The sequence below is a fragment of the Frieseomelitta varia genome, unplaced genomic scaffold (assembly GCF_011392965.1).
Source record: "Frieseomelitta varia isolate USP_RPSP 00005682 unplaced genomic scaffold, Fvar_1.2 scaffold_631, whole genome shotgun sequence".
In the NCBI taxonomy this organism is placed as follows: domain Eukaryota; kingdom Metazoa; phylum Arthropoda; class Insecta; order Hymenoptera; family Apidae; genus Frieseomelitta; species Frieseomelitta varia.
Window position 1 is genome coordinate 245,228 of NW_025110403.1, and position 72,089 is coordinate 317,316.

Below are 72,089 nucleotides of genomic sequence, written 5' to 3' on the forward strand. Positions count from 1 at the left end.
ATAATAAAAGTATGAAACTTTGTTATTATAACATTAATTTATAATCAAAATATTCATATGATTTTCTTACATAAACTTAATAAAACTTAAATTTAATAAAAAGTGCCTAAGAAGCCTTTCTACAAACATAAATTTAGTACTTGGAAAAGGTTAAAGAGATATTTTTATTTCATCTAAGCAATTTTTTCATTAAGCAAATTCATTCTTTATTTTGAAGAAATTTATAATGTTAATTTGAATTTTAAAATCAAAATATCAATTTCATATTCGTTGATAATCTTCAAAAATGTGGGATCTATAATAAAATAATCGTCGAAAAAATATATTAAATGATAAGAAATTACATTGATTAAATATGATATTTTGAAGAAACTATTTACAATGATAGTACAATATGCATTAATTTAATAGCTTAATATTTTACTACGTATTAATCGCGTGTTATATCTACGTATTAATAACATTTTAAGCAAGGAAATTATTAATTTGTATTGTTTAATTTTTATCTATTTGCAAAATTTCTATCTATTTTACACGCTAGATGTATCAAAAAAGTTAATGCTATAAAAAATTTTTAACTGGTAATGTATATAACTCTATGATCTTAATCAATAAAAAGGATTGCAGGATTAAGTGAAAAAATTTTATTAAAATTTTGAAATATTTAAGATATTCGGTTTCATAATTTGAGATATTCAGTTTTAAAGTTATAAAGTTTTATTTTAATAAAGTTGTAATATTACTATTGTACTTTTCAAATCAGCGTTAAATAAAGTTTAGTGTAGAAAACGAAATATGAAGTTTGATTTCAATAAAAATGACGTAACGATAAAAATTAGTTCTGGATATTCTTTTTCCGTTTTTTTCTCTGAATAGAAAATATTTTGTATATGTTTAATGTTATAGGTAATCGCATACAAAGATTTAGATATTACTATGAAGAATTATAAGAAATTTTTAAAACTATAACGAAGTATACTAACGAAATATTATAATTTCAAACGAGAATAAACGTTTCGATCAATTAATCATATTTTAATGATAACAAAATCTAATACAACAATTTTTAAATTACATATATTCTAAAAAACTTTCAGCGTCTTTCACTTTGATAGCTTTAAATAGAAGTTATAATAGGTTCTACTTCTGTACATATAAAAATCATATATGTACAGAAGTAGATACATATGAAAATCCATTAAACATTTATGTTAGCATTTTAAATAATTGAATTTAAAATTTTTCTTTTTTTTTATTTTGAGATCGATAATCCAATGATAATCAATGCATCTTTTCAATAATAAACCAAAGTTGCTATATATTTTACTTAAAAGGGAATAGATTTTTGCGATTGCATTCATCAGTTAAATAAAAAAGGATATTTTTATAGAAATTCTTACTATTTATTTTTTTTATCTAATTATAATATAAAGTTGTATGCATAATTAAGCCTAAAAATTCTAGAAATTCTAAATGTAACAAAAAAAAAAAAAAAAATAGCATGTTTTGAGAAATGCCTACATATTTTCCTTTTGTAAATCATTCAGTGTCAGTGATCAGTTATGTCCGTTGTTCTCGATAGAGCTTGAAGTTTGGTGCAATTAGGAAACGAGTACAGGAACGTTAAGAACCGCTCGGTTCCTCCAATTTCGAAATAGTTCGACGTCGTTGTCCCATAGCATTGCACGCAGTCACGTACATCATTATCGAATTACCAGGTGTTTTGTGGCGCAGTTTCGTAATCGGCCCATTTTGTCGCGTTGAATATTAAGCCGGTATTATGCGAGAGTGTCGCACGCGCTCTGTCCGTGTCTTATTGATGACACTTCATGACTGAACACGTGCCCCAAATCCTCTAATTTTTATTGCTAAAATACCATTCGTTTATCAATGTTACTACCATTGATACGTTACGCGGAAATCTTCACGAGGAAATGAAGAATAGATAAGAATTACTACGTTCGTGCACCGAAAACTGTTCTTCAAAATAAGTCAACACTATTCGATTAATTTTCTCCTATTGTTAGTTATTAACAGCATTGAAAAAGAAGAAATATATTACAAATTACAGACAAGGTTTGTATGATTGTGGTACAATCGACTAGAGTGTAGTTCTGCATATGAAAATACGTCAGAAAGAAAAAACATTTTTTCATAAGGTTTTTTCTTTAAAAGAATCGAATTTAAAAATTTATTAAGTATACTTAAATTGAATTAATTCCTTACCAGATAAGAATAAATAATCGAGTGAAGTTTATTTGCCGCGCTAAAATAAATAATGGGCTCGTTATGAAAATAAAGTTTAGTTAAGAATTAACTTAGTACACATGTACTTGATAAATGTTCAAATAGAATTTCCTCAAAAATGAAATCTCTTATTCAAAGATATTATTCTACATTTTTTATTTACTTTCACAGTAATCTTTTGATAATTTACTCTTCTACAATTCAAGCAAATTCTAGTATACTTAAAAAATTTTCAAACTCAATTTTTTCAAAAACGAAGCTACAAATTTTTTTTTAAATTCATTTTTGCATGTAGAATTATCTGATAGTCGATAATCATGATAATCATGAATATCTTGTAATATCTTGTATCAATTAGTTTTCCAAACTACACTTAAGAGATTCGTACTTTCATTTATTCCGTATCACTTTTATCGAATGTTACCCTATTCGATATGTAATATATAAATATACGAATATAAATATATATAAATATATACTATATAAATGATATTTTTTAACTAGCTTAATAAAGAAAGAAAAGAACTTTCTACTATGTCTAGGTGACGAACTTTCACAAATATCTCTTTACGGAATTGTCCCGGAAGTGAATTGTGGTACACAAAGTTGAAGGCTCCGTTCTATTTAATCGAGAATGGTTCCTGAATATGAAATATGAAATCGTCCATTTGATATCTTTACATTGGTTCATAATTTAATACATTAAAATATTTTATGTTTGTTAATATTTTGTACTTTTATTTTTTTTAAATATTTCGGACGCAGTTGAATGAAAAATTATATTAATTAAAGTACACGGATACAAAAATGGACAATAATATTATACATATTAAACATTTCAAATATTAAGCATTTTAAATATTTATTTCTTTAATTTTTTCGGATCACAGTATAAAAAATTACCTACATTTAGTATTTCGAGTTATTATTTGCTTAATTTTCTTTTTCTTTTTCAGATCATAAATACGTTTTCAAATCATAAAACTTTTTAAGTTGAGTATTTTTTGATATTCATAAAAACCATTTTCGAAAATGTTGAAGATGTTTCGTTCATAAATGTTGAAGATGTTACTTAATTTTCTCTAGCTTCATTGTAAAGTGAGTTTAATATTCAGTACACTGAGCGGTAAATTACAAAACACGTTACGATATCTCTGCCAAGACGATAACATAATCTTTACACAACGTTCAAGAAACACTCTTTACGCATATAAAAATCGTTGAATTACCATTCGCTGATTTCGTTCGATAAAATAAAAATTCTAGTAAATATTGGCATTCACTAGTAGTTGAAATTGACTATAATCGACGGAGATTTATTCGGTTTGTTGTTAAATTTATATCCTGAAATGTCTAATTTCATTTAATTCGTAGCTTATTAATAAGCTTATCACCATACTTTCTTCATTATAAATAAGATTTTACAAATGAGTATTTCTTATAAAAAATTTTAATTTTTAAAAAGGTACAAAAAAGAAAAAAATTATTAAAATAAAGAATGTATTTTTATAACAAAAGATTTTCTTTTATAAAAAAAAAAAAAATGAAATATAAATTACTTGTTTTAAATTTGAATTAACATGATGCTTTCCAAAACATAAATATAAAATGATATATAAATAAAAAAAAATATAAGCTTGTATAAAATTGTCACTTAAAATCATCTCTTAATACTGAATCATCCGGGATCTTTAATATTCTACATATCAATTACTATAATTTAAATAAATAAATACTTATATACAATTATCTATCTAAAATCTAAAAAAAATCAATATCTAACATAAAACATTCTAAATATCTTTTAAGCAATTAAAAAAAAAAGTTCGATTGTTCCAGAATTAAATGTTTTAAAGAGAGGAAATAAATTATTTTTTCTTTATTTTCTTTATGAATTCTATTGTTTTATGTCTTCTGTCGAGAGCAAAAATTAACATCGATCCGATACAACTTAGTACCGATTTGCTTCATTTTTGCAAATTGTATCAATTTTCTTCAAAAGGGAAAAGTAATAACAGATACGTTAACACTTTTACGTCTTTAACACTTTAACAATTTTAAGTTCTTGTGGTTTGTGATTAGCATCAAACATGTCGCAGTTATATCACACACGGCATAATATGACGAGTCCTATTTACAAGAAGCGTATTCCATTTCCTTTTCACTTTTATTCAGACGCTTGCGACGGGACGAGGTTGATTACTTTCGACATTTCACTTTTTCAAACATTAGCCAACGTTTACTTCATCGTGGCGAGAGAATTGTGGTTGTTGAGACTCTGGAATGAGAAAATAGTAGGTAGTTTTTTTTCATTACAGGATAGTCAATTTTTTTCATTTGTTTTCATACTTCAATATTACTACATTTCTCAGCGAGTATAGCTATATTAGATTATTGCAGATGAAATGACGAAATTTTTTTAAATAAAAATTTCTTGATTGATTTTCTTGAAAATAATATTAATTTAATTTAATTAATCAAAATTGATTGAGTTTTAGCTCTCTAGATTACATTTGTTTATTCTAAAGAATTTCATAGATTTTAGATAAAATTTTTGGTCGGTTGTTGATAATTGTCTATATTTATATTATTTAATCTATATATGAATGAATCTGTCCCATTAATGTTGAGTAATTTTTACTTTGCAAGATGAAATTCTAAGTTTCATAAAAAATACTCGTATTCGATGTTCATTTATGATTGGTTTGGGTTAGGTTCGATATATAATTTACTTTTCTATGATGAGAAAATTGACAAAATGTTGAATTCGGTTTTAATATTTTAATTAATATCGAATAATTATTATTTAATAACACTTTTAATCACAAACTTTTAAGCAACTTTACACGCTTGTGAAATCTGACCTTTCATATATAATAATCTAATAAATTCAATTATAAGTTATTGCATCAAATTTTAAAAAAAAAGCACATTACTTGTAATTTAGCAATCTAAAATAATACATAAAAAAATTTTACATAATGAATTTTTATTCTAATAATTCTGTTTGATAAAATAAATATATTATACTACGTTTGCAAGAAATCTGGCGATATTGTGAAACTGAATGAAATTTTCACTAACAACGCTATATGTTGCTTTCACCAACTCAAACTCGTTTTCTAATACCGTTTTCTCACGGCATATTCATTTCTATTGCAAACGTGATTGTTCTGATTATCGATTTTTAACCATACAATGTTTATCAAAGATCATGAATTATCTGTCATTTATGTTATTCGTGTAATCGTTTTCATTACCTATTTTGATTTAAAAAAAATTATGATGGTCATTAAGAAAGGTTAATTGTAAGTTTTTCAATCGACAAAAGATTTTATGGGTTATACAATGAATTATGATTTAGTGAGGTTTCTTAATAGAGGATTAAAATACAATTATTAACTATTTGTCAAAAATATACCAAGTAAACCAGTTAAAATGAATTGAGTAGGTAATTCGTGGTCAACAAAACTTTACAAGATATAGTATTTACGATACATATATGATTATTATAAATTTTCTTTTTGTTTAGTAATAATTAGACTTTAGATTTTTATGTATTTATAGGAAATTTGAAAATGCATTTTTGTACAAAATATACATAATATGCAAAGATATATGTATAACACAGCGAAAGCAGAGTATTTATTATAATATTCAACGAATACAAATTATTAATTAAATTTTATTTCTTTAGTTCAGAGTTGGACATTATAGGTTGTAATTAATATGAAATATTAATTATGATTACTAATTATTAATATTATTAAATAATCAGTAATCATTGATTAATAAACACAACAAATAATCAAGATGATGGTTAATATTCTAAAAATCATTAATCGCGAAATGATTACACTCTTAATTATACTTCATTCGATAATAAATATTTTATTGTATTATTTTTTATATTATAAAATATTTTCGTTTATAATAAAAATGTTTTTGTAAGCTAATAATCATCTATCTTATATTAGAAATATTATTTAAATTATTGGATAATTTGCAAATTTTCATCAAATTCTTTATTGATGGAACCGATTAAATCATGTAATTTAATTGCACATCTTGTGTTTATAACGCAGTTATTAATTTTCAAATAATTTGTAATCAGGTAATTTGTAAAATCATGTCGATAACTTAAAATATATTTTATTACATTTTTAATCATGTATAAAAATATTTTAGAACGTAAAAGAATAACGAATTTTTTTACTAAAACTCATAATTTTAATAAATAAGAATTAAAGTAATTAAAAAGAATTAAAGGAATTAAAAAATTTGAAGAATTTCATAATTCATAATTCACATTATATAATTTTCAATATAAAAATATACATTACTGATCCTAGTAAAAAGTAAAAGCAAAAAATGTAAAAATTAAAAAATTATTTGCAAATTCTCCAATTGTTTAATGATTACAAATTACAACAGTTATTCATGATAATTAATTTATCTTAATAATGAGTAATTTATTAATAATTATTAATTTATCTTAATAATTATTAATTTATGATTATATTCAGTAATTGATTACAGAAATGATAAAGAAGTCAATTCAACTCAGCTTTAGTTATATTCAAGAAAATAGAAGAATGCATAAAAATCTCAATATAGTAATGATACTTGATATCAAGAAATTCAAATTTAATTAATTTAATAATAAACTTCTTTTAACTTGCGAATATTAAATATAGTAGTATGTTAAAAGAATATTTTTTAGTACTTGTTTCGTCTAATAAACCATTACATATTTTTGACATAATCAATAGTATTGTTTTTTAATAGCTTGTCGATAATTATCGCTGATATGGCACACATTAGGTATGTTCACCTTATTAGACTGAACTTCCATCGCGTTTCACTTTCTTCGTCATGCATAATCACTAATCACGATGGTGTATCAATAGGCGGCTTTCGAAGGCGGTTAAAGTCTGTACATACATATAAAACGAATCGACGGGATACAACGCACGAGACTTCAATACCGAACCAGTACCTGACGATCAGTTCTAACGATTGTTTGCCAATCAACTTCCGTGTAATAGCTCGGTTAGCTGTTACGCATGCCTTGGGCCACCTAACCATTACCAACATTCTTGCTTTCATCTATTCCTTTTTCTCCAAACCAGATGCCATTATTCTTACGACAATCGATAATGAATTAATAAGAACGGCTGACACATCGTGTCTGATATTTTTAATGACAAGTTAATTTTCCGATAAGTCATTATTATGAAACATCAATTTTTTTCTACACATGACATTGAGAAGGATTGCGTTACAGACTATAATTTTATAGATCGAATATAATTATAATTCTATTGCAAATTATAAACAGTAAAAATAATGTCGAGAATTGTAGACGTTTATAATATGCAACTTACCAATCAATGTAATTCAAGATTCAATTTCTTTTATTCCATTTCATATATAAAATTCAATTTGTTAATTGTCGAAATGTTAATCTTTAAAATTCTTTTTAAATGAGACAAAGTAATATTTTATATATAGCATAATATTTGAGATTCATAAACATTTATAATATTCTTAAATCGTTTAATGTAACCAAAGATTCAAGATTCAATTTTTCATGTAAAAGTCAATCTGATGACTACTAAAATAATTTTCAATATAATATTCGAAATTCATAAAGATTTATAATAAACTTTAGAGGTATTTTACAAACTATATATAGTGGTGACATCTAAAATATTCAAACAATACATTCTTCAGCATTTTCACAAACCAGGTATATGAATAGATATTGCATCTTACTTCTGAGGTCTGTGACCTGAAATACCGACATAGTACAAAATCACTAATTTTTTTAGCGCACTCTACGTTTAAACAACGGTGAGTTAAGAAACTAGTGAATGTGCCAGCAATATGATTTTTGAGACTCATTACAGTGTTGTCAATTTTCAATACCGAAATGTGAAGCTAGTATCTAACTAAAATCATTCTATTGTTTGTAGAGGAAAGAGTCGTTTAGGGTATGGATTTCTAAATGATACTTAGGGATTGTCGAAATCAATGAAGAAATGGCTAACTTACAAGTTCACCGGCAATCAGAATGGAAGAAAATACGAATGTTTTAAATTCATAAAATCTTAATACTAACATATATATATCATTACTCATACTTTATATAATTTTTATCAACAATATATAACAATAAATGATTTCGTCGTTGAAAATGCAACTCAGTGAATTCATCTTAACAAGTAACATCGTACTATAAAAAAGAAATATGCGTAAGAGAGAGAGAGAGAGAGAGAGAGAAAATAAATTTGACTTCTTTATTTCAAACAATATATGTAGAAATATTTTTTTAACAAGTCCAATCTTTCATAAAATCGTGTTTGCGGGATAAAAGTAATCCATTCAGGCTGTAAATTTACATATTTGTAAATATTATATCTAATTATATTATTCATAAAAATCAATTTCTTCTAATACTTTTAATAATCAAATATATACTAAATTTTTCATCCCAGTTTTCATCAATCTCCGTTTGTTCAATTCAATAAATGATCGAAACAGACTGGCAACACTGTCCATTCTTTTTTTTTTTTTTTTTTTTTTTTTTTTTTTTATTTTTATTTTAATTCTCATCACTAGTAGAGTTACGGTATAAAATCTGCTTGAATCGGTACGACAGAATGTGGCACAAAAATGGGGGGTTTTGAGGACCTCGTAATCTTAGCCAAAAAAATGCATTGCTACTCATACAATATAATACATATATAATACAATTTATTCATATACTTCGTCTGTGATCTCGCTGTGGTAATATCTATTCATATACCTCGTTTGTTTTGTGGTATTTCCAACCGTTGATACATTCATTTGAAATTTCCTTCCTTATCGACTTATTAGACATTTGAATCTATAAAAAATCTAAAAGAATCGATTAGGGATTGCCATTCCAACACTAATTTGTTAATAAAATCTTTACAATGTTCTGTATGTTCCTATAATGTTCTAAATGATCAAAAGATTGAGTGCAATATTCATTATTTTATTAATTACTTGATGTAGTGAACTTGAAATCGATAACGGCGCTTACGTTGTTCGTTCGGCTATTTTCGTAAATTCTTCGGAGATAACCGAACGAATATAAACGAGAACAGTACTAAAAACATCAAGTCTGAAGAACATTGTAAACAGAAGCAATTAACCTCGATGAAAACGTACGGTCGTTCATATATCATGAACAAGGCCATTTTTTTCATTAGTCAAGTAGTTCTAGTACAGACAGCTACGAACGTGGTTTACCACAATGGCGCTCCTCGTAAGAATCGCTAAGTGCGAGGTACGTTCAATGTATTTATTTTCTTTTGATTATTACACCTCGTTTTTGAGATGTTTCAGTGAAAATAATTTAATTAAGTTATACTTCATCTATTCCATGCTATAAAAACAACTAAATGTTTATTTCAAATTTTGAGTCGATGGTAATACAAATATCGTTTCTTTAAATTTTATTCGGTTCATTTTATGATTTGTATTGTTTGTAATATCAACTAAAAAATAAATAGAAGTATTATAATATACATGTATATATTTTTTTGCGAAATTTACCGGCTTCGAAAATATCTTGAAATTAAGGTTAGGAATAAAGTATTCGAAATACATAGTTGAATAAATTGAATGACTGGTTATAGGATTTCAATCAAATTTTGAAGTGAATACATATAATCATGTGTGATTAAATTGTTTCTGTATAAATTTGTAAATTTCACAATCCAAAAGAATCGAAAAGAAATCAAAATTTCTAGTCACTGTAAAATAAAGTGAAAATTTTATTGTCGTTTAAAAGATTATATTTCATATTCTATCTTTTATATTTTACTTTTCTTTTTTTAGAAAGATATTCTTTTCTTTTCTTATCCTTGATTAATAAATAAAATTGAAAGTTAAAATATAGTTAAATACTCCTTTTCATATTATAATTATATTTATATTTATAAAAAATATATATATTACATAATTTAGCTTTGTTTAAATAGATTTAATTATATACAGGATAATTTATCTATTTTTTAAACATTAAAGATATTTTAATAGATTATTTATATATAAATATTACATTTATTTACATTAATGTTTATTTATATTACGTTCAATAAATATATATAATCAATGTAAAATGATATATATATTTAACAAAATATCATTAATATGATTCAAATATTAATGAAATACCTGTCACAGAATAATCATTCTGAAATGTTATTTTAATTTATTGTGAAATTTTCTCCTCATAGTTTCACCACAAATTATCGACATATCGCTAATTTTCAGCTGAATATGTATATACATCATTTATATCATATCATAATTTATTGCAACATATTATTCTTATTATGAATTATACATTTTTACAACATATTTATTCTTATCGTGAATTACACACATTTTACATCATCTTGTACTATTTCTGTAATGCTCCTATTCTTAATATCCATTTATCACAGATGTTTATTACATTATTTTGCTCTTAAATAATATGAAGTTTTTATTTAAGTGTTAATCCCTTGACAAAATAGGACAAAAATAGCCTCATAAAATTATGAATTTCCCACAAAAAATGTATAATGTTTTTATAATATAAGATACTTTCATATGTGATAAAAAAATGTAGAAAAACATGTTCGCAAATTCTACTATCAATCTTTCTCCTTATCAATTCATAATGAACAACATACATTATCTGGTTGAGTTTTCTTTACTGTTGTACACAACAATTTGTATAAATTTTATAGACAATAACTCAAAAAATTATTATTAAAAATACTTTAGCCAAGTTTACTTGGATAAAGTAAATTGTTCGATATTTGATGCTCTGCTTGAGTGTTACTTGGAATGAACTGTTAATGGGTTAATTAAAGTTTTATTTAAATTTAAAATGTGTAATAATTTTGAAATGTTTAATTAAATGCGGAATACAAATGTATAGAATCCATATAACAACGAAATCGAATTCGAAAATAATGATAAAGGAAAGAAATAGTTCAAAGAGTATTGTATTTAGAACTATATAGAAGACTATATAGTATTTGTAAATACAAGTAGCTAAATTAAAAGTTATTGTTTTACAATCATCAGCATGTATAATAAATACATCAATTTGGACCGAATAAAGTGATGTTTGATGTTTGCATGTAGTGTTTTCTTTTCAATTTTTTCTACAGAGACGAGTTTGAATTGCCAGTATAAAGAAAAATTTTATTTATTTTGTATATTACAGCATTCCTATTGACACGTAGAGCACTTTTTAATCATGCAAATTTTGGCATATGCAACTTCTTTTACAAGGCTTTTTCATTTAAAGAAAATTTCTTGAACCACGCTGTTCTCGAAATAGTTGTTGACTATGTGTCTTCGTTCCAATTGAGTTGAATTACGACCTCAGAATCACCGAGACCAATAACGCTAAAGAGGAATGTCATTATCAATCTTGTGTAATAGTCAAGCCTGCATACTTTACGTAACTAGGGCTGAATCGATTTGCCTGTTAGAAGAGTATCGTGTCAAAGCGATACTTATCATATGTGGAGCAAACAATGGCTTCCGATAGATTTCTTATCGTAGTCTTGCTCACTTGGAGAATCAGGCCAATTGAATGAATTTATTCTGTTACTGCATTTAAGCTGTCTCGAAAAAGAAACATGCGGGTTTTCGTGCAAGTGATACGTTTACATGCTATCTGGGATATAAAATTAGGCTCATAATGAATCGTAAATCACAATGAATTAACGTTGCTTTTCGTTTGTTGAGGATCTACTGGTTCAAATAGTAAGGTTATTATAAAACATACAGTCTGTATAAAAAAAAAGTTTGTTTTATAATTTTTGTAATTTTTTATTATTGAAGAAATTTATTGACATTAAATTACAACAACTCGGAATTGATTAAATTGAAACATAATGCAAAAAATTATAATATAAAGATGATTTTAAATTTATATTTTTGAAAATTTGTAATTGTGCTTACAATTAAATGATATTGATATAGAATTATATTAAAAATAAGATATAGATATAGATATGTTACTATTTTTATCTTCTTTCATGAGAATATTAAATGTTAAGTCATTGTATTTCAATTCTGAATATTTTAGTTCAATGTTTATCACTTTCTTTAATATTGCTACATTATAATTTTAAGTAATTATGATTGCAAATGATATGATAAATAAAGGTCATAGATTGGAATATTTTACAATGTAAAATCTGCTCCGACAATTTAAATTTTTTATTACAATATGTTTTTCGTAAAATGTTTCTATAATCATATGGACATAGGATTTCATTCTTTTTAAATACTGATAAATACTATATAAATTTCGTTACTTCTCTTTCATATCTAATCAAGAATTGTTTAACATTAACTCAATAATATTTTAGGCGCAATTTATCGCAAGGACTTACAGCACTAGCGTACCAACGGTTAAGATGTACATTGATGGCCAATTCGTAGGTAATTATTTTATTGTATTAAAAATGTAATTTATCGAATTGCAATAGTATATGAAAATGAAAGTTCTTGGTAGAAGTCGATATGGATTATAAAAAAAAAAAAAAAAAAAAAAAAAAAAAAAAAAAAAAAAACGCAGAGATAAGAAAAATTAAATTGTAATTGAATCGATACTCTGAAATAACAAACCAAATATGAAGCAACGTTTTTAACGCATCTATTGAAGTACTAAAACGTGTGTTTATTTCGTTGAATTGATTCATTCACAATTCAATTGCCAGAAACTAAGACTGTTAAGACCGATATTATCTAGAACACGCAATCTTGATGGATACTCTCTTTTTAAAACACTCTTGAGCCTATTTTTTCGTACGATACAGCCTGTTATGAATATTTAAAGTATGCTTTTAAAGGCATTTAATTGAAGTCCGTGATTCATGGAGAAGTACTACTGGAGCACTCATTGAAACTGTACAGAAAAGGTGGTATTTCGAGTCGAATTCAATTCTGAGAATTGTTTTAATAAGGAACGTTTATGAATGAAATAAATGGCACGAATTATGTAGATGCCGTCGAAATTAAATGGAATAATTGTGTTGTGTTTTGAGTAAAAACGGTATGGGAAAAATACATGTCAGATTTACAGTAAAAATGGAATATACTCTTTTTGTAATATCTCTCAACGTATTACTTTTCGAAAAATCCAAAATTAAATGTTGTAAATTTTGTTTTATTTTTCGCAAATGATTCATAAAAAGATTTCGCTTTGTTTCAGAATCGAAGGCCACGGAATTCACTGACGTTCATGATCCAGCAACGAATGAATTGTTATGTCGCACACCAAAATCCACAAAAGAAGAAATGGAGATGGCTGTGAAAAGTGCAAAGGAAGCATATAAAAAATGGAAAAATACTAGTGTTTTAACTAGACAAACGCTAATGCTTAGATATCAAGCTCTTATACGCGAACATTCTGTAAGTTTATAAACATTTGAATTTTATTTTATATATGGGCATATTTATATTTATGTGATAGAGATAGAGATCTATTCGTATTAGCTTATTTGAGATTCTCTAGAATTAATAGTAGACTGTGAAAAGTATAAAATTGCACAAAATCTATGCAAAAATGTATGAATGATACTTATATATACTTGTTATAATATTTAGTGGGTAAAACAAGTCTGTATAAATTCAATATTTTTAATTATATTCTGAAAAATATGGATTTGCATAAAAATCCGCATTTTATTTATTACAAATCGAAAACTCTTCAATTCACATTAAAAAATCTTTGAATTAATTATGTGTTCTTTTTGCATTCACTAATATTTTACATTTCTGTAAAAATTTATATGAAAAATTCTTCTTTAGAAAGAAATCGCAGAGAACATGGTAAAGGAAAATGGGAAAACAATGGCTGATGCCGAAGGCGACGTTCTTCGAGGACTTCGTAAGTTTTTTAAAAAAATATAATACGCGATATGATTTAGTTATATGATTAAATTATTGTTGGTATTGCTATCAATATATAATATTGCCATAAATATCTCAATTTTGAGATTGAGACTGACTGTCGCTTAAAAATATATGAATATTTAATATTTTTATGGAATCTGTAATATATGTATAATGTAGTATACTATTATTATTAAATTTTTTACGAATACACATGTAATATATTTTAACATTATTAAATCAAATAATTTAATTAAAAATAATAACTAAAAATAATTAATTAAAATATTTATTAATTTAATCAAATGCTTAATTAAAATACTTTACATTAATTTAATTAATTATTATTTTTTAATATTATTACTTTATTGCTTTATATTGAGTAAAATGTTTTAAACAAATAAATGAGTAATTATTTAAGAGTTTGTTCTCACCGATTTCAATGAAATATGATGTTCCCTACATGTCACCGTCTCTCGATCTTAACTTTCGAAATATTCTTAAAAATATATTTTATACTTATTAAAGAGAAAATTTCATCGACTTGTAACGAGATGCTTCAGATTATACACTTGAATTATACAATTATTTGGAATTTTTGCTGATTGAGATTAAAAATAATTGAAATATATATGTTATCATACTACAAAGACATACTTTTCTTCTTGAGTTTTACGATTTATTTATTAAAAATCATTTTTTTTTCGCTCTGTATCAAATAAATGTTTATATTCTTCTTTAAAAAGTTATTTAGTTTTAAAAATGAGTATTTGAATTAGATCTTTTAAATTGGTTGCCATAAGACGATTGATGGCATAAGACGAAACCAAAAATATTTTTAATACTATATATCGTATTTATTATATTACTTATCGTAATACTATCTATCGTATTTTTATAATTATATATTGTAATTTTTTTTCTTGAAATTTTATATTTTAACTTTTAGGCCGCCAAAATTACTTTTCATAAACATTGTTTTCAGTCAAGTCAGAAATGACAAATTTTCTAAAATTTTATCGAAGTTCAATATCTCAGAAACTAAAGATAAGCGTATATGTATAAGGTTAAAGTTATTTAGAATGATGATATATGTACTTGATATACTGAAATCGATGAGAGGAGAAAATTATCAATAATACCGCTGAGAAATTAAGGAAAAGTTCATGACAATTGTCTACTATTTTAAATGGTGTCCATTGTTTAACATGGGAGTCATTCTATCATAGTATGATGGTGTTTCGATATTGAAAGAAAATATAATGGATATCACATTTTTTATTATTATTAATAAAATATGTTTTTTCAATAAACTACAAACCAGAATACATAATATACATTCAAATTAGAGGCTACAAATCTTTTTTTAGATAATTATGAAAGTTAAGAAAATATTCACGTACTTTTAAGTTATAGTGTTATCAAACTGATGTAAAATTTGTTTTAAAATTTTCGAATGTCGATCAATACGTACACGGGGGTTAAGTAATTCATTGTAATTACATTCCGTCTGGCATAAGCGTAATTACACAGGCAATAGATCATACGGCCGGTGTTGATTTATGTTGCAGAGGTAGTGGACGCGTGTACCGCAATTCCTTCGTTACAAATGGGCGAGAGCACACCAAATATCGCTACAGATATGGACATAATTTCCTACAAAGTTCCCCTTGGCGTAACTGCCTCCATCTGTCCGTTCAATTTCCCCGCGATGATACCTCTTTGGTCGTTTCCTATCTCAGTCGTCTGTGGAAATGCCACGATCCTCAAACCATCGGAGCGTGTGCCAGGAGCTTCGATGATCCTAGCTGATTTGTTCAGTAAAGCCGGTGCTCCACCAGGATTGTTGAATATTATCCACGGCCAACACACCGCTGTCGATTTCATCTGCGAACATCCTGATATCAAGGCAGTTTCTTTTGTTGGTTCCGATCAAGCGGTACGTTAATATCGATCGTTGCTTTGTACGCATATCATTCGTTGCAGCTGGATAATGTTTCTTCTATGTAAAATTCTGCTTCTACATGATAGGTATTTTTCCGTTTCGGTTATAATAGTTTCATCGACAATATTCAAATGTAATAACTGATAACTAGATTCAATAATTTGTCATCATAATAATTTAGAATTAAATTACTTCATTTTGGAATTTGCAATTTTATCTATACAGTTTCTACCACGGGAAGAACATAGAATAAAATCAGATGTCCTAAACTTTAGTAATCTAACATAAATTAATATAATCACTACTTAAGGGTTAACATATTTATTGCTAAGTGGTTATCGGTGATCGATATCTTTATTATCTTTATTATTGCATAATAATGAAAACAAGATAAATATTATTGTAAAAAATATTTTATAAATAACTAAATAATAACTAAATAATGTGTTATAATGTAACATTTTATAAAAATTAAAAATTAAACATTCCATTCCATACACATTAAAATGCAATATAAAAGAATATATAAAATATTTAAATGCTTCCAATAATATTCGACATGTAAAATAATTTTCTATAAAGGTTCTATTTTTCTAATTATATTTCCAGTATGAATTTGCATAAAAATTTGCAATCTATTGATAGCAATATAAGTTCATTTTGCAGAACAATTTAATAATTTTGGCTATGTTTTCCAGAATTTATGCTCTAATTTGGCTGTTAAAAATAAATTCCCTTACGATAAAAACAATATTTATGAGAAAGATTTTTGATGGAAGAAAAATTAAGATCCAATATTTTATGATATGTTTTATTATCTCAGTGTTATTTTTTACATTTCCTATATAATACAGACAGAAGTTTTGTGTGAAAAATCATGAATATTTGATATGATAGAAATATATGCAAAAATATTTCGAATTTTAATCTTCGAGTCACTTTGTTTTTCTTAAAAGGAACTCATTTTCAAAATTTTAGCCAAAAAATCGAAGCATGAACATTTTTGGAAAATATATACTTCTGTATATTCGAATTTTGAAAAAAATATTTATATATATTTATATATTTATATATATATATATATTATATATTTATATATATATATATAATAAATCAAATGTATATAATAAAAATGTTTTATTTTACAGGGAAAATACATTTATAAACAAAGCAGCGCGCATGGAAAACGTGTGCAGTGTAATATGGGAGCGAAGAATCACTGTGTAATTTTGCCAGATGCAAACAAAAACAAAACTATTTCCCAAATTGTGGGTGCTGCTTTCGGTGCTGCTGGCCAAAGGTGTATGGCGCTTTCTGTAGCCATATTCGTAAGCAATTCAAAGGATTGGATACCGGAATTAGTGGAAGCTGCAAAGAAATTAAAAGTGAATGCTGGACATGTACCTGGTACCGATCTTGGACCAGTAATATCGCCACAATCTAAAAAGAAAATATGCGATCTGATCGAAACAGGAGTAAAAGATGGTGCCACTTTGGCTCTGGATGGAAGAGGACTAGTTGTCCGTGGTTTTGAAAAGGGAAATTTCGTTGGACCAACCGTATTAACAAACGTGAAGGTATATACCTAATGATATTAATTCAACGCGATTAATAATTACTTTATGAATTCGGTGATAATGCAGAAAACTCGTTGAAAAAGATTGATGGACTTTAGATAATTAAAATTGAAAAGAGAAACTAATTTTTATTGCAAACTTCTAAGTTTTGATGTTAGGTTTTGTATAATAATTTAGACTATAATTGCCTATAATTGCCTATAATTCAGATAGTAACTTCTTCATAATTTCCATATATTATTTTTTGCAATGTTTTAAATTTGTTTTATGAGATTGGACACAAAAATAACAAAGCTTATAGCCCAAGCAAGAAATAGAAAGAGAGAAATGACTGTTTTATTTAGCGAATGTTACAATTCTCAACTCAAAAAGACTATAGTATGTTAATTCATTATCAAAAGAAAATTATTTAAAAAATAATAACAATTGCAATTGATTTTCTATATTTGTATTATTTAAAAATAATAACAATTGCAATTGATTTTTTATATTTGTTTAACTTTGCTGCGTTTTTTCAATCACTTTCAACCTACTTTAATTTTTTTTTAAATTAAAAAACAGTTCGAGTCTAAATAAAATATCAAAAAATTTTTATTAGTAGGTTTTTTATGTTAAACATTTTTATGTTAAACATTTTTTTAAAACATTAGAAATCTTTCTAGTTTGTTAAATTGATAAAGTGTAGAATTGAAATATAAAAATTTGAGAACTATAGTAGGATTAATGGAAGAAGTTATTAGCATAATCTCGTTTTTTTTTCTTTTATGACAGATTTCATATGCTGATATAGAATACAATTGTACAAATCATGTATGATTTTTAGCCTTCGATGCAATGTTATACCGAGGAAATCTTTGGACCCGTTCTTTCCTGTATATTTGCTGATACTTTAGATGAGGCTATCAACATTATTAACAACAATCCTTATGGGAATGGAACTGCTGTGTTTACGTCAAACGGTGCAACGGCAAGAGCGTTTGTAAATAGAATAGAAGCTGGCCAAGTTGGTGTAAATGTTCCTATTCCAGTCCCATTACCCATGTTCAGCTTTACTGGAAATAAAGGTTCCTTTTTGGGTGATAATCATTTTTACGGAAAGCATGTAAGTAATACAAAGTATATTGTCCGACAAATTCTTATTTTTATTTTTATTTTTAACTTTTCTAGTAGCGAACAGTTATTTCTGCACGTTAATTACGAATTTGAAATTCGTTTTTCTTTATGACTCTCCATTTTTGAAAAATTTATTTTAGAAAATTGCGCTCAATGATCCTCAATAGCGCTCACTTCGCGTAATATTTCATGCATGTTATTAAGGATCTTATGTTCTGTTAAATTTATTAAGTTGAGTGGCAAGATTTATAATATAAGTTACAACGTCTATAACTTTTTTGAAAATATATTATTTAATTAATTAATATATATATATATGAATATTAATTAAATTTTGATTCCTTGGAATCGATATATTTTGAACATACTAAACAATTCTCTAATTATTATAATTAATTATTATAATTAAAAACTTTACTCGATTACTGTTGATAATTTTCTAGTAAATGGTTCATATTTGTATTTTTTACTCAAAATGTTACACATAAATTACGCAGATTGTCTTAACCCAACTGCAAGTTTACATTTTATTATGTATCGGTATCACTGAAGTTTATATGATTTGTAATGTGCATTTATCAAATTATTTTTTCACAATTTGTTCTGTTTAAAATATTTACTGTTGTGTATTAATATTAATTGATTATAATTACACTGTGAATTCTTATACATTTATAAGAAATTTTAAAATGCAAAATTGACTTAAATACAAAAAATGTATGTAAAATATTCAAAATTTAGTGCTTTCTATGAGATTTTGTGCGTAAAAAAATTTTGTATCTATCTTCTATTTGACTATATTTTCAAAAATATAAATTTACATAAAAATCCACAGTCTAATTAAAAAAAAATATTTGAGAAAAATAATATATCAATAAATATATATTAACAATATAGAATATTAATAAATATAAAATTGCTCTTTGCGGGTTATTATCTGCGTTTGATGATATAAAAGATACTACTCGTGAAATATTCCGCTTCATGTTGCAAATGGATTAATATAGCTTTCTGGGAATCTGTTTCACGAATAACTTCGCTTCATAAACTTTGCTAATTTACAAATTTTATAAAAAAAAATCACTGAAATTTGATAATCATTTATAGTATATTTTAATATATAATCTACCTTTCTATAATAATTGACAAAACACCGATTGTCAAGTTTCAATGCTTTTTGCATCAAAATCCTATTTACCTATCCTTGCTTAACTTTAATGATTGCTTAAATATATTTAAATGTAACGTAGGTGCACGCACGCACCCATACATTATTGTATTTGAAATAATGCGTAAAATTATTTTCTGTAAATAGAAATTATATATCTTTTTTTGTTCAAACACAAAACAGATACAAATTTGGAAATTTGTGTTCTTTTTAAATTTTATATTTGTAATTAACGCACAAAAATCTATTCAAAATAACTATTCATTATAAGAAAAATTGTTTTTTGTCGGACAGTGCTATTGTAGCTTTTGTATAAAGTTGCAGGATAGTTTCTAAGTATGATATTTTTCTAGGGTGTAAATTTCCATACGCAAGTAAAGACAATAACGCAGCTGTGGAGATCTGGGGATGCTGGTGATATTGCTTCTTCCACGGCTATGCCAACTATGCAATAAAATAAACGTTCCTCGACAATAATGCAAAGCATTATGATGGAGAGTGTCTCTTTATATTTCTTAAAAATTTTGCGAAGAGACAAATAAATAGGGCGAAAGTTCCTTTTTTTTAAAGAAACAGGAGTAACTTCTCAACACTATATTGTAAAAAAAAAGTAATGTCTTCCATTTAAAAATAAGTTATTTTTAGACAGAATCAAAGAAAAATGTTTTCTATTATATTTACGATTTATATTTATATTTTGTAACAAAATAATAAAATGTTATTAGTGAAATTTTCCTTGTTCTTTGTAACATATACATTTATTTTTTTTTCCTCCATCCCAAAGAATTGAACTTAAAGTGAGATTTCAAAGCGGCTTTTGTGCTAGAAACTGCTTTAAATTAATTTAATTTATTTATAAACGAGTAACTTCACTTTATACTTTTAGCAATAAGAGCAATTCCTTCAGCACCGATATATTTGCTCAAATTATTTTCTTTTCTCCTATTAATATCACTCAACAAAAAAGTTTTCCAACCAAGATCTAAGATTCAAGATAAACGACTTTTTATCAGACACATGTACCAAGAAGTTCAAGGTCGTCCCGTCTTTCAACGTCCTTGAACTCATCGTAGTTCCTTATATCCCCGTCTAATGTCCACTGTCCACCGTTAGATGTCGAACGCCGAAAGCATTGAAATGCTGACGGACTTCCGGAAACTGAGAGCGACGCATGCGCATTAATACCACCACCCCCTGGCCAGGCGCATCTGCGCATTTTCCAACAGGATTTCTCTCACAGGCGAGGTTCTGTCTGTCCCGGATTGTCGCGTTCGTTCCGACGGAACAGGCTGCCGGAAATATAAACGGAAAAAACCAACCCCTTCGGTTGTTCACATATCGTAAGTATCCGTTTTCCTTCGTTCCTTCTTTTCCGTTTTTTATTCTACGATATTTTATTCTACACATTATAGAAATCCTTTTAGTCATCCAACGAACGAGGTTCCTTGAATCTCGCCATTTGTTTGCAAAGAAATATGCTTCGTTAGCATTATCATCGTCTTCGTCCTGCTATTTTTTTTTTTTTTTTTTGCTCCTGATCAAAATTGTTAGCTCGCTATAGTGCCGTAAAATTTTTTTCCATTCTATTCGAAAAAATAACAGAATCAATAGATGGATATTTATATTTTTCTCTTTTTCGTTTATTCTCTGTTTGTTTGTTTGTTTGTTTTTTTGCTTCTTCCGACTGCATTATTGGAACCCGTCGGTGTTAACTGTCTGCGACGGTGTCGACTAGCCTCGTGATTTAATATTTCCTAAGGAAAATTAGGAATCGACTCCTCCCGGCGGAAGACATCGTATTTTGTTGTCCTTTCTTTCCTCTAGCCACAGCCGATAGTCTTTTGGGAATTTTGAAAAATACCGATGGTTGTTGCTATTGAACTGTAACTATTTGTAACAAAGTGAAATTTTATATTTTAACATCTTATATTTTTACAAATATTTTACTGTTTTTACAGTATACAATTTGAAATATTCGGATCGTTTATTAAGACTTGCATGATACGTTTATTCAATGTTATTCATCTTAACGAAAATGAAAATGAAAATGAAATATAATTTATATTATTTATATTACATTTATATATTTACATTGATTGATTGTTGTTGTTAATTGTTTACTTTATTTGTACTTTAGGTTTTTATTATAAATCTTATTATTTACTTATTATCTAATCTTAGTCCTAGTATAATAGGAATAAATGATTTATGTGCGGTAACATGTTTTGTACATTTAGTAGTACCTTTTTATATGTACATTATACACGTGTACAATATTTTATATTTCATTCTTATGGTCTAAAATTTATTATATATTTATATTATTTTCTTCTATTTGTTAATTTATATTATTTTATATCATATTGATTATATTAAGTTTATAGTTGTTTATATTAAAGTTTATATTAAAAATTATATATATTTAATGTATGTTTGTTACTTCAGTTAATTAGTTTATGTGTATTACTAAAATTTCATGTAATAACCCATTCCTTTAAAAGGAAACGTACATACGTATTTACATATATGTTTATAATAATAAAGATTATCATTATTAAGATAACTGAATTATAACACGATTCTGTCCTATTCAAAGATAGTAGACTCCTTTTTATGCGATTCAATTTTAACCGGTCTCCGCTTGAACCGACTAATGTTTGTCATAGAAACAGATTATGAGTCTATAGCAATAATGGACTTTAATATAAGACACTAGACAACTGTTGCATATCAAGTTAATTATAACGAAAATTAGTTTTACAATGTGACTTTTTTCACGTGCTCTTAATATTAGAAGTATTTATGTATTTTAAATTAATTATTCACAAAATCTATTTATCTATTATTCGTTTATACTATTAATCAATTATTCGTTTATCCGATCAAATGGCCAATCCCATATTGACTAGTTTAGAGAGAATCTACTATATGTCGAATAATTATTCTGCAGCTAATTAACACAGTTATTTATTTAAATTTGTGGTATTTAATTTTTAACACGTAGTTGAAATAAGAAGTTGAATTTTTTAGTAGAATTTCAAAACGATTCACAATTAAATCACTATATTTTTTATTTTATCACATAAAACTTAAAATTCGCTAAAGATTACTTTCACAACTACAGAATTTTTTTTATCTATCTTGTAGATAAGAGTATTTTATTTAGTCTAACATTTTAGCGTCACTCGTCTTATATGTTCGTGCTTTAAAATAAAATGGTTCCTCAAGTTTAAAATTAAAATTAACGTTACACAAAGTTGTAAAGAGGCTGTTTGAAATGGTAAAAAGGTTAAAATTACATTTATATTACTATTTCTTTTTTAATAATTCAACCACGATAAATTTCAGCTCGTGCAAACATGTATTAATATACAATTTCCAAGCTTTCTTATAATACGCTTGAATTGAAAAAAATTGTTTTTCTTTATCGCGTTCAGTACAACGATGTATTTTTTTCATATTTGTAATTAAGAAGATTGTTCTCTAATAAAAAATAATAATATTTTATTATTATTAATATAACGCTGGAATATTTTCGTATAAAGGAAAAAAAGTCAATTCTAACGCATTAACATTCTAACATTTACGTTTATTTTGTAATGGTCCATTACATAAATTTTTACAGTCATATTATACCGCTTTTAGAAGCGTTTTCCATTTTATTTTCTACTTTTTAGAATTTACATTTTGAGTTATATGTTTCTATAAAAAGGAACTAAGATGTTTTTCATTCTTCTATTTTTATTCTTAATTATTTATTTATAAAATATTATGCAAAGAAATATAGAATACTGAACGGAAAGAAATATCTAACAGAATAATTTCTTTGAACCTTTTAAAAATCCAAGATATTTGATTAAAATCCTTTGATCTTTTTCTTTCTATCATAAAATTCCTTTCGATTTGTGAATAAAATTTTTGAAGAATAAAAAAGAATAAGGAAGAAATCTCTACATTTTTCAATTTAAAATACAATTTCTGTTAAATTTATGTGCCTGATACGTGGAAAATTGCCGCGACATAAACCACATTTATCTTCATGTCAAATTTCATTTCCACATTGTCGCCTAAATGAAACTGTTTCTTCTATCCAGCTGATATTTCTGTTGCCTCGTGTCGTTTAAGAAAACAGTTCTGATTGAGCTGTAAAGATTGAGTCAGTAAATTCTACAGTGGAAACTGCTTTCAACAGGTCGTGTAGTATATTTACTTTATCTTTACGCAAGGAAACTTGCCTTCGTACTTTCGTTAGCATTATATTGGAATAATATTGGAAAGCACTGCCTCTTTAACTCTATTTAATTATCGAAGTAAATAATTATGCATTACAATATAAAGTTACTAAATTTTAAGTCATTGCAACATTTTTTAGATAATTTTCATTTTAGATGCGTTTCACAATGACAGATCTATGATATGACAGAACAAAAATTGTTTTAACGATTATCTTAAAATCTTCTAATTTTTATTACAATTTATCGAAGAAGATTTTGAACGACCGAAAATATATATATCCATAAATTAATTTTGTAAAATCGAATAATCGTGTCTTTTTATTTTACAAAATAACGTAGTTCTAATTATAGAAAAATTTATATTCCAAAATTTATTAACAATATATTTTCGTGGTTTATATTAAATATTTTTTCATAAAGTTATATTTTAAAATATAATAAAATAATTATTTATATATTATTATACTTTTTACAATTATTATATATTATATATTATTATATTAATTTATTACAAGAATGTATATATTATTACATTATTATTATTTTATACATTTTACATTATTATTTTATAAAATTAATACAAATATGTTTTTTTAATTTTTACGTCAACTTCAGAAAAAATTTACCTGTATAAATATTTCAATTTATTGAAACCCAATGTTGTTAGTGATCATTAAGATTTTACCTTATAGTACTGTATTGGATGATTCATTTCGTATAAAATTTTTTTAATTAACAGAAATAGATAAATTTTTATAAAAATATGATTATTATTCGTATTTATCTCTGAGTGTTCAATTAATAAATGTAATAAAATTGTTCATCTTGAATTTCATCTATAAAATTCGTGATTCGCGTATCCAGCTACTTGTAATCATAGAACTCACTGCTTAATTTTTTCAATAGGTTTATTAAATATGTACAAAACGGTAAGGAAAGGCGATACCTGCCTGGAGTACAAAATTTTGCCGCAAACGGATCATTTCTCCTCGTCTGGGTCCCCTCGGACATCGAAAAAATCGGACTCTTCAAGAACATGCTGTATCATTAGAAACGGCATAATCACGTTGATGATTCTTTTTCTCTTGGGCTGCTTGTCATTGCCGTTTTTCATGAAGCCAAGTGATCGGCAATTGTTGATCAAGGCGTTATTTAAAACCAATGCGTTGACTAGAAACTTCTCAAGGAGTCAGGAGAAAGACATCGGCGCGAACAAAAGCAAAAGTAAAGTTCTGGTGACGACAACGATGATCCCGTCGACGGAACTCTACAGAAAGCAGGATGTCGAGAACCAGATGACTACGGTATCGGAATTGTTGAATGCAGATGAACAAGAGTCAGAGGAATTTACTATCACGGGTATGAATTTATTTTCTTACTTTATATCAAACGCATTGGAAAGTTGACGATGTGCCTCATAGTATCATATTGCAAGGATTGAATCATGATAGTCATAGCAATGCGTTTTCAGTAGAATAGGTAAACCAAGATTAAAGTACTAAATAGAGACACTGATTGATCTAATCTCAATTATTAATCATATACTAATTTAATTGCGAATGTTTTTGCATATAAAAAATATATAAAAAAAATATGAAATATATATAAAATATATATAAAATACATATAATATATCAAAATCTATATCATATTGTTGCGTATTCGATTTTACAAGCTTATAAAATCATTCAAAACTTAACGAGAATGCTGTTAAACAGTATTTGTCGAATGTAGATTTAATGTTTGAAGCTAGCCGAGCATAATATGATGTTTTAATATAAAAAGATTTTGTATCAAAATAACTTTTGTACCTAAAATCGATTGCATTCTTTTATAAAATTTAGAATTTCGATCTAACGAACTTCGATCTAACGGTTCCTGAAAAATAGAGAACAGAAAACCTGTCATTTATTTGAAAAATTTCGATTAAAAAATACAAATATGGACAATTGACTACAAGATTATAAACAATGATTGAAAAATTTTACTGTTGTCAAAATATGTTATCGAAATTTGATTAATATCATTTTAAGAAAATTATATTAAGAATTTCATCTATAACAATGTAATATGCAAAATAGAGCAATAATTATAATATTTATAATTTATTATATTTTTTATGATTTATTTATAATAAATTTTTATTTAGAATCAATTCTAATCATAATACATGTATCTACTGAAACTCTCGCATACCCTCGTCAATTTAAAAGGAATCTAAAATAGAAACAATGTTGAGTTGCAAATATTTGTTAATTGATTTGTAAAATTTCTGATTATAATCAATTCTTGTAATTGTTTTTTTCTATAATATTTATAGTTAGATTTTATCATAGATAAATGTTACATAAGTATTGTGTGTACATATTTTGTTGTAAAATTAAATTTTCAGAATATCTTCTTATAAGCAATAAGAAACTATGTTAACACGAGAAACTATGTTAACGTAATAAACTATGTTTAGGTAGAAACTAAAAGACCCGTATATGACCACAGCTTCCTTTCATATTTATGTCTTTTATATTTCGTTTCAATAATGATTTACATTTTTTGTAGTTAACTTTTTTGTAGGTAATACATACACACATATGCACACGCGCCCGCGCACACATGGACACACAAACAATAACACTACACAAAAAGTCTTTACGTTCACATATATACACTGTAATTTAAAAATATAGGAATACTACTTGTAAAAGATAGTTTATATATATTGTATTAGAAAACATATATTAGCAACAATTCATTAAATATTAATAATAATAAAAGATGGTTATAAAATATTTTCTTTTCATGTACGTTTTTACCGTTTGCTTATACGTATATATAACAAGGTCTTACAAGTCGTGATATGTTTCTTTTCTTAAAACGAAGTTTATTTTCAATAACTTTCTCGTCATGTTATTGCCAAAACTCTATTATACCATCACAGAAGGACTTCCATATTTAACAATCGGCATCATTTAATTTTTTTCATTAATTAATCGACATGAAGATTTGAATAATTAAATTGTTCTATTTAATATTGTCAGGTTACATAACAACAAATAACGTTTAACAATAATAATAAATAAATTGTTATTGACACAGATTCCATGAAAATAGTAAATAGCAAATAGTAGACAGTATGATAAAGACAAATTTTTTTTCTTTCCTGTAAAAAAATTTCATCTAAAATTATGATAAAGAAAAAAATATTCTTATGCGAGAGATACCAACTTTTTTCACAAACAACATTTATTTTCGAATAGAAATCGATATTTTCATCTTCTATCAAGAAGAGTTGAACATATGTTACATAAATTTATTAAAAAACAAATGTTATGTAACTTTATGACGTTTGTATTATTCAAACTTAATTTGCATATAGAAATTCTATGCGCTTTATTAAATTCGGAAAATTTTATAAAACTTCTAAAAGATTCTTTTTAATCAATTTCTTTTTAATTTAATCTCAATTATTTTTAATTAAATCTCAATCCTTCAAAATGATTGAGAAAAGAAGTGGAAAAGTTTAATCTAATTTTTTTTCATATTTTCTAAAAATACTGTGTGAAATATACTATATTTTCATTTCAATCTTTTTCTCATCGGTGTTTTATCTCATCGAAGTCTCTTGTTAATGAGCGATAATGAACATGAACTTTCAATATCTTTTTCGATGCTGTACTATTTCAAAATTCTTTACTTATACAAAGGAAACAAAATATCTTATAAAAGCAAATAATAATCGAAAAAATTTTATGAAAGAAGTTATGAATAGTAATATAATAAAGAATGTTACATTGAAATTATAGTACAGTCGAACGGAAGATAATTGCATATGCAAAAATGAATAAAAAAAAATATAGTATTTTCTTTATTTAAGATTTTACAATAAAATCAAGTTTAAGTGTTTGTTAAAATCAAGTTTAACTGTAAATAGATTGGAATTTAGTTAATTCCCGAATAGCCAAAAATAAATAATTAATAAGTTATTTTGTCTGCATAAATAAATGCAATAGTAAAATAAAACTTTTCTGTTTAAAGCCTCGCATTGTAGAAAGTAGAATTTGAACGTGTTTAATTGATATATTAAAGATCAACGATACAATCGTGGCATTATCTTTACTTAGTAACTGAAAATGCAACATCTGTGCCATTTACCAATTGTGAAATTAACATTATTAGTTGTTAGATTAAAACCGAAAAAGTTATTCTTATTCAGAGAATTAAGTTCCTAAAACGTAATATTATTTAAAAACCAATAAATAAATAGGATGTCCCAGGAAAAGAATAAAATTTTCCTATATAAGGTTTAGTTTTTAAGAAAATTAAATTTGAGAATTTATCAAATATACTTGAATTTAGCTAATTCTAAATCTGACAAAAAAGAATAATTAATAAGAGCTTATTCTACGTGTGAAAATAAATAAAAAATGTAGGATAAAATTTTTTTGTAAGATGCTTAGTTTTCGAGAAAATTGAATTTGAATATTTATCAAATACCGAAACATATTCAAAGTCTATTTTCTTGAAAATAAAGCTTTAAATGAAAAAATTTTATTCTACATTTTTTACTTATTTTTGTACGTAGAATAATTCTAATACCTTTAGAATTAGTCAAATTCCAGCATGCTTGCTAAATTTTCAAACTAGTTTTTCTCGAAAACGGAGCATCTTAGAAAAATATTTTATTTTTTATTTTCGAGTTATTTTCTTATGTAGAATCACCCCCTTTTCGCTTGTATCGTACTACCAGTATCCTGTATAAATGACTATATTATTATAAGATTAAGAATAGTAATGCATACGATGCATCAAAAATATAGTCGATAACACAAAAATATATTATAACATTTTTTTATAAAAAGCATATTAAAATACTTTCATTTTGGATTAATATTGAAATATTATTAAATTTATTCCAAGTGAAAAAGTATTATCGATTTTTTAAAAATTATCTGAATATATCAATTATCTCGAATATATCAAAAATAAAGTATCTTATGATAAAATTTTATTCGATATTTTTCAAATCGATATTATTTGATATTTTTTTGTTATTACAGGTAGAATAACAAATTTCAATTATTCTTTCTTGTCTATTCAATTATTCTTTTCTTTGGAATCCAAAGAAAATCCAGCCAAATTCACATATACTTGACAAATTTTTAGAGTTGATTTTTTTTCAAACACGACATCTTAAGTAAAAGAATGTTATTCTATCTTTTCGACTTATATTTCCATGCAGAATCATTCACCAATCGTATATATACGATTTCAAGTTTTATACTGTATAATATAACAGTAAACATGTTTGCTTTGATTTCTAGTCAAATGACAACTGACAGATTAATTTTGAAACTTCGTAATAATTCCTTAAAATTTGTTATATGGTATTTTTCTCGAAGTTACAAGAGTTTAAAATGTCGACAATTTTTCATCAAGTTACGAACACTTTGATAGTATTTATTGATTTATTCGCTTAGAAAATTTCAATTTGGATCGATAAGGCTAGTTAATTTGACATTTTCCAGCTGCTGTAATAGTTTATGTTATCTTTTAATCGGCCTCGTAAAAGTTTTTCGAAAGTTTTAATAGGAATCTAGAGTCGTGACGAAAAAGAAATTGAAGCCATACAATCGTTAAGCCCTTTGAGCTTGGTTTCGAATAACAGATTCGCAGAGTACGAAACTTCTATCATGCAAATATTTAAGTACAACGAGATGTTAATAGAGAATTTACATTTAATTGTTCACATTTATCTTTTTTACCGCATTCTATATTAAATAATAAAATGTTTGGTAGTAAGCTGTTTTATAGAAAATTAAATAGTCATTAATACATTAATTACAAACATTTTTTTAAATATATCGTTCATAATATTATTGGTCAGCGTAATTTTTCATCGTTTCCAATAAAATGTTATCAAAAATCGTAAATTAAAATAAAATATTAAAAAATTTACATTTACTTTTACTAAAAAATTTACTTGAAACTATTTACATTTACTAAAAAATTTATTTTACATTCATTGCAAAAGTGGCTCAATGATTTCCAAACTTCTTTAATAATAGTTGATGGAAAATCTGCATTTGTTTTTTTTCATCAAATCTGGCAATAAGATGTGTTATAATAAGACAAGTGTTTGATAAAGCTCAAGATTGATCAACTTACTATGATATGTATTTTGTTTTCATCTACAATAAAATTAAAAAGCTTGACTTTATATATATGGATATATAGTGATTCCAATTAATATTTGGACACTAATTTAAACTGTTATATTTTTGTAAGGAACGCCCTAAAATAATAACTCTGGGCTTATTTTAAAACCTAATGCATCTACTTTTCAAATGCATTGTTTATTTTATTTTGAAATGTTTTTATCGTGTAGCAGGTGGGCGACTGAAAATACTTTTATTTCGAAAATGCTATAAATTGTTATAGTATGCAAAAACATTAAAACATTTTTTTAATGACCGAATCTACGGTGGATTTGAAGATTGAAATCTTTATGACTTCTTATGTAAAAATCTGATTTTTATGTAAAAGTTGAAATGTATGATTTTTTTTGACCATTTCATTGAACTTAGAATATTAGACTTAATTAACAAAAATTCAAGAAATCATAATTTTCTTCGTTATGTTTGTGTATGCCTGATATTCCAATTTCAATAAATTGATGAAAAAAGATCATATAGCAAGGTTTCGAAGATTCGAAAAAGAGATTTTAATCTTCATATCCATTGTAGACTCAATCATGAAAACAATTTTTCAGTTTTTACGTATTACAATAATTTATAGCATTTTCGAGAAGAAAAGTGTCTTCATTTTGCCATCTGACACATAATGTAAAAATATCTTAGAACAAAATAAATAATTCATTTTGAAAATAAGTTCAAGCTTTGAAATAAGCGTAAATTTATTATTGTATTATTTCTTTTTACAAAATTATAATAGTTTCTAAGTGTCCGAATATTAATGAGACTCACTATACATACACAGCTGTTTCTATTAGAGAAACTCTGTAACTTATTTCTCAACGAATATATTTTTTGTTCAGTTGTTTTCGGCTCATTTATTAATTCCAAAAATTCATTTTGACAATCATCTTTCCAACAAGTTTTTCAATTAATAATTTGAACCATTTCAGTAAAGCATCGATTGAATTTAGTATCTAGTACTGTCAAATATTTTAAAATTTCATTTTCTAGCCGCAATTTCTGAAATCGCTATTTTTCCCCTAAAATCTTGAAAATTCTCTTCGATATAGTATGTATCATTTTTTCAGACAATTATTTTGCATATTAAAAATCGACAAACAAAAATTTGATAATCTGAATAACTCAGTTAATAAAATAATAGCTCATTAAATAAAAAATCTTCTACTAAAAAATTCTATTATCTAGTTTTACTATTATCTCTTTTAAGTTTGAGAATTCGTTTTGGTGCCGTTTTTTGGAGTGTTGTGACATTTTACGGATAATTGTTCAAACATTAAATTCAGAAAAAAAGGATCAATACAATACAATGCAATAGAAAATATAATATCACAATTAATTAGAGAACTTTTTAGAGACGATAGACTTTATATCAAATCATTAATAATAATATTTAGAATAAAGTCTTCATTACGCAAGTCTTGAAGAATATTTATTTATTTTTCTCTTTTCTTTTCTGTTTTCTTTTTTACAAAATAACTGGACTGTAATTGTCTTGACGCGGCATTATTTTCAGTATTCTTTATACTGCATATAGTTTGAGCCAAAGAAAAAATTAAAGACTTTTAACTTCTTCATAATATTTACTCGAGAAATATACATGTATAGATTTTACTTGAGAAGTATATATATATATATAGGATTTTTTAAGAAACGTTGATTTTTGTTGCAATTGTACATTTTTAAATAAAAAATCTCGTTAAAAAAGTCTTATAAAAGTGAAAAAAATTCTTTATAAAAGAGTCTGTAGAAAAAGAAGTTTTCAATAAATTCTCTTGCAAAAATTTTACAAGTAAATGTTATTTAGAAATTAAGAATTTTTCATTTTTTTTTTTTTTTTTTTTAGCATAAACCGGGAAAAATCATTGAAAGTGGTTTGCATTAAGCAAAAGACTTCAATCCGGTCATTTTACGACGAAGAAAAGATAAATATTTCTCAATACTAGTATAACAAAAGCTTTGTTACAAATTATCTTTCAGTTTTATTCTTTTATAAGAAAAAAAGTGCAGGAAAAATCTCATTAATTTTATTAATTTAATATTAAACTTAAAATGACGTTTTAATGATTCCGTTTTTCTATCCTCTGCTCCTTGTGCTATATTTTTATCGATTTTCTACTTTGACAAATACACATATAAAATCTTTTAAATTTCTTGAAATAATTTGATTAATAAGATAATTATTTGGCAAATAAAACAATTAAAAGATTAATAGAAAGATTTCTCTGCTTTCTGTTCACAGATGCCACAACGAGTACGCAACGTTCACAAACGTCCACGGAATCGTCAATGAAACAAACGTCCACGACATCTCCATTGGCATCGACGTCAATGTGGTCAACGAGTTTGAGAATGTTGACCAGTAGCCCGAGTGATGTGATCAAGACATCGTCGAGCACGCCAACGAAAAAGACGAAGATGCCAAGAGTGACCTTGAAACTTAGAGAGAACGAAACGATACCACAAATGTACATGAAGGCAGGAATAGCGTCGTATAAGAAAGGGAACATCACTACGAGCGTGCTGGCACACGGCCTAAGCTTGGAAGGGTTGATCTTCAAGACGCCAGAAGGAACGATAAATCCATGGCCGCAGAAGTGGTTCTTCACCGACGCTTCCTCTTCTGATTTCCAATGGAAGGTACAGTCGTCTCGGCAAGTAAGTTAGTCAACGAGCAATCGTCTGTGGAAAAATATCGGCTGTTCTGTACATTTCTCCGATACGATAAAAGTATCGAATATGCTCTAAATTCCTGACCGCAGCATTGCTCGTTTTCCACAGCACATAATTTCATTATAAAATTATCGACAAATGGATACAAAGCGATCTTACTTCTCAGTATCGTCATAATTGTACATACTAGAATACTATGATTAAATTGATATTTGAACGTTAACACGCATATAAAGAATGAACATAAAAACATTTTCTAATATAATTTTACAATATCGTCTTTTTAATTGCTTGTAAGAAGAGATATCCATTGACTTAATTTTGCACAATGTTTTCCGCAATCAAATTTTTTATCTTTAATAGCTTACTAATAATTATTTTATGACGCTTTAGTTTTTAGGATGCTTTTAATGAATCTTTGCATACTATATAAAATTTCGACAATATTCAGAATAAATTTTAATTCAGTTCTACTTAATTATTCAAGAGTCGATACTAATGGACATTTATGAGAGTTATACTTTTAAGGAATCCTTACAGATTTCTAGTGGATCCAGGCTAATAGAACAAATTTTTCTATTCTATAAAAATCTTAATCATGTTGAAATATAAGAGTACTTTTTCAAACAATGATGTATTTTTGTCTGTAAATAATTAATTGCATTATAAATTATGCATGTAGTAATTCATTTTATCGCTCATTTAATCTCATAAACCAACGCTGATATAAAAACTCATTTTAGAGTAGAAAAGAATCAACGAATATTTCTTGTTACAGAAGAATGAAAAATATTTGCAACTTTAAACAATTTAAATAAATTTTTTAAATTAGAGTTAATTGTATGTTTATATATCTAAATATTAATGGAAATGATTAACGTGAAATCTATGATAAATTTTTTTTTTTAATCGGCCAATATGAAACTAATCTCTAACCGGATAAATGAATAATTTATTCGATAGTGTTTATAAATGAATAGTTTTGGTACATAATGTTTGTAATAAAAACTTCTGGTAATAAGAACGTTGCATAGTTCTCGATATAACTGACTATAAGTTTGATATACAACGATTTCCGACTGTTTCCTTTATCCATTATTGCTATAGAAAAATCATAATCTATTTTTATAACTAATATTGGTTGATTAGGGCCAGTTAAAGCTGCATTGAATAGAAAGAGGGAGTCCATTGTAAAGCTATTGGTTCAATTATGTTTTTCATTGTAATGTAAGAACAAACGTACGTCAAAATATCACATTGAGCACTGCTTAATTTTATCTTTTTAAATTACCTTCTATTTTTTAATTGTTTAACTCAATCCACTCGTTACTAATTTTGCCCATCTGTCTTTGTTATTTTATACTTAATACGAAGGAATCCGAGATACACAATGCTTTGAAAAGTTGTAGGATTCAATAATGACAGAGATTTTGTTATGGATTTTTAAGAATTTTAATCTTTTATCTTTTTGTACGCATATATGCGTATAAAATATCGCTCGATGATATGAATTTATACAGACGTATTATTTGCAAATAGTTGAAAGTTTCGCTGCTCTGGAATTCACAAGCGTCTGGTGAATAGTAGATGATTGCGTCAAAAAAACGGAGCTTATACTCTGCCTTTCACATTGGTTTCTTTTGAAGCTCTCGTTTTCAATGTTCCATGTAATGCTCTGTTGAACTATTTGCAACTGAAACTCTTTCGCGTAAATTATAAATTTATTATTATAAATTATAAATTATTTATTCTTTCTGTATTATACTTTTATTCTTGTTTTTGTCGATATGTAAGAATACAAGGAAGAAATTCATAAAAAAAATTCAATGTCGAGTAGAAGAAAATTTCTAGCAGAATTTCAGATGAAAGTAATGTGGAATGGAATAGAATGGAGAAACAAAGGCCTTGTGGAGATGCAAGACACGGTCTTGATACAAGTAGAAAATTTAAGGAGGATTTTTATGGGTGGTAAAGATTAATTTGCATTCAGTATAAATATTGATCGCGTTGCAGCAAAGACATCTAAACCGAATGGCATCGGTAGCGATCGATAGTCGAGGCATGTTGGTGAATCTAAAAGCAGACGAGAAACAGCCGGTTTCTTTTATGTTTCTTCCACGCTTTCTCAACTAGACTGCCATTATCTTTCCTCTTTCTGGCCACTAAGCATGGAGAAAGGACCGCGTAATCGTTCCTTTGCAGATTATTTTCCTCGTTCTCATTTTTCCATTCATTCTCAGCGCGGCTGTTATATTTTACCTTCTAATTTTTTAGCAACCTGCTAGCCAAGGTACTATAGATTATTCCAACAAACCCTTTGTTTCGTGGCTTTAAAAAAAAAAAAAAAAAGACAGGCAATGAGAACAATAACGAATATGAAAGTTGTTGGAAATTGCAATAACGTGAAGCGCTACGAAACGTACTAACATGAAACGACGCATCTAACATGAAACGACGCAACGTAGAAATAATTAGCACCGTCGATATAAATTGTTTCCGGAAACGTTGCAAACGATGCTGGAAATCAGTTAATTAATAAAGTATTGAAATCACCGATTGATATTTAACGATTTACGATTTTATATGTATAAATTCTATTTTTTAATATTGAAAAAATATTTCAAAGTTCACTTTTAATATTTTCTCATCATTGTGTCTTCCATCTAGATTTTAAAAGTAAAAATATTGAACTATGTTTGCATTACTATGATAAATTAAAAAATCTTTGTAGAAACGCTGTAAAATCCAATATTGGAAAATTTATCTTTTTGTCAGAAAATGTTCTACGTATTAATAGGAATACTAAAATATACAATGTAGAGTTTCTCTTTTTAAAAAAAAATTTCCCTTTAAGAGGGATATATTACTAATAGCATTAAAAAATGACACTGGTAAGTCTAATGTTGTTTCTGTTGAGAAAACTGTAATTTCCAACTAAAAGGCATACTTTTACAAAGTATTGGAAGTACCAGACATCAAATTTTCATTTTAAATTTATATATTAAATATATAAATTTATATATATTATATAATTTATATAATATGTATTTATATTATATTATTATATAATTTATATAATTATGTTCAATATGGTGCTCTGGTATGTTCAATTTGAAAATAAAAACATATGCTATATAAATAATCTAAGAACAAACATTGACAAAACTTATAATGGTTACAATGTAAGTGAAGGTCAAATTGAGATTTCTTTACGACAAGATTACAGATACAGGATTTTCTCCAAATAGAATTTCCTTAGTATTCTTAATCACATTTAAAAACTAAATTAAATTTTATAAGTCATTTAAAATTAAATAAATAAATTTTCCTTCTTCTGAAATATTTGATGTTTGGTGCTATAAATATTCTTTAATTCTTTGTTTAGTTCTTAATGTGTGAAACTAATATATTTTTGACAAATTAATTGTTTACGGCGGTTTTCCTATCGCATTTCATTAAGAATTGCCACATAAATCGAATTTAAATTATATTATTCTCGATTATATCGCTTCAACAGGCATTCTCAAATCGTTTTATACTTAAGTAGATTTACCATGACTCGATATGCAACAGAAAATCCCCTTATGTAATTTTCATAAATTGTACTAAACGGTTCACGCAGTGATAACGTATTCCTCTTTATCGCTTGTTCCGGTTCAAATAGCACAGACAACGAAGCAAATCAACTGCTTGCATTATGAAACAGTTAATTTGCACGAGCCTTGACAATTATATAACGTTTGTTCCTCTCAATAATTGTTGAAGATCTAGACAGCTGAAATGATTTTAACGCGTAATCGTTTCTCTTTTTCTTCATACATACAATAGAGAATATTTTATATAAATAATTTGTTTTTATATACTTATTATATAACAATATATTATTATTATCCATATTATTATATTATATTTATTAATAATAATATTATTGTATATTTATTTACATACTTTTCGTTTTCATATGTGATGGATTTAATATTAGTTAAATGGCCGATCGATTTACATTTTTTTCATCGAGTCATACGCTAATGATATTAAATTCCAATATTCCGATACAAGAGACAGATTTTCGTGATTACACATTTACGAGTGGAAGAAGTTGTGAAAAATTAATCTCGAAGGAGGGTGGCATTCAATTTCGCAGATTAAATTAAATTACATTCTATGGAAGATGTGTCTTCTTAAAGGGGAAGTATACGTTATTTGAATAGAAAATTAATCTGCACGTTAAGCGTTAGACGACTCTAGAATCAAAATTTCAAACATGTTATCCTCGCTATGAAGATCTTTTTGTCCAAACACGCCGGAACCATTGTTCGATTTCAATAGAAATCCTATTCGATATTCATTTCGTACGGATAATTTGTGTTAAAAATACTTATACCACATACTAAGGTGAATAACAATCAGAGGAAAATCTAATTTGAATGATGGCCCTGGTAGGAGGGAAGTCTTTTGTTAAAATTGGGACCTATAGCAATGAAAAACAATGTTTACAATGCTTTACAATGAAAAACGTAACTGAACCAATCACTATATATTTCGCGTAAATCATTCTTCATTTAGATAAAAAAGAAGTACACATTGTAGAAACATTTTGCAATTAACTCTAATTTTTTAAAGTTGTGAACTCTAATTTAAACATTGTGAACATTTTCTGTTTATTTTTAACAAGAGATATTCATTGATCTATTTTTGTTTCATGTGCTATGTAAGATTATTGAATCAGCGTCAATTTATCATAGATTCAGTCTATATAGCATCGAATGAGTGGTATACTGAATCAGTACATGTATGAGAACTTTACAAAACAATTAATTAGATACAAACAAAATATTTCAATATAAATCAGGGTACTAAGTTTACAGCAAAAAATATAGTATAGAAGATAAAAAATTATACCGATATATTTCACATAAATACCGGATATAAATTTCATTGAGAATTTGTGAAAATTTTGAAAAAATTTTTTTTAAAAACTTTTAAAATAAAAAGTACAGAACTTTTATAAATGCTTATTGATATCGACTCTTGAATAATTGAAGGAAACTGTAAAACAATATAAAACAATATAAAATATATTCTGGTTGTCACTGAAATCTTGTATAAAGTATGCAGTATAATGAAAGGATTATAAAGTAAGTATTACTAAGCGATTTAGAGTTGAAAAATTTTATTGCAAAAAGCATTATGCAAAACGAATTAATACTTTTTGTTAGATAATTAAATGAATATTTACAATATTAAAACATTAAATCTTAATATTAATGACGATACGAACAGATTTATTGTTAGTTTATTTAAGTTTTTATGGATTTTCATTTTAAACAAATAGGTTACCATCTTTTTTTAAGGCTACTATCTTTTTTTTTCATCTGTCAGAGAATACATATGAGTTCATTAATCGAAATTTTCTGTTCGACAACTTGTTAGGCATAGACAGTTTATTGGAAATTTGTGGATTTAACAGACACAATGCAGAAAACCATTATCATATGGAGTTAGTTAACTAGGTCAAAATTTCCAATATTGAGTTTTGTGTCATTGTGACTTTACGTGAAATCACCAAAGTATTTAAACGAGTATCGTTCGCAACACGTGTGTCAGAACGTAGCGTAATCTTGATTAATTAATTGTAATATTGCTACTAATTTTAATCTACAAATTATCAATCATATTCCCGAAATATAATTCCCCTTATCTTACACAAATCTTATATCTGATATAAGGCAATTGAAGAGTAATCAAATAATTTTCACTTATTTAGTTCAGGTTTTATATATTCCATTTTTAATTACTAATAATGTCATTAAATTTCTCATTAATCTTTTGACTAGAAGAAAATAATAAAAAAGTTAAAAAAAAAGAAGCATTTTTTGGTCTTTCGATTTTGGAACTGAATTTAGTAACAAATGTTAATTTATAATATCATTCGTAGTAAATTTTCAAATTGAATCGGAACGTGGAATTAGTTTGTGAGATAGGTATTAAAAAATCTATACGCCAATTCATACGCTTCGATGACGTTTACGTTAGTCAAATAATTTAAAAAATTATTGTGTTCCGAGTTGTTTTGTTGTCTGCTAACAACGAATTTAAATTTAGATTTTCAAAATTCACAGTGGCAATCTAAATTAAGATTTATAAATTTTTTTAATTATATACTATACCATTTTTATGCGCACAATTGTGGAATTATTGTTTGAATTTTATTTCTTTTATACTTGGTATTAAAATGGAAAAAATAAAGTATTTTTGAAGAATAATTGGGACAATTTTAACATTTTTAATTTTAAATTCGTTGTTAGCAGCCAACAAAAACTCCCGGAAATAATTTTTTAAATTATCTGAACGATATAAAAATTCAGACATCAAAATGTATATGGACACTTTTATAATTTTACGTTTTGGAAACTAACTATAGATTTAATTTAAAAATTTAATTTGCAGCAACTAATGCTTTATTGTAAGCTATCATTTGATAGCAAAATTAGTTTCAAGATCGAGGGATCAAATTTTTGGATTACAGAAAAAAGTTTATCTTTTCAATACAGAGAAACAAGTCTATTAATTGCTTTTAGTTATTTTAATGTTTCTTTGTTGTATACGCTTGACCGACTTAATGTTATTACGCAATGTGCGATTCTTACGAACCAATCACATTTTTTAAATCGATATTAAAATCACGCGGACTAAAGGAAAAATTGCATTCCGTTATTCCACAGGGGTTAAACCAGATGCCAATAAGAATTTACATAGTTCTAGCAGTATTCGCAGCTTTGGCAAGCATCAGTATTTCTTTGCTACTGTACGTGCAGCGAAAGGCCATAAGACGCCAACGTCAGTGCATTGAGGAAGCGGGAGTGGAGGGTCATGAGGAAGACAAATCAATCTTGCTGGGTGTCCAGGAAACTGAGGAAAAAGAGTAATTGTGAATCCTATCACTGGAGAGCTACGTAGCTCGTAAGACCCGCATATTTTTACAACACGTACTTATATCAGTTTAAATTTAGGTAACTCGCGTGAAACACTGAACAAATCATCGTTAAGATATTGGCAATATTTTCTCAATTCGTTTAATCAAACGCTGACTACTGCGTTTTAAGGAATTGACCGATTGAATAATTATCGTTCTCTTGTCTTGTTCCCTTCGTTTGAATTTTGTTTACTTTGCGTGCTTAATTCATCAGAGGAGAATCAACTCTGACAATAGCTTGATATGACGTGAAATTTTCTCAATGCATAATTCTTACAAGAATTTTATTTTTAAACAATTATATAACTATATAATTAATAAAATAAGAAATTATATAATAAATCATATAATACATATATATTATAATTATATAATTCATTATATAATTTATTTGAAACAATTCCAGTTAAATATCGTTAGCGTCGTTTAGTTTTTTCAAATTTGCAAAATTTTCTGGAAGACCTTTTCATCTTATAATTTGTTGATCGAAAAAAATGATTGACTCTGATCTTTTGAAAATCGCTACATTCTACGTGAAGATTCTTCAAAAAATACGTAGCCTTTGAAGACTGGCTAAATGGAAATTCTTCAATGGTAGACGTTCTTCTTTGCGCAAATGCGATTGTAACATGTGAAAACAAATGAAAGAAATAACGTAGTTTTCGCGTGTTTACATTTCTAACTTATTGCCGAAGTGTGCTGATGTGTTGTGATCCGATTAATTTCCGTTGAAAGTTGCAAACACTATTTAAAAATCTATCTTCTTAGAATCATGATCTTTGAAATGTTTCTATCAAAACTTTTTTTTGCAGAAAAAAAAAAAATATATATATATATAAAACAATATTAATTTTATTATAATAATTGTTATGTATTAATATACATTCTATAATATAGCATACTCATGTCGTGACATTTTGGCGGATGTAAAACAGTTTCACCAAAAAGAATTTGAAGACGAAATTATTTTCCAACGATGACCGCATGCTTCATGAAAACTGTAAATGAAAAGAACGAATATAAATTCAATATCGATGAATTCATTTATGAATATGGATTCAGTTAATGTATAAAAGGTAAAAAGAAAAATGAAAAACAAAGTGATATAGGAAGAGAAAAACAAAATAAAACGACATTGCGAAAGAAACAATAAATAAAGATGATAACGAGATCTAACAAAAGAATAAAAGCTTTCTTTCATTGCAAATGTAGAGAACGAAGTTCAAATTACTTTTCTTCCTTTTTAAATTGAAATGTTATTTTTCATTAAATAGTTATTTGAAAGCAAATGTTTTATATAACAACTTTATGATTATAGTTTTAAAATGATAGACGTATAGTTAATACTCGATCGGATCACGACGCGTTAGATGCAGTTTCTTCTGGAATATGATCAAATTCCTATTCACAGAATTAAAAAAGAAAGAAAACGATAAGAACGACTGAGAAACGTCGTTTGAGTAAAAATTTCTTTCCGACGACAAAAGGTTCCTTTCGATTTATCAGTGTGTAGATATTCACTGGCTGTTCTAGTAGTGGATTGCACGAAATATCGATCTCCCAATATCAGGAAGTTGTAATAATTTTTTATAAAGTATCCTGCATATCCTTTGTATGTGCTGAGAATCGTAAATTTATCAGAGAATTTCCAAGCTCTTTGCTACAAACGTATGTGTGAAAAAACAAATCTATACATATATGTAAGTGAGAAACAAAATTATGTACCTCAGTGACTTATTAAGGAGATACTTTTATTAAGAAGGACAAGGAGAATTGTTAAAGAAACAGGCAGTGTTTTTATTTTCATTTGTTTAATTTATCGATTGCTATCAATCGAGCATACTTCATTACAGAAAATAAAATTAGTTTCTTTTATTATCAATGGTGGTTATAAGTACGTGATTCATGCAACTATAACAATGTATATCTTTTTTTTGGCTGAAGTTAAAAAGAAAAAAATGTTAGAGGAAACAAATGCAAGATTCAAAATAAACTACATATTGATGAATATTTTTTTTGCAAATGCATGTGCATTCTGCAACTGCTTAATTTTTTTAAATGAAAATGAATTTTCTTTTTTGTATATATATATATTGAATCCTTTTGTCATTCTATGTAAAGAAATGTGATGGAAAAATAACTGGTTTAAAAGATATTTCAATTTTAATTCTGCAAGGCTCAATTATTTTGTGAAACAAGGAAATATGAAATATATTACTTTCGAGTTTATTCTCCTTGTCTTTCATTTTGTTTTTAAATCCATTGGTTTTCATACTTTTGCCTTTTAATTAATAAATTTAATCGTTTAAAATTTTAATTAATAAAGGTTTTAATATCTTTTTTACGTACAATGATGAGAGAATTTGATGTATATAAAAGAAAAAGGAAAGATTATCATTTCAAAAAATAACGCAATGCAAAATAGTGCAATTGTATTATTGTACTTGCGAAAAAGACATAACCATATAACCGTAAATAGTAGTCCACTGAGAACCATTCGTCTTTTTATTGTAATACTTTTTTTCCAAATTTAACGACGAGAAAGATACAGCCTCTTATAAATGCTTGGATGTATTAAGTTGAGGATAAATATTGGGTCATTTCACATAAAGGAGAAGCCGTTTAGTTTGCGAATTTAAGTATTTCATAAAAGTGAATTAGAAAATTTAATAGAACAATAGCAAACATTTGTGAAGTCTTGAAATTATCAGAAATTACAACTGAAATATGCACATGAGGTTTCAGTTGATATTTTCGATATACAGTTTATAAGGCAATCAATATTTGACAGACACGTCAAAAGGAATGTCAAACGTTAAAGAGAGTCGTCTCCTTAATTTGGTCACTCTATTTACTAAAATTTCTACATTGTGTATAGAGTGTGTGCATATCGTATGCTCATGTAATTAATGGTCGTAAAGTGTTATGAATCTCTGGCTGATTTCCTTGGAAAATCATTAGGAATCGCACCCTGAAATTTCCTAGCACCAATCAAATTTATTATTACCATTATAAACTGCTACTGTTATAAACTTACTATCACGAAAAACTCGTGATCAGTTTGTCAAATTAATTTACGTTATTGTTCATTATTGACATTACTTCGATATTGACATATTGTAGTTTATATTTGAACGAAACTTCGAAAGTATCGTAACAAACAACAATTCTTTTCTTAGAAGTTAAATTAGAGAAGTTATTTTCTCGGAAGTTTCGAAAATTATATTTCTTCTGCATTCGCTATTTTATTTCATTACTTAATTATCAGAAGGGCAGTTGTAAAATTCGATTTACTTTTCCAGTAATATAAATTCTGTTAAAGACAGACTGTGATTGGCTAAAGATTTCTCTTCATCTACATATTGTAACAGCAAAATTGTTTTAACATTTGTATTTTTATTTTGTTTATTTTGTATTTAAAATCGATATGAATTTAGAGTTTCGAAGGAGAACTTTGTAATGAATAAATGTATTATATTTATTTAAAATGAAAGGAAAAAAACTGAAAAAAGTATGTATCACATGTGTAAAAATTGCGTAAGAAGACTGTACGTAGTTTCATGCACGTACTTCCCAAATATTTATATTCGTATTTTAATGAATATATTAATATTTCAAGCTGCTAATTACTACTAATTACTCTTTGTCATCGTAGATGATTAACGATTATTTGAATTGTGTCACAAATCATGTTATATATTAACATTAATGGAAAAACTGCGTTTTAAGCATTATAAATACATTTTTACTAAGGGTTCCATAATGATTGCCGCGAAGCGACATCTTTAACAAAATTTAGGAGACAATCGAATGTAATGTTTTCCATCTCGATTTTTGTGCAATTTTTACAAACGACATTGTTCAGTATTCGATAAACATATCTCGATTAAACAAGAGTGATATCAACAAACGAGCTCAAATAGCTACATGCTCTAAGCGCTTAGTTATTGCGTTGAAATTTTATTTAACATATATATTTTTTATATATATTTTCTCTTTAAACGTCTTATCAATTGTTAGACTTACAGAATCGTTACATTTTTATTACGCATCTACCATTGAGTTTCCTAATTTATTTTCGAGTGTTTGTAAATAATGTATATTGTTGAATCATTTTCCTCGTCAAAAATTCATCTGAAAGAAGTTTACAACTGTTGCCAATGAACAAATAAAGTTTTTGAAATCAGTGAAGCGGTTATTAAATTTCATAGCAATCTATAGAACCTGTTGCTCAAGTACCATTATTTTATCACGAGGAACATTAAGATTTTCAAAGAGAATCTGTACAGCTATCTTTGAAAACTGCAGAAAAATACAGTAACAGTAATTAACGAGGGACACATTCTGTTTGTCAATAAATGTATAGAAACAGTGTGTTATGCGTTATATAAATGTGTTATTACGTGTAATTAAATATAACGATTAATTATTTAAAATATTTTACACGATTGTACAAAAGAAACATCATTTTCTCATATTAGAAATCAATTTTGTAAACTCTCACCGATAGGACATAAATATGAACAGCGAACGTTCACCATTTTCTCTGCGTCGCTTTTTTATTATCTTTTCGAACGTAACCAACTGATTTATTAAACGTTTCGTGAAAAAGCAAATTCGAATGCTCATCCACGATGGATCGATTAACGATAGTTGTGGAAAACGTAACCGGAAGGGGATGAACTTTTCTTTTTTCATGAACGTTCCTTCGTTCTCGAGCCAATGAATACGCAGATACTAAGTACACATGCAATTCCGTACAAAGAAAACAAGAAAATAGAGAGAAAGAGAGAGAAAAAGAGGGAGCGAAAGAGAGAGCGAGAGAGAGAGCGAGAGAGAGAGAGAGAAAGAGAAATATTTCAAGCGTTTTCAAAGAAATAAGGAACAAAGAAAAAAAAAAAAATGAGAATAAAGAACTCATAAGTGACACAATAGTGCTGTAGCTGAGAAGAGAAAGACGGTTATAGTTTCTATTTTGAAGATTATATTTTTTTAACTTTATTAATTTTTGACTTCCACATACATATATTTATATATATACATGTAATTGTATATACATATTCGCATACTTATTATACACATATAAATATAAATAAACAAATAAATAATATATATATATATTAATATAAATATTAAGTGGGTACTTAACTATTGTATGTATGTACATATGTGTATATGTATGATGTATATATATATATACACACATACAACATACGTACATATATTTGAAAACAAGGCCGTGTAACGCATGAAATCCTGAATGTTCTTACATAATAATATATAGCATAATACAATTAAGCATATCGCGAATATCGTTTGTACAAGTGCGTTGCATTTTGAGATGGCAATCGCGATAAAGATATCGAAATACCAATCTATCCATTGTGCGACGTATCTTTACATGTTGCTAATAAATATGATTCGTAATTCTTGAAGCGTGCTTTCCAAAACGAATTTTTCACACGAGATAAACGGTTCTGGAGCTTCCTGAAAAAAAATCGACCGTTTTTTACAGCATATAGTCTCTTCGAAATAGTATTACTGCAAATAGCAAATGTCTATTTTGTATTTCATCGAAACAAACAAATTTTTTTCAGAGTTATTCAGTTACAAATATAAATGTAACTTTCAATAAAAAGGAAAAAAACGGGAAACGAGCTAACTGACTTTTTTTTTACAATGCTCGATTACTCTATGAAGCATAAGACTTTACGTGAATGATAACATTGAAAATATACAACCGCGTAGCAAACAATGAGAGAATACAATTTTAAAATATAATAGATATTAGAATTTTTATTTTATTTCTTTTCCACAAACGCGAGATAAGTTTCGACATGCATCATAGAACATAATAAAACGTTTGTGGTAAAACTAAGTGTAATCAACGAAAAGAAAAAATTTTTAATATGCTGGTAAATAATGGTGTAACGTAACACACAATTTCAGAAATGAAAATTTCCTTCTCAATTTTATTAGTAATGTTTGTTTCTTTTATTCTTAAAGAAATTATTAATTTCTTTAATTTTGTGAACTTCCACGGACCAATTTTTATTTGTATTTTATTAGTTCCGAGAGAAACTAATTTTTGTTGCAAATAGGCAAAAATTATCACGACTGTAACTGCAATTTTTATGCTAACAAATCGTAATAATACATATTGTCATTTCTAACGAAAGTATCGATCGCGTTACCTAATGAGCTCAAAGCGATCACTTTTTGATTTCTTAACATTCATCAAATAGATAGGTGACTTACGAATTTAATCAATACCGCAAATGTTAAGATTATAACGACTTTTCACGGTGAAAAGATTTATTCATTAATATCGATATTGAAAATTCAACGGTGAAACGTTGAAAATGTGATTGAACGATTAAGCGGATTTTGATGAATAGCAAACATAAATGAATTGGCGAAAAGTGAAGTATGAGTTTTGTGTACATGTCGAAACGGAACGATGATCTCGTTAAACTTCTATCATGTACGAATCAGTGCGACTAATTTGATAATAGAATCCGATGGAATTTCTAGCGCTTACGTACATATGTGCAACTACAAGAATATAGCGATTCGAATTGGCGATCAATATGGTATTGTTAATGAAAGCATAATGCAAAATTGATTTTCGTTACACGGCTTGTTCCATTAGCTAGCTTAGATAGGCGAAACAATTCTATGTACATATATTATTAATAATGTAATGTATGTCTTGAAAATCACGCTATAGATCATTGATCGCGATGCGTTTATTATTTGAGAATTGACTTGTTCATTCGATTTGAAACTGGAATAGCTCACGCCTAATTAGGGCCTATAAATGTATACAAAAGAAAAAGAAAAAAAATAAAGATTCAGAATAAATATCTAATTTTTATTTATTTTATTAATAGATAACATTAAAAATATCAAACTTATCATTTTGACATATATCAAATTTTTTCTGACTTCTTTTTTTATGTCGAGCAATCCATTGGAATTTTTGTTTTTACTCGTCAATTTTTATTAACTAATTTATTGAATTCTTTAATAATAATTATTTATTTTAATTAATTAATTTCTAAGTCCTAACTAACTAGTAAAATTAGTTATTAATTAACTAAGCAATAGTAAAAATTTCGATTATTCCTATGTTCCATATATATATATATATATATATATATATACTCTGTAATAATACTTTTTCTTTCATTATTACATTTTTCCCTTGGGATTTTATTTCCAATAATAGATCATTTAAATGATACGCAGATATATGTATTTCTGTAGTTTATAGAATATATATGTATTTATGTAGTTTATAGAAATTCTATATTATTCATATCATACACTATCATAAAATAGTAAGTATAGTAGAAATGTGATTACAAATAAGTCAATAATGTTAAATTAGCATCTATCGCTATACTTTCTCTATTTCATTTTGCTTTTTTTACTTTTTTTCATCAAACTAGATATACTTTTCTCGAGATGCTTCATTTTTTAAGTGAAATTTTTACTAAAATTATATATCATAAGAACATTTGAAAAATTTTTTTTAAAGTAGACAACTACCATTATGTGTTTATACACTATTATTGACACTTACTTGTCTGATATTTATTATATATATATATCACAATTAATTGTCTGATATCTATGCTATTATCGCATGATTATTGTGTGATCTGTTTAATATCATTGATCATTAATTATTTCGATGTGGAGAAGTACCAATCTGTTTTCAGCAGAGAAAACTACTATACCAGCATCTACAAACAATACTCCTATACAAGTGTCGTCTGTGACTGCTAAAAAAAGACATTTCACGACCTCAAATGGCTCAACTAATGCTTTTTGCAAAACTGTGGGTCTTAATTTTTGAATTGTTAAACATTGTTTCCATCTTAAGAAAAGATCTTCCTTCTTGTAAACATTATTTTCACCTTAAAAACGTTTTCAAAGTATCTGCCAAGTCGGAGCATGGAAGTTTTTGGAATTAATAATTTAGAGAATGATATTAAAATGTATTAAGGTGTACAGGTGAACTAGTTGAGGCTTCAGTGAAATGCTAGTTTTGCAGCATGACGACTTCATGAAATTGGACATCGCGAAAATGGATTGTACGTGTGCTTCTTTACTTCTTATCAAATTTGCTCGCTACCCGCAAATCTGGTTTAGGCCACAGGTTGGCTAACTTGCCCTAGCCAGTTATTGCAAAACTAGCATTGCAAAAAATAGGCCGGTTGCAATACTAGAATCAGAGATCAATCGAAGGATTGACTCCGATCGTTTTTGGAAGGAATCCAGCAAGAGAATGCGAGCAAGGTTGACAATAATAAGCGCTCGTGATATAACAGACGCGATGGAGATAGACATTAGAAACTTTTGCCAACATGAAAAAATGGGCAAGTCATCGATTTAAACCATAAATACTTAAAAATAGAACACTGAACTTCTTCATTGTTGACAAGAAATCCGACGTCGTTTTCTTTCTAGAATATTCCAATATATTCCAAATTATGTGTATATAACTTTGGCTGTTTTGTAAGGCAGGAAAAAACCAGCACGCGAAACGCTCGACTAGCGCTAACAAAATGACAAAATATTTTGTAAAATTTTGAATGTTATTTTTCTAGCCGTCAAACGTTCTCAAAGATATTGTTTTTAACCAAAATCAATTTATTTTCAAATTTTCCAAATTAGAGACGACGAGTTTTCAGAAATTTCGCCAAATTTTTTATTAATTCATTTACATCACAAAGCAAAATATTTTGCGATATTTTGCGAACGTGTTAACGTGTCAATGAATAGGTTCGGACTAATAGGTTCGGACATGTGCCTTTAATTATTTCACTTGGTAAAAAGTGGTATTGATATAGGAATAAGTAATTCTGATTGACTAATTGACAACTGACTTGATTGACTGAAAATTGTGAATCTCTGAATAACTAATTATCGCCTGAATTTCTATAATTTACTGATTGAATGTATGACTAAGAACTGACGAATTCAAATCCTCTTGTCAGTCATTGACTTACCGACTGTTTAACTGACTATTATTTGACTGGTACATGATTATTTTTACAAAATTATAGTAATTTAAAGTGAGACAAAATAAGACAATTCTTTATCATTATGTATTCTATTATGCTCCATTATATATCAAGCACGTCAAAATATGTTCAAGAATTTATTAAGACAAAAAGCTTGCGTACTAAATATTAAATTTACCGAAAACTAATATCTTCATTCGTGATACAGAACTGACGAAAACGATTTGTATCTGACACTAGTGGTAACGTAAATCGAAAAATTTTTTTTAAAAAACCAAAGTATCCTAAAAAACATTGTATATTTTGTTTTTTTTTTATTCTACATATAAATATTCAATAAAATTTATGTCAAAGTTCCATGTGTGTGCTCAATTTTGTTACCATTATAAGATCAATATTTTTAATTATTTTTTTATTATTTATTATTTAAACAAGATAAGAAATAATTTTCTCTGCGCGTGAACATTCGATATTTCGGAGTCGGCTGGGATCGGATAATTTTGATCGAGCGGATACTAAGGCATAGTCGTGCAAGCTATATATTTCATTAGTTGAATCATTTCATTGAATTTTATTTTGATGCAGAATAGTAACAAAAATATGGCAATCATATTAAACTTTTATATTATAACAACTATAATTTCATCAGGAAATTCTAAATCTGTTCCATTTGTCATTGCGCGTGAAAGTCATTGGAAAGAGGCGGAATTTTCTTATTATATTTTACGAACTGTAAAATTGAAAAATTAAACTAGATCTAAATATAAATCTAGCTTACATTAATTAAAATTGAATGTCGCGTTAGATCATTGCATTTTAGCAATCTCTATTTCCGTTCAGTTGTTAGATCATTATATTCTGGTAATCTTTTTTCCTACCGAAAAGTTCATTTTTGGTGAAAATTCTTTCATTTATTTATTTAAATATATTATTAAATGAATGTAGTAATTACATGTAGATTCAGTATGATGATCTCCAACAAATACTTATACATAATCTTATACATACGCAATGTTCATATTATATTAGTGTACATGAGTTTATTAGCACTTTCGATAATGTAATAAAAAAATGTAATAGTAAAGGCTATCAAAAGGTTCTTCTTTCGACAAGAAATTAAAATTACCTTGTATTTTTGTACCAAAGTATTATTTATTTTAGATTTGATATAATCGTACCTAATGTCAAAACTAGTTTAATGATTTCTAAATGACCTTAAAGGCAGAAATTTGATTCATTTATTGATTTTTTTATTGCGTTAGATAATATGTTTAGATATAATATATGTATTGGTAATGTAACAGTAAATAAATCATAACAGTAAAAATTAGTAAAATATTTTTTATTTAATAAAACAAGAATTTTTATTTATTAAAATTAATTTTTTACACTTATTTTACACCAGTAATTATTATGCATTATTGAAAGCAGCATCGAGTTAATATATTCAGAAAATTAATTTGAAACGTAGAAAATTTTCTCGCTAACATATAATGTAAACACGTGTAAAAAGTTGATCCTTTATTGATTTTTTACTAAACGTCCAGCGTTACTAGCGTCTGGAATGTGAATAACATTGGTTATGAATTATCCGAGACAATCAAGTTGTCGTAACTGTCTGGTGAATGTTTTATGAAATTTTTGCCGGAAAGCGTACGTCAGAGGATTTTTGATCTGGATAGTAAAGTTTTCTATAAGGTGTTTGAAATGTTTTACAATTTTGAAAGATATAATACCATACGTGTCACAATATAGTTTTTGTGTTGTACATTTTTTTGAAAAGAAATCTAACGAACATAATGATTCCTGTTGTTTCATGTTGAGATATAATTTTAGGCACCAAATTAGGAGCATCCGGATGTTCAGAATTAGACTTTAGATTAGACACTAAAAGTACTGCGTTTTCTAATGAGTCTTAACGCAGTAAAATTCTATTCGATAGACCATTTATCTTATTTTTTGGCATTTTTTAAATACTTATGTAGCGATACTTAAATACTAACGATGCAAAAGATAATTATGCCGAGAATATAATTTCATTCAGCTATATTTTTCGGTTTATTGTTTATTTTTTAGTTTTAACAACTTTAAATCAATGACAATCTTCAGAATATAATGCTCCAATATTAGACTAGCGTTCATGGAACCATTTGTTCCGTGTGTATGAGTCTAATTGTTCAGTTACAATTATTTTCATTTTTTATACTATTATTGTTTGAGATCGTGTGGATTTCGATACAGTTATCAGCAATCACTAATTTTTTTATGGGATTAGTTCTGTTTTATACATGTTTAGCTGTATCCCATTTGTTAGTTGGTAAGATCTAACGGGTGTTTCCTTTTCAGTTTTCTGGGTAGTAGGGAGCAGTCTTTTGCCAGGAGGTTCCTGTGATTTTTGATTTTGTGTTGATGTGTCCTTGCGTTCTTTAGTATTTCCTAGAGGTGTGCGGGTAGCCCGACTATTTCGGGTAGTCCGTCTATTTCGGATCGAGTAGGAAAAAGTTCAAATGGGATATGATAGGCATTATATTGCGTTATCGAAATCAATTATTCATAATATTTAATATACATATATTGTTTTTCTTCAAATGTAATAATATTTACTCTAAATGATAATGTAAAAAAGAAAATTGCTCAACATTTTGTGATATTAATTTCGCTCGAGTTGGTATTATTATATTTTTCGGATAAGGAAAATAGTCTTTCACTCGTAATTTGAGTGGCAGGTAGAGCAAGAAAATTTTTTGCAGCTAAAGACAATAGTGGAAATCTGGCTGTATTGCATTTCCACCAACTAATGTCTATATTTCTAGCACTAAAACCATCGGCGAAATACATATTAATACTCTTATTAATATTTGGACATCATGCTATTCAAAATATTGTTGTAGACTTCGATTGTTTATAATAGTAAGTTTGGATTAACTTTTTAATAATATATTAGAACATTCATTATAGTTTATAGTAACATAAATTTTATTTATTTATTGCACATACTTTTCTTAATATCAAACAATAAACTGAATTATAGTCGAAATATAGTTTAGCATAAATATTCGGACCTTTAAAGAACTATAATATTTAAACCTGAAAATTGTTAACATAAACAATAATTAATATTTTGTTGGGTAGCCCTCAACTTCAATTACATATCGCAGACTTCTAAGCATATTTCCAGTAATTTTCTTTAAGTAATTGAGCGGAATATTCTTCCGTTCATCGATTAATTTGTAGAGGCCTAGAGTCCCTCGAGTACGAGTTTCGAACACCGATTTGTACAAGCCGCAAGTGGCTGTGCGCCTAGCGTCGAAGTCTAACGATATCCGATGTTAAGCAAAACAGAGTGCGGAACACCGCTAGGATGGGTGGTGTGTGACCGTCCAGCCTTAGCGAGTAGTTAGAACAATAAGCGTCTGGGGTAATAAGGGGTCGCTGCCATCAAGCCCCACTGATGATGAGTCTAGGCAGCGACTCTGAGACGAAACGCCGCCATAACCTTTCCTCACCTTACCCACATTTACCAATTCCTACATTATCCTCAACACTTTCAATCCCCTTCAAATCGTTGTTTTAACTCGTCTTTCGATTTATTGACTGTGCACTAGTGTTTGAAAAGTAGAGGCAATGGAAGAGCCAACTTTCGCTCTCATGCTTTCACCTTTTATTTCTAAGGCAGCGGATGTCCTAAGCAGAATTCTCAGAATCCAGTCGCTTGGCCTGGGAGAAAATTCTTTCGTGAAAACGACTTATTCTAGACTTTTCTCAAGGCTAAAAATAATAGAAAGCAATCCTTGAAAGGAACCAATTCTGGGTATTCCTCGACACTTGGAGCGTCATATGTTCGAGCCTCATGCGAGCCTACATTCCTGGTGCCTGGACTTTGTCGTCCGAGACGAATCGCTCGCACCGAGGTAAAGCACGTCTCCGGCAGGCCTGTGCATGAACGCATCGTGGCGCCAGACTGTCGCCTTGAGTCCCAAGTTTGGGAGATGGGGGCACAAGCCCGAGCATCGTCCAATTCATTCTGAACAACCCTCGAGAAGATCACTTCGGCAACGTAGTGTCAGTTTTTATCTGTGCAGTGCAAGTTCTCCTGTGTGTGACCACGGTCAAACATCAAGCACACTTCATCAAATAAAGTAAGCTTTCTCTCTGAGTTTTAGGCGAGAACTTGACGGAGAAGGAATTCTCTGGGGAGAATTCCTTTTTGCCTACGTACGAAGTACTGCAGCGTCCTTCTCCAGCAATCGAGACAATTAACGTGCGCAGCACGAGTAAGGACTGCACACAGTGAAGCCTGACTCCAAGCATGCCCTGCTTCACTCACGGGACTTCCTCATTCTCTAAGCGTGTCTTGCACATTCAGGGGACTTCTCAGTTAAGTGACCCTCTAGGCGTGCTTTACACATTCAGAGGACTTTCCCTGCGAAGTCACCCTCCAGGCGTGCATTGCACATTCACTGGACTTCTTCTTTGAAGTCAAAGACCACGCTAGCTCTCCCCATCGGGAGTCTAAAAGCTACTGCGTGCGATCACATTTCTTCCTAACGATTTTTACTGTAACCTGAGTGACCTGCGTGAGCTGCTGTCTTCCCAGCGACGGCATCAGTGACCTGCGTAAGCTGCTGTCTTCCCAGTAACGGCATCAGTGACCCGCGTAAGCTGCTGTCTTCCCAGCGACGGCATCAGTGACCTGCGTAAGCTGCTGTCTTCCCAGCAACGGCATCAGTGACCAGCGTAAGCTGCTGTCTTCCCAGCGACGGCATCAGTCACCAGTTCCTGCGTGAGCTGCTGTCTTCGTCAACGACGCCTGTGTGAGCTGCGTGAGCTGCCTTGGCAGATAACAACATTCACCAAGCGGCAAGCGTTCCAGCCTTCATAACTAAGTGCCACTCAGATCCTCAGACGCTTCAACATCGCGAGCAGTTTTTTGTTGTGCAGAGCGTGGTCGGGAAATACATTCATTCATTAAAAGCTATTCGTCTGTGTCGATCCCTCTGTTTCCCTTAACCTTTTCTACATTTTAAACAACTAGGATATACAAACGTCGAAGAATCGGAGACATTTAAGTCGCAGCTACATCGAGAGATACAAACGTATTTTGCCTATGGTCTTAATGCTAGAAATATAGATATTATTAGCTAGTGGAAATGCAATACAGCCAGATTCCCACTATTGTCTTTAGCAGCAAAAAAATTTCTTGCTGTACCTGCCACTCAAACTACGAGTGAAAAATTATTTTCCTTATCCAGAAATATAATAACACCAACTCGAGCGAAATTACTATCACAAAATGTAGAAAAATTACTTTTCTATATTATCATTTAGAATAAATATTATTACTTTTTTATATTATCATTTAGAATAAATATTATTACTTTTTTATATTATCATTCAGAATAAATATTATTACTTTTTTATATTATCATTTAGAATAAATATTATTACTTTTTTATATTATCATTTAGAATAAATATTATTACATTTATAGAAAAAAAATATATATGTTTATTAAATATTGAAATTGACTTCGATAACGCAATATAATCCCTATCTTATCCAGAGTTAAGCATATTTTATTTGAACGAATAACGAATAAAATACTGTCAAATTTATTCGTAAATAACAAATAACGATTTTATTAGAGAAAAAATTATTCGTTCCTTATAAGTAACGATTTTATTCGAAGGAAAATTATTCGAACACAGTTGGGCATTATTCGAATAAAATTTTATTCAAAATATTTACTGAAATAGTGTAAAGAAAAAGAGTCAGGAGTACATTTTTTTTCAATTTTGGTTTATTTAATAAATTTGCTTTGCTTTTAACATAAAGCGGAATCTATTTCAACCGACCAACATTTACAAACAAATGACAACGTAGAAAAATTCTTGTACTATAATTTTTTACAGATAATAGAAATGATTACATATCTCTGAACGCATATCTCATAATTAAAAATATATTTTTGAAATATAACACTCCTTCGCCATCTTCTGCTCCAGTAGAGCGTTTGTTTTCATTTGCAACGATAACAAACTCGTCTAAAGCAGATTAACTAACAAAATATTCGAACAAAAAATTGTACTAAAAACAAATTTATTAAATAAACCAAAATTGTGAAAAAAGGACTCCTGATTCTTTTTTTTTATATTATTTCAGTAAATATTTCGAATAAAATGTTATTCGAAGAATTTATTCGAAATGTTATTCGAATAATGCCCACCTCTGATCCTATCCCCCTTGAACCTTTTCCAACTCGATTCGAAATCATCGGGCTACCTGAAATCTTCGGGCTACCCGAAATCATCGGGCTATCAGCCCGAGCCCGCCCGACTTTGTGCGAGCCCGATCCGAACCCGAAATTTCGGGTACCATTGAGCGTCTAATATTGTACGTAGGATGATGGATTGTAGATTTTCTATCTTTTTTATGTTCGACTTGGTTGCCATGCCCCAGATTTGTAGCCCGTATGTCCAGATAGGTTTAATTATAGTTTTGTAGATTAGTAACTTATTTTTTACGCTTAGCTTAGAGTTGCTTGATGTTAGCCAGTACATGGATTTTTTAATTGTTTTTATTTGTTTGATCTTTTCTTGGATGTGTTTTTTCCAATTCAGTTTGTTGTCTAGATGTAAGCCGAGATATTTGACGGAAAGTGCTTAAGGTAGTTCTTGAGTGTTGAATTTGATTTTTGGAATTGGCCCTTTGTTGAGCGTGAATGTGATATGTACACATTTGGTTGTGTTAATTTTGATTTTGTTGTCCTTTGTCCACTTTTCTATTTCGTTTAAGTGATTTTGTAAGGTTTTGGTTGCTTTTTTAACGCTTTTTTGCGTAGATAGTATTGCCGTGTCATCGGCAAAAGTGTATATTTTTGTTCCTGGTGCTGCGGGTAGGTCCGCGGTGAACAGATCATACAGGATGGGTCCTAGCACACTGCCTTGAGGCACTCCAGCGTGTATCTTTTTGAGTGATGATTTTTCATTTTTTGATTCTGACGTAGAACTATCTATTTGTTATGTGTGACTCTAGTATTGGATATAGGTCTTTTGATACTATTTCTTGAAGTTTTTGAAACAGACCATCGTGCCATACTTTATCGAATGCTTTTTCTACGTCTAGGAATGCTGCTGTACAATATTTTTTTTCTTCCATGGCACGGATTATGCTGTTTATTATCCTGTGTATCTGTTCTATTGTGTTGTGGTTTTGTCTAAATCCAAATTGGTGATCAGGGATCAAGTTTTTGTTGGTGATTTCCTCTATTAGTTTTTTATAGATGGTTTTTTCTATTACCTTGGAAATCATAGGAAGAAGAGATATAGGTCTATAGGATGATGGGAATTTGGGATTTTTGCCTGGTTTTTGTAGAGGTATGATTTCTGCACACTTCCAGATCTGGGGAAAGTTGCCTATCCTGTATATCGCATTTATTAGAATTGTTAGGAATCTTACCGCTTTGGCTGGGACTTTTTTGAGTATTTTTGCTGTTATTAAGTCATATCCTGAAGTTTTATTATTTTTTAGTTTTTTAATTATTGTGAAGACTTTCTCTTTCCTTATTGCTTTGTATTTTAGTGTCATTGTTTGGGAGTATGTGGGGTTCGTTAGTGAATGTTTCGCTCAGATACTCTGCCATGCTTTCGGCTTGGTCTTCTATCGTTATGATCCAGTTTCCGTCCGGTTTTGTATAGAGGAAATTTGGGTGAGTGGTCTTTTGAGTTTTTTGTACTTTTGCATAAGAAATAGTTTATATTGCTGCTATTGTCTAGATTCATGATGAAGTTTGTGAATTCGTTGTTATTTGTTTTGCAAATTTCTCGTTTAATTTTGTTTGTAAGTTTGTTTATCATGGTCTTGAGTTGAGGCCATCTTGTGTTTTGCCATTGTTTTCTTGCTCTTTTCCTGGTTTTGATTAGTTCTAGTATGTGTCGGGATTTCCATACACTTGGATGTTTCCGCCTCGTACTTTGTGGAGTGGAATGCTGCCGCTTCGAGTGTGCTTGTTAGTATTTCAGCTGCCTTCTCTATGTCTAGTGCATTTTTTAGAGGTATATTGCCCTTCAGATTTTTATTAACGTATTCTGCATATGCTATCCAGTCCGTAGTGGCGTTTGTCAATTTTGTTTTTTCGTCTTTTGTCGATCGTATAGATAGTGAGTGTGTGGTCTGAACTTAAATCTAGCAGCTCCTCAGTTTTGATGTTCAAATTTGTATTCGTGACTGCTATGTCTAGGATGTCCGGTATTTTGTTTGGGTCTGATAGGTTGGTCTCCTTGATGCGTAGATTTTTAGGTTGTTAATTTTTATGCACTGGTAGAAGTCCTTTGCCTTAGGGTTGTTTGTTTTGGAGCCCCAATAGTTGTGCTTTGCATTCAGGTCCCCTAAGCTATAAATTTTGTTTTATAGCTCTTAAAGAATTTGTTATATTTTTCTGTTGATATTGCGTGTTTTGGTGGGCAGTATATTGCTGAGATATTGATACATCTCGGTTATGTAGTGTAATGTTGACTGTTGTTGCTTGTATTTTGTCAGTTTGGTATGAGCTTGTTTGTGCATGTTTGATATTATCTTTTATGTAAATTCCCGATCCGCCGCGTACTTTGCCGCTAGGGTGTGGTGTACCGTAATAGGTATAGTATGGTATTTAAGTGTGTTTTATTCGTTTCGTGTGTTTCTGAGATTGCTATAATGTCTATCTCAAGCTGTTTTAGGAGTAGTTTTAGTTCGGATGTCCGATTCTGTAGCCCGTTACTGTTCCATTGCATTAATTTAATTTTTTGCTTGGTTTGTTCCTGTAGCGTGATTAGTTTCGATAATAAGTTTAGCATTACAGTAATTTGTTGTGTTAGGTTTTCTACTAGTGTTCAAGTCTTTTTCTGTTTTCTAGTCTTTGCATCTGAATTGGTTCGTGTTCGTTAGTGTCGTGCCTGTTGTTCGGTTTTAGTACTTCTGCATAGTTCCTATATTTTTGATATTTGTGTTAACATTTGTGTTAGTGTTTGCAGTGTTGGTTTGTGATGGTGCTAATTTTTGTATTCCTTTGTCTCTTATTGGGGGAAATAATTTTTTTTGCAGCTCTTTTCTTACCATGTAGCCTTTATAATTTACTGGATGGTTGTTTCTACAGTTAGCACAGACTACTTTGTTTATTCTTTTGCCTAGTGGACAGTTTTCGGTGGGATGGGTACCTGCACATTTGACACATCTAGCTTTATTGCAATAGTTCTTAGTATGTCTATATCTCTGGTATCTAGCGTACTGCGGTATTTCTCTGTTAGTTCTTGGCGGTTCTATGTTGACTTTGGTATTGCATACGATTGATGTGTATGTCTTTATTATTATTGGCTTGTTCTATTTCTACCATTGGGACTGGGATTGTCGTACCTCTTTTTGTGAGATCAATGATATTTCTTACCTTGTGTCCTTTCTACGTCTGTTTTAATGTATTCTATATGTAGCTTTGGGTGTAATCCTTTTATCACAAATTTAAACTTTCTTTCCGTTTTTGCTTGGAATGTACAATATTCTGCATTCTTCTCTTTTAGCGTTCGTATCATGGCTCTATAGGCATTGGGGGTTTGTATTTGTAGTTTGACTTGTTTGTCTTTCAATTGCTTCAGAGTGTATTCTGTAGGGCCTACTATTTCGTTTAATTTTTCTATTAGTGGATTGATATTAGGAGCTTCGATGTATATGGGAGTTGGTTTAGGTTGTGAGGTGGTGATCATTTCTTTTTCTTCTGTTAGGTTTTGAAGTGCCTGGAATTTGTTTGTTATTGGTATTATTTCTCCAAGCCAATTTTCCTTCGGGTGTATTTTAGTTAGTTTTAGAGTCAGGGCTGTAGTTGTGTTTTTGGCATTCAGAGTTATTTTTCTCTTTTTAGCTTGCTTTTGTATTTTCCATTGGTCTTTATCTTTGCTGTTTGCGTCTGTTTCCATGTTCGAGGTGTCCGTCTCGTAGTCGTCACAGTCGATAGTTTCCTCACTTTCTGACATATTAATTTTTCTTTTGTTAGCTTAAGTAGTCTTTTCGATGTTTTTAATGTAAACTCTAGATCTTATGTTTGAGTTTTGGCTCGGCCTTCGTCGGGCCGCTGGCTGTTTTCAAGTTGGTGCTGGTCTTGATCGTTTTTCTTGTTCTTTATTTTGTTTAATTCACTTCACTTGGGCTCACTGTTCTATTACCACTCTGATACACTGATAGCCTTGAATTTAATTCCACTATTTTCCATTCGTGTGTTGAGAATTTGGCTTATCTGACACTAGTATTAGAAGGAACTGCTGTGCCTGTGTGTACTTGTGTGGCTTATTGTGGGTAACTACTAGAAAAACGAGAATTGAAGTACTCTGTTTGTGGATCTAAATTTTTTCGATTATATGGTTTCAGTAAATGTTGTAACAGTGGATAAGTCTCATCTTCAATAAATACAAAGGGCATTGGTATGATGTTTCTGGTAATGGAGGGTCTGTAGGAATATTTAAATTTTCTTTTTCCATTAACTCAAACATTTCTGAAGAAAGAAAAGTGCCATCATCACTTTGCTTTCCGTATCCTCCAATTTCCACAATTATAAATTTTCCATGAGCATTTGCAATCGCTTGCAAAACAATAGAAAAAGATTGCTTATAATTATAGTACATTGTCCCAGAATTGGGTGGACATTTTAAGCGTATGTGCTTCCCATCGATTGCACCAATTGTATTTGAGAAATTTCAAATATTATAAAAATCATTTGCAATTCTCAAAAAATCTTCAGAAGTTGGAAATTTCACGTGGATTGGCTAAAGACATTACCACAATAAAGTTGTCATTGATTCTACGATTTTTATTATAGTAGTGAGGCAGTTTACACGTCAAAGAAAGATCTCTGAAGCTTTTATCAATCGCAAGGAGTCTACAAAACAGTGGTAAAAAAGGGAAATTGTAATTTTTTGTTTCAGGTAAGGAAATTAGAAACAAATGGATAACTTTGAAAGATAAATTTCGTGTTGAGATGCACAAAAAAATAAAACCGAAATTAGGGGATGGCACTGGAGAATATACCGAAAATCATCATGAAAATCAGCAAATAAATGAAGCAGAAGTATCTTCCTGGCAATATTTTAAGCCTTTGTTATTTTTCAAGGATCAATTTACTCCTCGAGAAAATAAGGGAAATTTGACCTCGCAAGATACAATATCCCCTTCACCTGTAGATCTTGCAACGCTAAATCCAAATGAAAGTATATTTGAGGATGGCAGTCCTTCTCCATCTCCACATAATCTTTTAACCCTCTGCTTGCTGTGCCGGAGTCACAGTTTTGACCTGTGCTGGAAGCTGCTTGTGTTAGTGATCGCACTAACGCACGAGCATTATGTGGCTGTAAGCCATGTGTTTGCCAAATTGCCGAAGTGACGACGACTAAAGACGAAAAAAATCAGTTTCTGGTAACGTTCTGAGGAAGAAAGATCTGTGAAGCAATTTTTTATTTCAAAGTTTATTTCATATTTTAGTGTTTTTATTATTGTTTTAGTATTTTAGTATTTAGTATTTAATAGTTTGTATTATTTTTGTTTTTAGTTTTATTTAATATTTTATGCTATTTTTGTATTTAGTGTTGGATGATACCAATCCGGACAATATTGAATGTAGGCAAATACTGACAATAAGCTAGCAATAGTCCACATAAAAGTGGACTATGAATAGTTAGTCATAAAGGCAAGATCCAATGGTTGGTCATCTATGTTCCTTCCCCTTCCACTTGACGATGATAATCCAATATATATAAGGACATGCTTTAGAAACATTCGTGCTCTCTTGTAACATTCTATATCGCGCTCTCTTATAACATTCTATATCACTAACTCTTATAACATTTTAAATCATTATAGATTCATTCAATATCGCTAACTCATAAAACATTCTAAATCATTCTATATCGTTAAGAGCATTAGACATTCATCATATTCTAAGACATTCTAAATCATTGTATATCATCCTATTTCATATACGACCACGACTGTAAGGGAATAAACTCTTCTAAATTGTAAACATGTTGACTCCATTACACGGAATCCAACATTAGTATTTTGTATTATTTTTGTATTTACTATTTAGATTTTAGTTTTTAGCACTATTCTAATATTTTACTATTTTTATAATTAATTTACTGGTTTTATTGTAGGCAATAATTTTACAAGGCACTTCTCGTTGAGGACAAAGTGTATATTTTCGCGCTAGACTGACTCCGACGTTCGACTTGGTGACGTTCTGCTGACGGACTGCCCCTCCGTGCACTCCTTCGGGTATATATCCCTCGGTCCGACTTTCGTCTGGATACCCTAGCTCTGGTTTACGGGCATCCGTCATAAACCTTGGGACCTTACGGGCATCCGTCATAAACCTTGGAACCGGCACATGGTCCTTAATCTTGAGTGGCCTCTTCTACCGAGTAGGCAAGGAAGTCTTCCCACGCCTAGGAACGGGCGGTGTGGCTAACATTCGCTCACATTATTCATATTTTTGTTCTTTTTATTACTTTTTTCTGTTGTTTCTATTTGTTGACGCAATGTCAACACCATTGCCAACGAGCAATTTTTCTTTGTCTTCTTTCGCTCAATTTGCACAAGACGTTCCTGACAGTAAATGACATCAATGTAGAGTAAATATAAATAACTTTATTATACATGTGACTATTATTTGTTCCTTACACTCTTACATGTTCCTATATGAGTCGAGTGTCTGTCACTGTGTTGGTACAATATCGGTGAAGAACTCGGTCTCGAGCGACCGTTACACTCTGTACAGTATCGGTGAGCCGTCCGGACGACCCTAAATATGTATTAGTGGGATATCTGTGTGAGTCAGAAATGACTTCAGCACTGGACGCTGAGGTTCAGTAGTCGGAGGGTTAATGAGTGATATTGGGTGAAAATTAATGGAATTGGAAGAACAAAAATTAAAATTGTCAGCTGAAGACCAAAATGAAGATATTCGGTTTTTTCAGAGTCTCATTTTTCACATAAAAAAAACTTTCGAGTGAGAAAAGAATGCTATTGATGATGGATATTCAACAAGTTGTGTATCGACATGTTTACAGTACACCATAAACACCATAACCAAGTGATCTTATTATATTTAATTATATATTATATTATTCATAAAATTCTTATATTATGTAACTTTTATGTTACGTTAACTTTAATTTAATATTTTATTTAATGAATTATAATAAAGTATTTATGCATAATTGAATATATAACATTGATTTCTTAATTTAAATTTATCTTATGGTAACGACTAAGCGTTCTTCGACACTGATAAGGTTCTGAATAAAATTGTTCCGTCGAATTTTAATTTTTGGACGCACCAATTCTAAGATGCTGTCGAATGTCACAATTTTCATTCGAAAGTATTGTCGAAATTTCTCAGGATGTTCTCTTAATTTTGGGTATAAACGACAAAATTCTCCATTTCTTTGTCTATTTCTATTAATAGGATGGATTGGCCATCTTCTGATCTTGTTTTTTTGCTAGAGATATGACGTTAATATGTAATATTTAACTGCAATACTTTCTACAAGCACAAGTTTCTGCTGTTTCTTCGAAGGCATCTTGAGACATACTGAAAAGAATGGCTTGCTGTAGCATTTCACTCCTCGCTTTTCTCTGCGTCAATATAAACACATCGCACCGCTCTGATAGCCTCACAGCTCTTCTCTCTACTCACCGTTCTCCTTCTCTCCTTGCCGCTATAATCCGTTATAATCGCCACCTAATGTTCAAAGTTCAATAAAATGGCGAAAAAAATCTTACAGCATATTTTAAAAGGTCATTGTAAAAAGAAAGTTTCAATCTTTAAGACCATAAAAGATGTAGTCATGAAAACATTTTTTCAATGATTGTAGAGATGTTTGAATTTCAAGAACAATGTTTGCCACTTACTGCATGCAAAAATATCTTTGAAAAAAAGTAAAAGTTTTATGCTTTAAAATGAGGCCATCTGAGTTGTTATAGAATTTTTTTTCACGAGATTAAAACAATTTAAAATATCGACAATTTTTCATTGAATATATGAATAATTTCATAAATGATATATATAGGTGTAATATATAAGTATAAAATATTTTTATTTATTTATTAAATTTAATAGCTGGACCAAATGTAATTTCTGCACTAACTGTTTTAAATATTACGTTTAATATAGTAGAAAAGTAATTTCTTATAGATAGACACGCATGTATGTCTCGAAACGTAATTAACTTCATTTTAAACCGCAAATTCGTAATTCGTGTAATTTGGTACCTGTTTGTTCAAACTTGTTTTGAAAAAAGAAAATTTGTGATTTTGTTAGCAATTGTTTGTTTGGCATCGATTTCAAAATGGAAAATCAGAAAAGAACATTTTTGTCATATTTTACTGTGCTAAAAGAAAAAGAACGCTATACAGACTCATAAAAAATTATCTGATATCTACGGTTTTCAAACTACGGTAGTATCGGAATCGATTTATTAAATTTCTCTATTGATGAGGATATCAAATTGTTCTATTTTTCTTATTGATAAAAATAAGAACTTTTCTGAACGCAAAATCATGAAGCTACCTGAAAAATGACAAAAGGTAATCGAACAAAATACTCAATGTATTAATAAAGTTTTTATTTCTCATGAAAAATTCGCTTTTCATTTGCACACAAAAGAGTTACTTTCTAATAATAGTAAAAGGCTGTTTCGATCCGGAAGTCAGCAAAGATTATTTTTTGGAATACGGTTTGTTGGCAAATATAGTTTTGGCTTTCGCAAGTCGATGATCTATCTCATATCAATACTGATAGTTTAAAATGTGTAAATCTGTTTAAAAAATGTCGATCATTTTTTAAAATAAGAAAATCGATATTGGTTTAAAATGCACGAATAAAAAGTTTCAAATCAAATACACGAAAAAATAAAATTAACAATTTTAATTGAATTCGCAAACATGAAAAATTTTATTACTTTTGAATATTTGACTTTGATTGAAAATTTTTCTGCCAGGGATAGTAGTTCTTATGTTATAATAATTCACAAAAATAAATGATTTTTAATGAAAAAAATGGTCATTGAAAGTCATTGAAAGTAAAGTTTATTCCTTAAAAAACATAAAATATTTATAAATATTTCAGAAATTAAAGCTAAGCGACAATGATATGTATAGGAAAAAATTACTCAAAACCTCATAACCTTGACAAGTTCATCGAAATAATTATTAAAAATACTGTATATCAGCTGTAGTTGTCTTGTAATTAGTCAATGTTTGTAATTTTATATTAAAAATTAGTGTTAATTCCAAGAATTACATACAATATCTTGTTCTATATTTGTACTTCATTTGTTCATTTTGTACTTCATTAAATTCAATCAACAAAGAAATCTTGTTCGAATTATTTTTCTGTAATATTTTGCTTTGATAAGTTTTAAAAATATTCGGGAAAGAAACTACTTCTAAAAAATTGTTTATATACCTACTTATACATTATCATACAGTCAATATATACGGGGTGCTGCAAATAAAATGTTACAAGCTATTTCCTCACAAACAATTGAATGTGTATTTATTTTGGCATTTTGATAGGATTAAATTATTTAGAGGGGCTTATGTTTTTTTTTTGAGACTCTTTTTAGAAATAAAAAACGAGTCCCCCCCCCTAGATTTTTTTAAATGGAAAATGTATTATTCAGATAATTCTCGTCAAACGAAAGAAGTAGTTCGTAGCTTGTTTCTGAAAAAATTATTTACACCAGGCTGGGCATACATTTTAAACTCTCTATCTATGCAATTATCTTCTCATTTACTTGTTATGTGTAAAAATATTTTAAATAAAACTTATTCTACTTTGAAAGGAACATCTTATGATGGTCATTAGATTGTTTAGGTGAAGGCGTTTCGAGATTTCGAGGTCGCTCCTATTTTTTGAAATAAGATCACATATTTTTTTTATACATCAATCGATGCAACTCGACATTCTCTATAAAAAAATATTATACTATAAATGTTGAAAAATTATTAGTTTAGGAGATATTTTAATTTCAATTTTGTAAAATCTGTTATATGAAAGAGAAGGAAAAGTAGACACGATATTCCTGTATTCGATATACTGTTCTTGTTTTTCATGCAAATTAAATAAGAATTAAATAAAGTTAAAGTTAAATTAAAGACTAAATGGTTACTGAATCTGCTATACTGTGACGATTGTTGGTGTAGAGCACGTTTATTTCTTATTAACTTTTCCTTTACTTTATTTTATAGAAAGAAAATTAGTTTAAGAACAAATAACAGAATAAAAGTATTGATATAAATTAGATATTTCTATAAAGTGTTATGTAAATTTGTAAAAATTATGAAATCTTATGATGAGTAAAAGAAACTTATGATTCTATATTCAATTTTTTGTAAACTGTCATAAACATCTAAAATAACATTTATATTTGTAAATATAGTTGTGGTTAAAAACAATGACAACATCGATTTTGATTCTGCAATCAGTTATTAGAGTGAATCATGTAACGTGATGACATCAAATAACTCATAAAATATTTTACGAAAAAATGTTTCAGATAGAAGTTGCATGACTTCCAGAAGAGGATATACATATAGTATTGTAATCAGTTTTATGTTATTTTGCTTTTTTATCAAAATATGAAGGTCACCTTCAATTTTTTAAATAGAATAGTTAATATTTCTTTCCAAATTCGGATAAAGCATTGAATTCTACATAAAAAAGTATTACACCAAATAGGGTCTAAAATACATAGTTACTGAGATATTAGCAAAAATATTTTTTTACATTGTATTAGAAAAGACCGTTAATCTCAGTAACTATGTATTTTTGACCCTATTTGGTAATACTTTTTTTATGTAGAATTCAATGCTTTATCCAAATTCGGGAAGAAATATTAACTATTCCATTTAAAAAATTAAAAATGACCTTCATACTTTGATAAAAGAGCAAAATAACATAAAACTGATTACAGTACTATATGTCTCTCTGGAAGCCATGCAACTTCTATCTGAAACATTTTTTCGTACAACAAATATTTTATTAATTATTTGATGTCGTCACGTTACGAGGCTCACCCTGTATATTCATTTATAAGAAATAGAGCAATTTATTTATTTTATATTTTTTATTTTTATTTTTATTTTTATTTTTATATTTATTTTATATTTTTATTTTTATATTAATTTTATATTTTTTATTTTTATTTTTGTTTTTATATTTATTTTATATTTTATATTTTTATTTTTATATTTATTTTATATTTTTTATTTTTATTTTTATTTTTATTTTTATTTTATATTTTATATTTTATGTTTTTTATTTTTGTACTTATTTAATATTTTATATTTTTATTTTTGTATTTATTTCATATTTTATATTTTTATTTTTGTATTTATTTCATATTTTATTATTAACAATTTTTCATCTATAAGAATTTATTAATAATAAATTTTATAAAATAATATATAGAATACATATGATGTACAAAAGTAAAGCATTCAACATATGATAAATGTTTGTTCAGGTTTTCGTCCTTCACTCGTGTTTATAGAAATACGAATTTACATAAATATCAGGCTATTTTTCTGTCATTTCTATATCATCTATTGTTTTGGTTTCTTACCAGCATAAAAACTGTATTGATTTCATGAACATGAAAAATTCCAGTAAAAATAGTCCAATTATGTATTTCATTTGGAGTGAATCATGATATCTTTAAATTACGTTTTAGAAAAAAATTGAATAATGTGTCATATGTTTTATAGATTTATAAAATTTCAATTCAATTTTATATTTTTCAGTAAAACATACATTTGTAAGTAACATCTTATCATCTTAAAAATGACCAAAAAAATTAAACATCATTTATATCAGTTAATTTTCTATTTTCTATTTTCTATTTTATCAAATATCTTTTTAAGGAGAAATTCTATAAAAAAATGTTCCATATAAAAGTATAACTAATTGTAAATATATTTAATAAGTATAAGAAAAATATAACTTTCTATTTAAAAAAAGAAAATTGACATTCAAATAATCTAGAAGATTAATTAAGCCTAACAAATAAAAAGCAGGTGTGATAGTTGCATTACTAAATTGTGAAACTTTTGTATTAAAAATTTTTTCCTAAAAAACGGTTTTTTTTCGAAATATTTAGATTGAGAACTTTCGAATGAACACATTGTATGTAAAAGAATAGTTTTAGTAATATGAGATTGATTGTTAAATTTTTAAACTATCTTAAATTATTAAATATTAAATCGCAGTATTATATAAATATTCACATATAAATGATAGTTATCATGTTTTTAAATCTATTTTTAAATGTCATAATTTAATCAGTTTAAAAATTGAAATACTGTTTCAAGTATACCTTCACACAAGTAATGTGTTATACATAAAAAAATCAGAGTTCTGCGCAGGGATCACGCGCAGATCCTTTGTCTCTTATATTACGTCGACATTGTCTTCCGTATTATCCATATTATGTTGTCATCCGACATAGTAGGATGTTCTTCGTGCAGAGCACACGGTTACTAATTTACTCAAGGTAAATAATTTATATACATTTATAATGTTTGAAAGTATTTATTTAACTCGATTATTCCTTGAATTGATTGGATGAAAGAATTTTTGTTTTAAATAATTAAATGTAAATAGTTAAATAATTTTAATTCTATTAGATTTTTGTGAAATAAAAAAGAAATTTCTTAACGACATAGAGAATACAGAGAATATAGAAATTGTGTAAGAATGATTTAAAGAATGTTAAGTTATTCTAATTCGAAAACAATATTATACGTAATTTAATTGTGGTATCATATGTTTCAGAACAAAAAGCTAACATACTGTGAGTTCGAATTTGGATAAAATTGTGTGTGTTTAGTGGTCCAAGACAAAAATAATGGTAAGTGTATCGCTCTTTACAATTTACTCCTAAAATTAAATGTATATTTCCTATAATGTTTCAAGTATATTTTTTTTTCTATAAAATTTAAAACACAAGAAATAGAAAAAAATGTTTCGAATGAAAGTTTAACGGTACAATAAGAGCTCGCGTTAATAAAATTTTGAAAAAAGTCCTTTTCCCATTTTTAAAATTTTCTTTAAGTCAAGGATTCGAGGAACACACTTTAATTAAAGATAAACATAGAAATTTTTTTAAAATTAATCTATGATGCATTAAATATTATGCGTATTTAAAGTTTGTCTTAAATTCCTAACTTATTTTCAAATGTATACTCGTGTTAATTATATTTTGTTATCTGGTATAAAATTAGTCAAATTCAAGTATACAAACTTTCAAACTCAATTTTCTTAAAAACAAAACTTTATATGGAAAAATTTTATTTCTTTTTCTTACATGCAGAATCATTATCCTGCCGTTTGTATTACAATTTTCAATACATCTTGTATACATATAGTAAATCTTAATTTTTAACAATTTAATTTCAAAGAAAGTAGAAATATTAGATATGTAGGCGAACAAAATGATAATCTTGTTGAATACTTTGTAATACCTACTTTACGTTTAATGATTGCAATCGTTCTTTTCAATGAATAATATTTTAATATCTTTAATATCTTTTTCCTTGATGAACTTCATTCATCTTGAATACAATGTTTTAAATCATTAACGTTTTCAAATTTGTAGCTTTGATAAGATTATCTCTAAAATTCCAATTATGAATCAAAAGATTTCACTGACTAATCTAAAAAATAAATTTTTTCGAGAAAATTATTCTTTTACTATTTTTTTTCTTTTTCTTCACCTTTTTTTTCTTTTTCTAGAGAAAAAAAGAGGTTATCTCCAGTAATTCTTATGATTAAATATTTTTTGTTATTCATTAAGTAATAAATTTTATTTCTATATTTCTGTGATAATCAGTAACAGACTAAATTATGTTTCCCACATAATGTGGGAATTGAAGGAATATTAATTATTCTTTATTGAATTAAAATTAAAATTTAAGAAATTCAAAATTTTTAAAAATTTAAAAATTTCTTGAATTGACTTGAATTAAATTTTTCTTTTCAATTAAACTTTTTTTAAAAATTAAACTAATATTTTGCGAATATTATCTATATTTTGTCATTTTCTTCTTCGTATGTATAATTATGAATGTTTGATTTCATTTAATGTTACTCGTTTAATCAAGATTTCTTTCGCAATTTTCATAAAATTAATATTTATCTTCGAATTCAAATTTGCTGTTATGTTGTAATTTAAAATTCAAATCTGCTGTTATGTTGTAATGTTCCTTCATTGCGAATAATTCGATTTCACAAACAATCAACTCTTTTCTTTTCTATAATTTTCTGGATCATTTTAGTAAATTTATGATTACTTTTTAATTTCGTAATCTATTCGTAACTTTTGCTATTTGTGCCATTGAATATTGTTCTTTTAATCTTAAATATAGTATATATTTCATACAAACTCAATTTGCTAACAAATATATCACAGGATTTACTTCATTCGCGTTAAATGTTTGTAATACGATAGTATATATAGGATTGATTGTGAGAAGTATAGATTTGGTGTTTATATTGTTATTTTTTTTTTATTCATAAATTATAAAATTTATAGAATTTATAAATATATAAATATATATAATATATATGAAATTTGTAAAATTTATGATAATATGATAATATATTCTACATTGTCTCAGTTAAAAAAGAGCGTCTAAATATTTCTTTTGTTTTCTATGTTATGAAAAAGCTTCGTAGCATGATTTAAATGGTTTCAAAGAAGGAATATTTTGGAACAAAAAATTTTTTGTCAGCTCATTTTTTTTTAAGTTTTTCAAAGTCATCGATATTTTTTATGTAAAAGGCATGATTTTTTTATTTTGTCTTTTAAGAAATGAAAAATTACATTTGAATATATTTAAATGATAACCTTCAGATGACCTTGGAAACCAATGATGTGATGAAATTATTGTAATGTAAATTTTCGATGTCGACAGAAATACATTTTCTGACACGAATAAATTATATTTATCATTAAATTTGGTTTCTACCTCACTGATGGTTATGACTAATAATAAGACGATATAAAAAATGAGTGGTGACGAATGTATTTTACTACGAATATACATATAAATAAATTAGAAATATGAAATTACATCTAATAATAATCAGAATATATCATAATACTTTAACAACTTCAATTACAATTCTATTTTGGAATATTCATTATTTTTGACAAGATTGGCAACAATGAAAAATTGAATTTATTATTTTTTAAAGTTTATTTTGACTTTGTTTTAATTCAACAAATTAATTCTTCAGGTTAGTTCGTCATATTTATTAATACTTGTCTGATACAATTTATCCTTCAAAATTCTTCATAGATAAAATTTCAATAAAGTCAAATTAGACAATTATGATGTATTATAGAAAAAAATTATATCTTTTAACTATTATTGTATTTTTCATCTATTCATATGATATTTAACATATAATTTATTATATTTATTATATTAAACATATAATATCATTAACATATAATTTATATGATATTTTTTCTTATTTTCATATTTGTTCCTATAATTTTTAACGTGTTTAACGCTGCTATGGTCCTCAAATTTGTATTTCAATCTGGCCTTCATTTTAATCGAAAAAGAACTTATAACGTCTAAAAATTTTCAGCACGCATATCAATCTTTTTCATTTTCTTCAAATTCAAAAAATTTTGTAACGATAGATTTTTCCATAGAAACTCAACTATAAGTATAATTCAAATATAAATAGAAATAATTCAAAGAATACAATAAAGATAAGAAATAGGTATAATACAGAATGATTTACTTCGAATGTTTATACTTTGTGATGAATCTATACAATAAAATAAGAAAGAAACTGTCATATGAACCTGTCATATCCTGTCATATCCTGTCTCTTACTTTTGGAGTTATAGATAATTGAAGAAAATGTTTGGTGTCTGTCTTGTGCCTCAGTAAATATAATGAATTTGATTAATTCGGATACCTTGAAACTTATAATTTTGTAAAAAAAATCGTAATAAATTTATTCATTTTATTTTAAAACGTTTTTATATCATATAACAAGTGAGTAAGTGAAAATATTTTTCTTCTTGAAAATGAAAATATAAATTATCGTAATATGTAAAAACACCAGAAAATGTTTTTTATAACTGAATCCACAATGAATTTGAAGATTGAAGCTTCTCTTTTACAACAACTCCCAAAAATTGATATTTTGTATTTCAATAAATATTTTCTGAAATAATTTTCTTGGTTATTTCAGAAAATGATATAATTTCGTTCAAACGATCCAAACATATGTACATACATACATTCCCGCTCAAAATAAAATTTTTAATTTTCATATATATTTTATAATACAATTATTAATATATCAATATATTTATTAATACATCAGCATTTTACAGGTCTTTCATTGTATAAAATGTTATTTCATTTTGACAATTTTAAAACAAATATAGCACTTAGATTTTTGAAAGATGTATCTACGTATTGTATTGCACCGATTTTGTCGATTTATGCGATTCTGTTCAGTTAATCAGTCAACTGTTAAGAAATTAGCATCAAGATTAAAATAGAATAGAGAGATGAGAATGATAATAAAAGAAACAAGTATATTTCCTCTTTATGTTTTTTTTTTTTGTATTATCGAATATTCTTCATTTTTTTCTCCAGTAAAATACTATCTTTGGTTGATACAGATGGTAACTCCTATCGACAGATCATCGTTACAGCTGGCGCCGACACCCATTAAGGTACACATTTCTTAAATACTTTTCCTTAAATTATCCAGTTACAGTAACTTAGTGGATGTCATAAAAAGATATAGTAGACGTAAAATATGAAATCTCAACTTTGATAATTCGTATATTTGAGATGTACATAGGTCTTTATATATTACAATGTTTTCTTATTAGTAGTATAATGTAAAAA

The 72,089-nt window shown here is 27.7% G+C and overlaps 4 protein-coding genes and 1 pseudogene across 8 annotated transcripts in view; 3 read left to right on the forward strand and 2 right to left on the reverse strand.

Annotated features, from left to right (window-relative positions):
* The first annotated feature begins 9,447 nt into the window (after positions 1–9,447).
* LOC122534723 (probable methylmalonate-semialdehyde dehydrogenase [acylating], mitochondrial) lies at positions 9,448–20,592 on the forward strand. 3 transcript variants are annotated; one of them, XM_043665638.1, is made up of 8 exons: positions 9,448–9,565; positions 12,663–12,735; positions 13,508–13,707; positions 14,107–14,185; positions 15,762–16,129; positions 17,284–17,712; positions 18,536–18,814; positions 20,347–20,592. In XM_043665638.1, the coding sequence occupies exons 1-8, from the start codon at positions 9,533–9,535 to the stop codon at positions 20,446–20,448; spliced, it is 1,563 nt and encodes a 520-aa protein (XP_043521573.1). In that variant the 5' UTR covers positions 9,448–9,532; the 3' UTR covers positions 20,449–20,592. The 3 variants fall into 3 exon arrangements, with proteins under 3 accessions (XP_043521573.1, XP_043521574.1, XP_043521575.1); XM_043665639.1 differs by lacking the exon at positions 12,663–12,735 and having other exon boundaries at positions 9,493–9,565; XM_043665640.1 differs by lacking the exons at positions 9,448–9,565; positions 12,663–12,735 and adding an exon at positions 13,059–13,401.
* Positions 20,593–21,069: 477 nt separating this feature from the next.
* Positions 21,070–40,357, forward strand: LOC122534724. 2 transcript variants are annotated; one of them, XM_043665641.1, is made up of 4 exons: positions 21,070–21,333; positions 25,135–25,587; positions 32,680–33,095; positions 39,836–40,357. In XM_043665641.1, exons 1-4 carry the CDS (start codon positions 21,165–21,167, stop codon positions 40,037–40,039), a joined length of 1,242 nt encoding a protein of 413 aa, XP_043521576.1. In that variant the 5' UTR covers positions 21,070–21,164; the 3' UTR covers positions 40,040–40,357. The 2 variants fall into 2 exon arrangements, with proteins under 2 accessions (XP_043521576.1, XP_043521577.1); XM_043665642.1 differs by having other exon boundaries at positions 32,680–33,077.
* Positions 40,358–55,783: 15,426 nt separating this feature from the next.
* Positions 55,784–59,122, reverse strand: LOC122534721. The gene is made up of 4 exons (XM_043665637.1): positions 58,543–59,122; positions 58,075–58,426; positions 56,207–56,541; positions 55,784–56,133 (listed from the first exon to the last, which is right to left on the reverse strand). The coding sequence occupies exons 1-4, from the start codon at positions 59,120–59,122 to the stop codon at positions 55,784–55,786; spliced, it is 1,617 nt and encodes a 538-aa protein (XP_043521572.1).
* Positions 59,123–59,432: 310 nt separating this feature from the next.
* LOC122534722 lies at positions 59,433–62,719 on the reverse strand (annotated as a pseudogene).
* A 4,915-nt stretch (positions 62,720–67,634) lies between these two features.
* Positions 67,635–72,089, forward strand: part of LOC122534720 — an 18,663-nt gene continuing 14,208 nt past the window's right edge. For both annotated transcript variants that reach the window (XM_043665635.1, XM_043665634.1), the window contains exons 1-3: positions 67,635–67,693; positions 67,975–68,050; positions 71,858–71,911. In XM_043665635.1, coding sequence (XP_043521570.1) covers positions 68,048–68,050; positions 71,858–71,911 — 57 coding nt within the window. In that variant the 5' untranslated portion in view covers positions 67,635–67,693; positions 67,975–68,047. The remainder of the gene's footprint in view (positions 67,694–67,974; positions 68,051–71,857; positions 71,912–72,089) is intronic.

What these genes read in the sequence shown, in the direction of transcription:
- LOC122534723 (XM_043665638.1), top strand. Translation starts at nt 9,533, where the DNA reads ATGGCGCTCCTCGTAAGAATCGCTAAGTGCGAG. An exon ending in CATTGATGGCCAATTCGTAG is followed by an intron (nt 12,736 to 13,507) that starts GTAATTATTTTA and finishes GCTTTGTTTCAG; the next exon opens with AATCGAAGGCCACGGAATTC. An exon ending in CTCTTATACGCGAACATTCT is followed by an intron (nt 13,708 to 14,106) that starts GTAAGTTTATAA and finishes ATTCTTCTTTAG; the next exon opens with AAAGAAATCGCAGAGAACAT.
- LOC122534724 (XM_043665641.1), top strand. Translation starts at nt 21,165, where the DNA reads ATGCGCATTAATACCACCACCCCCTGGCCAGGCGCATCTGCGCATTTT. An exon ending in AGAGGAATTTACTATCACGG is followed by an intron (nt 25,588 to 32,679) that starts GTATGAATTTAT and finishes TTCTGTTCACAG; the next exon opens with ATGCCACAACGAGTACGCAA. An exon ending in AGGTACAGTCGTCTCGGCAA is followed by an intron (nt 33,096 to 39,835) that starts GTAAGTTAGTCA and finishes GTTATTCCACAG; the next exon opens with GGGTTAAACCAGATGCCAAT.
- LOC122534721 (XM_043665637.1), bottom strand. Translation starts at nt 59,122, where the DNA reads ATGTCAGAAAGTGAGGAAACTATCGACTGTGACGACTACGAGACGGAC. An exon ending in AATATAGGAACTATGCAGAA is followed by an intron (nt 56,542 to 58,074) that starts GTACTAAAACCG and finishes TGCGATATACAG; the next exon opens with GATAGGCAACTTTCCCCAGA. An exon ending in CGATAAAGTATGGCACGATG is followed by an intron (nt 56,134 to 56,206) that starts GTCTGTTTCAAA and finishes CATAACAAATAG; the next exon opens with ATAGTTCTACGTCAGAATCA.